At 46.4% G+C, this 72089-nt stretch overlaps 1 protein-coding gene across 1 annotated transcript; it reads left to right on the top strand.

Moving 5' to 3' along the window:
- The first annotated feature begins 19627 nt into the window (after positions 1-19627).
- On the top strand, positions 19628-45935 carry HRH3 (histamine receptor H3). Its single transcript, XM_078652950.1, has 3 exons — positions 19628-19889; positions 30382-30548; positions 45039-45935. Exons 1-3 carry the CDS (start codon positions 19628-19630, stop codon positions 45933-45935), a joined length of 1326 nt encoding a protein of 441 aa, XP_078509076.1.
- Positions 45936-72089: the final 26154 nt, after the last annotated feature.

Below are 72089 nucleotides of genomic sequence, written 5' to 3'. Positions count from 1 at the left end.
CCGTGAAGTCTGACTTCGTGGTGAATAGCGAAAACTTTTTTCTAAGTTGTATGTTACACACACACATGTCCTTTGGACATGTGTGTGCGCAACATCAGTCTACATTTTCATTTCAGGGGTGCTACAAGGTGTCCTTTGGACACCACTGGCACCCTTGAAATCGCATCCTTATTTGCAATTAGCAATTTGCTAATCGCAAATAAGGAAGCTGTAGGAATCGCAAATAGTATTGCGATTTCTACATGAATCCCGTTTTGCAAGTCCTTAATAGCGATTCCTTAATAATCGCTATTAAGGACTCGCAAAACGGGACTTTGATGAATCTGGTGGTTAGGGGGATATGTAGGTAGGCGTTTGTGATTCGCAAATGCCAAAATTCGGGGAATTTCGGCATTTGCGAATCGCAAACGGCGTTTTGGTATGTAGGTGCACATTAGCAAAATAAGGAATCACAAAAATTGCGATTCCTTATTTTGCTCAAGCATTTAAGGAATCGCAATTTTGCAATTCCTTAAATTCTATGTAGGAGTGAATTTTAAAATGAGATTTTTGCTTAAGGAATCGCAAAATACCACCTAGTCCAAGTAGATAGTATATTGCGATTTCCTTTCAAAATGCATTTTTTTTTATTCAAAGTGCCATGTGGCGCACAGACATGCCCTTAGGGCATGTATGTACGCCACATGTACTTAGAGGCACATTCCAGGGATGCAACAGGTGTCCTTTGGACACCCTCCCACCCTTGGAATTGCGATTCTCAAATTGTGATTTTCTCATAGATGAGAATGTATCCCCATTCATTCCTATGGGCCTCTTAGCCCATAGGAATGAATGGGACACTCATTCCTTAATTGCGATTCGCAATTTGCTAATCGCAATTAAGGAATGTTAGAGATTCGCAAAAGAAATGCGCATTTTTACCTACATTTCATTTTGCTATTCTCAAATAGCGATTCCTTAAAAATCGCTATTTGGGAATCGCAAAATGGAAAGTACCTACATATGCCCCTAACACATCTCTTCTGTAAAAAAAAAAAAAAAGGAGAACGGAAATGGTTCTTATTTTTTACATCCTTCCAATGAATGTTGTATGTGCCGTTGCCCTGAGAGCTCCCCTCGCATAAACATCTCTCTCTATAGAGAAATAGAGAAAGAAGCCTGTGAAATTCAGAGCAATGTAGACATCACTCCAGGTTTAGCCCCTCCCTCAGCCAGACCAGTGCAGTGCAAATCAACAGTGGCACCCCCCAGTGAGAAGCTACGAATGGAATCCATCTCTCGCGCCGCCCTCCCCCCACTGGGGACGTTTATGTCCAGCGAGTCCAATTACAGCCCTATATATCCGAGCTCGGCCTGCTTTCCATCAAAGGCCGGCATAAGTGGCGTGTGTGCTGTGCAATGAGGGCCATTAATGCATAGAGGGGGGACGCGCGGGCGCTCGTGGGCTGCACGGAGCAGGCTCTGCATAGATGCAGCCCCCCCCCCATATCTCTCAAGTGAGCGGCGATGGGTTTGTTTTGTCCCCTCTCGCTGTGTACATTGTGCCAAGAGCTCTCGGCACTAGGGGGCAGATTTACAATAAGTGGCGCATCCCTGCATATCAGCAGGGATGCGCCAGTTATTGTGCGCCATGCCTCCGCCACCCTGGATGCGCCGCATTTACAATGCCGCGCACCATGGGTCAAAAATGGCCCAGCTCCAGCAATGCTCTGGGGGGCCCTATCTCCACAATGCTGCGTCAATCCTTGCGCCTGCTTCAAGCAGGCGCAGGGTTTTGACGCAGCATGGGCCCAAAAGTGACTGAGTGAAATCTTGTAGATTTCACTCAGCCACTTTTGGGAGGCATTCCTGCACCCCCCAACCAACCCCCCCCCCGCGATGGAACGCCCCCTTCTGGCGCAGGGCTTTACAACGTAACGCATCTGGGAGATGCGTCACATTGTAAATTCCCCGCACCATGGCGCATCTTTTGCGCTGCCGCTGCATCACAAAAGTGACACAACGGCAGCGTAAAAGAGGCGCAGGGGGCTTGTACATCTGCCCCTGGGCTGATGTGTACAGCGCCGACTTGAGCGGTACATGAGGCACGGCATCCAGGCACTACTCACTGGCTGTTGGTCCATGGGAGACGACCAGCGCCCATATGGCTCGTGGGAGAATGGCACCTGGCACTAGAAGTGCACAATACTGGCATGGAAGAATATAATGCCCATCGCTAGAAAGTGACACGACATTGGGAGTACGTTCCCTGGCACTGAGAGGATGATACCCGTCGGTGGTAGGGTGTGATACATTTGCAAAATATCCCACACTAAACATGGGAATGACGTTGTTCTTGCTAAACCAAGCCACGTTGAAACATTGCTGAATAGGAATCCTCAGTTAAGTTAACGCTCGGGCTCTCCATGTTCTTTCGTCAAGGTCTTCTTCTCAGGCTCTCTCTATCCCTAATACAGTGTTGTAGCCAGAATTACCCTGTAACAAGCGCTATATAAATACAAACCTTTTTTCCTCCTCTATCCTTCTGCTGTCATTCCAAATGCAAATAACTGACTAACCTATCCACCACTTAAAATGTACTTGCACGTTTCACTATACTAATTCAACAATAATCCTCAATGGGTCCCGGAGTAGCGTGCTACTCGCTGAAAAAATGATTCAACGCCTCGTCAGGGGTAGTAAGCTCTATATAAATGCAATTACAATACAATACAATACTCTTCACTTGGAGTACAATCGCCAGCATTGGGAGTGCGATGCCCGTCACTGGGAGGACGATACCCATCGGTGGTAGGATGTGGTACTCTTCACTTGGAGTAACAAACCCACAGTTGGGAGTATGATGCCCGCCACTGAGGGGACGAGACTCTTCGGTGGTAGGGTGTGATACTCTTCACTTGGAGTACCATACCCAGTGTCGGAAGTATGATGCCTGACACTGGGAGCACTATACCTGTCAGTGGTACGGTGTAATATTCTTCACTTTGAGTAGCATACCCAGCATTAGGAGTGATATTACGGGCACTGGGAGGATGATACCCGTCAGCTGTAGGGAGTGATACTCTTCAATTCACCCCTAGACCCCCCACCCACCACCACTTGCCCAAACCGACCCGCTGCTAATTACACTGCCAATCCCCTAGACACGGACTTCCTTCTTACCATTGCTCACTCACCTCCCTTGGACCCAAGACCCACAACTCCCCCTCCTAACCTCTTGACCAGAAGCAACAACGACCTGACTCCTCACGCCCAATCTATCCCCAATCCCAACCCAATGAGGCCACTCAATGCCATAACCTAGTACCCTCTCCTTCCTCAGACCCTACTCATACACTGCCCCGTCGAATAAAACATGCCTGTTCAGCACTCTTACCCAGCTACTGACCTGAGTGGAACAGAAAATAGACTCCCTAGCGGCATATATATCACACCTTCAACAAAAACTTCCCAACCGGATTAAACCTCACTCCTCACACACTCTGGATAACTGCACACCTTCCCCCCCATCCAGCCCCTGCCATGGCCCCTCTTGGCACCCCCATGGCTGACAAATCCTATGAGGAATCAGGCACATTGACCTAGCCAAACTCTGCGACCCATTTCAGTACGAGAAGCAGATGATATCAACCACTCTCACCTCGAAAGTAGCCAGAACTCAGCCGTTTTGGTATTCCAGTTTTAGTGAGCACTAATAGAATCCCTAAACCTGTCCTCTTGCCCAGACCCCTTGCTCAATACACTCCTATACATACAGCACACACCAATATTGAGCCTCCTCGGCCTCTGTCGTGCATTCTCCTCAACTGTAGATCAGCAGTACAATATGCCACATATATTGCTGAAGTTATACTCGCGGAAGAAATTCACATCGCATTCCTCACTGAATCCTGGCTCAACGAACACTCTACCCCCATCCTAGACCTTCTCATCTCCAGGCTACAACATCATCAGACACAACAGACTGATCAAAACAGGTGGCAGCCTAGCTGTCATTCATAAAGAAAGAATTCAGCTTACCATATTAAAATCCACAGAATACCTGACTCTGGAGTACCTGGGTGTTGAACGTACAGTCAAAGGCACCACGCCCATCAGATTTCACACTATCGACCATCCTCCGGGTGAACGTACCCTCTTCGCTGAGGAACTAACCGACCTAATGACTCGTTTCTCCCTAACTGACACAGAAGATGTGTTCCTGGGTGACTTCAATGTCCACTGGAACATCCCAGAAGACACTACAACTCACAACCTCTCCAACCTGCTTGAAATTACCAACCTTAAACAACTCTGCAATGAACCAACGCACATTAAAGGAGCAACTCTGGATACGAACATCACCAAAAATGAGCTTGTCTCTCTGAGATCGATTTCGCCCATTGACTGCTCTGACCACCACCTCGTACTGTTTAATATTGACTCACTTGTCAGAAACCTACCAATACAACCAAGCAAACCTAAGCATTGGACCAGGAACATCAAAGGAGTCCCCATAACTGAACTGGAATCCAGGATTCATGCCCATCTACAACCCCTGCCTTCCAATATGACGGCCGATAACCTCACAGCTCACTTTAATTCCACAATGACAGAGGTGTTAGATCAATTAGCACCACTAAAACTCAAACATTTGAGAACTACTAAATCTAAATCTTGGTTCAATGTAGATCTTAATAACGAAAGAAACCAACTCAAACAATCAGAAAGGACTTGGAGACTAAACCCTTTGACCATTCACCTAGCAAAACTTAGATAAACCCGACTGGCATATAAAAACACATTTTAGAGGAAAGGTCAATTTCTTCCACAGCCAACTAGACCAGGCGAAGAATAGACATAGAGAACTCTTCAATATTGTCAAAAGTCAAACAAATGGCACACCCCCACAAGATGTAAAAGCCACCAATGACCGATGTGAAGAAATCGCCAGCTTCTACACAGATAAAGTCTCAAGAATTGAGCAATCCTTCATCCAAACCTCAAATCCACCCTCCCTCGCAACCTGCCCCCCTTTAACCACCCCTGACCCAACAGATCAAAATCTTACCACGGACAACCAGGCCCACTTCGAACTGAAAAACAACGCTAATTAGTCGAACTTCGAACCCATGTTGGAAATCGAAGTCTTCAATATAATTGCAAGCTTAAAGCCTACTTCCCACACTATGGACCCCTCCCATCCACAATAGTAAAAAAAACTCAACCACACCATTGCCCCTTTCTAAATAAAAATCATCAACTCCTCTCTCACATCAGGTTGTGTCCCAGACGCCCTTCAGCTAGGCAAATCACACCCATACTCAAGAACCAAGGGGCCGAACCCAAAGAGCTCAACAACCTCAGAGCTATTTCAACCATCCGTTTCTAGCTAAAACATTGGAGAAGTGCGTTCTCCAACAACTTAACAAACATATTGACGACTTTAACCTCCTCAACACCTTTCAGTCGGGTTTCAGGAAAGGGTGTTGCACCGAAACAGTGATGCTCAATATTGCAGACGATATCCACAGAGCTTTAGATGAAGGTGAAGCCTGTCTCCTCATCCTTATTGACTTATCAGTAGCATTTGACACAATAAACCATCGAGCTTTACTTGAGACTCTGTAGAGGCGATCTGGCATTAATGGCACAGTACTAGAATGGTTCACTTCCTTCCTTCAGCACCGTTCGCAACAGGTCAAAATCAACTCCTGCCTCTCTGTACCAATACGTGTCAAACTTGGGATGCCACAAGGATCGATCCTCTCGCCATCCCTCTTCAATCTCTTCATGGAACCCCTTGCAATTATTCTGAAACAAGCAGACGTTGAATACCACCTATAAGCAGATGACACTCAAATATACTACAAAATCAAATTACCCAGTAACGTCAGACACCTCAATGACACGCTAACCAAGATCCAAGCCTGCTTTAATGCAATCCACTTAAAACTGAACCCGGACAAAACCAAATTAATACTGTTCTCTCCGAAAAATAACCACCAACCAATTCAAGCCTGGCTTAAGGAGCTTGATGCCCTTAACTGCTCCCTCATCCTATCCAACTCGGTAAAGTCTCTAGGCATTACCCTAGACAAGAACTTGTCAAAGAAGGACCACATCAAGAACTCTGCAAAAAGGGCACTTTATTCTCTAAAAGAACTCAAGAAAATTGAACCTTTCACTCCTCAAGATGATCTCAAGACAATTATACAATGCCTAGTTCTTGCTAAACTGGACAAAGGAAACGCCATCATAACAGGGTCATCAAAAGCTCACCTAGCCCCACTAAGGTCAGTCCTTAACATGGCAACCTGACTCATAACTGGGGAAAGAGATTTGATCACATCTCGCCAACCCTCAACGCACTCAACTGGCTTCCCATGGAAGGTAGATGTACTTACAAACTGGCCTGCCCCACACACAAGGCCCTGCGTGCCCAATCCCCAAACTACCTAAACAGCAAACTAGTAAAAGCAGGAAAATCCAGAACTATGAGAAGCACCAACTCACTTCTTCTCATCCCTCCGAAACTGAAAAAGAAAATGACTCAATGCCGCTCCTTCTCTGGCAACGTACCCAGGATGTGGAACGCACTCCCTATTGACCTCCGATGCAACCCCTCCTTTGCTTGCTTCAAAAAGGGCCTCAAACTCCTTCTCCTCAAAAAATACTCCACCGACCAAGTCAACCATCCTAGGCATCTATAACCGAATGGACTCCCCACTCACTCTGACCTTCAAGGATGGTGGTTATCTGACTTTGTTATCCACCTACGTCTTTTTCCCCTCTCTGGATACATAAGTATTATGACTTTGCTTATATCTTGATGCATCCTCATGTCCTGTGATGTCATGCAATCTTTCTTTTCCTTTATGTATGTAAAGCGCTCTGATACCCACGGGTCTAGCTAGAACTATGGAAAACTCTATGAATAAATAACAAAAAATAATAATAATTGGGGTAGCATACCCAGCATCGGGAGTACGATGCCCGGCATGGAGTGGACAATATCTGTCGATTGGTAGGGTGTGATACTTTTCACTTGGAATAGCATACCCAGCATCGGGAGTACGTGGCCGGCATTGAGGGGACAATACCTGTTGGTGGTAGGGTTAAATACTCTTCACTTTGGAAAAATACCCAGCATTGGAATTGCAATGCCCGGCACTGGGCGGACAATACCCGTCGGTGGGAGGGTGTGATACTCTTCACTTGGAGTAGCATACCCGGCATTGGGAGTGGGATACCTGGCATTCAGGGGACGATACCCATCAGTGGTAGGGTGTGATACGGTTCTCTTGGAGTAGCATACCCAGCATCAGGAGTATGATGCCAGACACGGGGTAGGAGCACAATACCCATCAGTGGTAGACGGTTATACTCTTCACTAGGAGTAACATATTCAACATTGGGAGTGCGATACCTGTCACTGAGAGGACGGTACTAGTCGGTGGTAGGCTGTGATACTCTTCACTTGGAGTACCCTAACCAGCAGTGGGATTATGATGCCTGGCACTGAGGGGACTATATCCATCGGTGGTACGGTGTGATACTCTTCACTTAGAGTAGCATACTTAGCATCGGGAATGCGATACCCAGCACTGGGAGGACTGTACCCGTCTGTGGTAGGGTGTGATCATTTTCACTTGACATATCATACCCAGCATCAGGAGTAGGATGCCCGGCATTGAGGGCATGATACCCATCAGTGGTAGGTTGTGATACTTTTCACTTGACGTAACATGCCCAGCATTGGGAGTGAAATGCCTGGCACTGGGAGGGCGATACCCATCAGTTGTAGGGTGTGATAGTCTTCAATTGGGGTGGCATACCCAGCATCAGGAGTACGATGCTCAGCACGGAGGGGATGATAACTGTCAGTGGTAGAGGGTGATACTCTTCTCTTGGAGTAGCATATCCCGCATCCGGAGTACAATGCCCAGCTTTAAGGGGACAATACCTGTCGGTGGTAGGGTTTAATACTCTTGGGGTAACATACCCAACATTAGGATTTCAATGCCTGTCACTGGGTGAAAGATACCAATCAGTGGTAGGGTGTGATGCTCTTCACTTGTGAGTAGCATAACTAGCATTGGGAATGTGATACCTGGCACTGAGAGGACAGTACCCATCGGTGGTAGGTTGTGATACTCTTCACTTGAAGTAACATGCCCAGCATTGGGAGTGGAATACCTTAAATTCAGGGGACAATACCCGTTGGTAGTAAGGTGAAATACTCTTCACTTGGAGTACCATACCCAACATTGAGAGTGAAATACCCAGCACTAGGAGAACAATACCCATCAGTGGTAGGGTGTGATACTCTTCACTTGGAGTAGGTTACCCAGCATCGGGAGTACGATGCCTGGCACTGAGGGCATGTTACCCATTGGTGGTACCGTGTGATACTATTCACTTGGAGAAGTATACCCAGCATCGGGAGTATGATGCCCCGCAGTGAGGCGACAATACTTGTTGGTAGTAGGGTATGATACTCTGGACTTAGAGTAGCATACCCCGCATTGGGAGTGTGATGCCCAGCACTGGGAGGATAATATCCGTTGGTGGTAGGATGTAGTACTCTTCATTTGGAGTAGCATACCCATCAATGAGAGTAAGATTCTTGGAACTGAGGGGATGATACCCATTGGTGGTAGGGTGTGATACTCTTCACTTGGGGTAGTATAGCCAGCGTAGGGAATGTGATGCCAGACACTGGGAGGACGATACCCGTTGGTGGTAGGATGGGATACTCTTCACTTGGAGCAGTATACCAACATTGGGAGTATGATGCCTAGCACTAGGTGGGAGTATGATACCTGTCGGTGGTAGGGTGTGATACTCTTCACTTGGAGTAGCATACACAGCATTGCGAGTATGATACCCGGCACTAAGGGTTAATACCCATCAGTGGTAGGTTGTGATACTCTTCACTTGGAGTAGCATACCCAGCATCAGAAGTACAATACCTGGCACTGGGAGGACGATCCCTGTCATTGGTAGTGTGTGATACTCTTCACTTGGAGTAGCATACACAGCATCGGGAGTATGATGCCTGGCACTGAGGGGACGTTACCCATCGGTGATAGATTGTGATACTCTTCACTTGAAGTAGCATACCCAGCATTGGGAGTGGAATATCTGGAATTCAGGGGACGATACCCGTTGGTGGTAGGGTGCAATACTCTTTACTTGGAGTACCGTACCCAGCATTGGGAGTGCAATACCCAGCACTAGGAGGACAATACCCATCAGTGGTAGGGTGTGATACTCTTCACTGAGAGCATGTTACCCAGCATTGGGAGTACGATGCTTGACACTGAGGGGACGTTACCCATCGGTGGTAAGGTGTGATACTCTTCATTTTGAGTAACATACCAGCATTGGGAGTACAATGCCCGACATTAGGAGGATGTTACCCATTGGTGGTAGGGTCTGATACTATTCACTTGGAGAAGTATACTCAGCATCGGGAGTATGATACCCGGCAGTGAGGCAATGAGACTTGTTGGTAGTAGGTTATGATACTCTTGACTTAGAGCAGCATACCCCGCATTGGGAGTGTGATGCCGGCACTGGGAGAATAATATCCGTTGGTGGTAGGATGTGGTACTCTTTACTTCGAGTAGCATACCCATAAACGGGAGTACGATTCCTGGCACTGAGGGGCTGATACCTGTTGGTGGTAGGGTGTGATACTCTTCACTTGGGGTAGCATAGCCAGCATAGGGAATGCGATGCCAGGCACTGGGAGGACGATACCCGTTGGTGGTAGGATAGGATACTCTTCACTTGGAGTAGTGTACCAACATCGGCAGTATGATGCCCGGCACTAGGTGGGAGGATGATACCTGTCGGTGGTAGGGTGTGATACTCTTCACTTGGAGTAGCATACACAGCATTGGGAGTACGATGTCCGGCACTGAGGGTCAATACCCATCAGTGGTAGGTTGTGATACTCATCACTTAGAGTAGCATACCCAGCATTGAAAGTACAATACCTGGCACTGGGAGGACAATACCTGTAATTGGTAGGGTTTGATACTCTTCACTTGGAGTAGCATACACAGCATCGGGAGTATGATGCCTGGCACTGAGGGGACATTACCCATCGGTGACAGGTTGTGATACTCTTCACTTGAAGTAGCATACCCAGCATTGGGAGTGGAATACCTGGCATTCAGGGAACGATACCCGTTGGTGGTAGGGAGCAATACTCTTCACTTGGAGTACCATACCCAGCATTGGGAGTGCAATACCCAGCACTAGGAGGACAATACCTGTCAGTGGTTGGGTGTGATACTTTTCAGAGTATGTTACCCAGCATCGGGAGTATGATGCCTGGCACTGAGGGGACGTTACCCATCGGTGGTAAGGTGTGATACTCTTCTTTTGGAGTAACATATCCAGCATTGGGAGTACAATGCCCGGCACTAGGAGGATGTTACCCATTGGTGGTAGGGTCTGATACTATTCACTTGGAGAAGTATACCCAGCATCGGGAGTATGATACCCGGCAGTGAGGCAATGATAATTGTCAGAAGTAGGGTATGATACTCTTGACTTAGAGCCGCATTGGGAGTGTGATGCCCAGCACGGGGAGGATAATAGCCGTTGGTGGTAGGATGTGCTACTCTTCACTTGGAGTAGCATACCCATCAATGAGAGTAAGATTCTTGGCACTGAGGGGATGATACCCGGTGGTGGTAGGGTGTGATACTGTTTACTCGGGTAGCATAGCCAGCATAGGGAGTGCGATGCCAGGCACTGGGAGGATGATACCCGTTATTGGTAGGATGTGATACCCTTCATTTGGAGTAGTATACCAACATCGGGAGTATGATGCCCGGCACTAGGTGGGAGGATGATCCCTGTCAGTGGTCGGGTGTGATACTCTTCACTTGGAGTAGCATACACAGCATCGGAAGTAGAATAACTGGCAATGGGAGGACGATACATGTCATTGGTAGGGTGTGATACTCTTCACTTGAGGTAGCATACCCAGCATCAAGAGTACTATACCCTACACTGAGGAGACAATACCCGTTGGTGGTAGAGTGTGATACTCTTCATTTGGAGTAGCATACCCAGCATCAGGAGTACCCGTTGGTGGTAGGGTGTGGTACTCTTCACTGGGAGAAGCATACCCAGCATAGGTAGTATGATACCAGGCACTGGGAGGATGATACTCATCGTTGGTAGGGTGTGATATGCTTCGCTTGGAGTAACACACCAAGTATTGGGTTTATGATGTTCAGCAAAGGAAGTGATTAATACTCATTACTGGCAGTACAATACCTGACACTAGAGTACAATACGCAGCACTGGTCACATGATATCTGGCACTGAGAGAGCAATACCCATCAGTGTGAGAACATTCCCCATGCTGGCAACAGGATGCCCAGCACTGTGTATAAAATACTCTGCTCTGGCAGCACAATACCTGACACTTGGAGAAACAGCAGCCCTCATCCTCCTAGACCTCTTCGCGGCCTTCGACACTGTCTGCCACCGCACCCTAGTGCAGCGCCTCAGCAACGTCGGAATCCAGGAGAAGGCACTGGAGTGGATCATCTCCTTCCTCGCCGGAAGGACACAGAGAGTCCGCCTCCCCCCCCGTTCAGATCAGAAGCCACCGAAGTCATCTGCGGCGTCCCTCAAGGCTCCTCGCTCAGCCCAACCCTCTTCAACGTCTACATGAGCCCCCTCGCAGCCATCGCACGCCAGCACAACCTCAACATCATCTCCTACGCCGACGACACCCAGCTGATCCTCTCCCTCACCAACGACCCCGCCACCGCCAGAGCCAACCTTCACAAAGTGATGAAAGAAGTAGCCGAATGGATGAAGAACAGCCGCCTGAAACTGAACTCGGACAAGACGGAAGTCCTCATCCTGGGATCTTCACCCTCCGCCTGGGACGACTCCTGGTGGCCCTCCGCCCTAGGCAACCCACCCAAACCAACAGACCACGCACGCAACCTGGGCTTCATCCTGGACTCCTCCCTCTCCATGACCGGACAAGTCAACGCCGTCTCCTCGTCGTGCTTCAACATCCTGCGTATGCTACGTAAGATCTTCTGGTGGATCCCCACCGAGACAAGGAAGACGGTCACCCAGGCCCTTGTCACCAGCCGTCTGGACTACGGCAACGCCCTCTACGCCGGAACCACCGCCAAACTCCAGAAGAGACTCCAGCGGATCCAGAACGCCTCAGCCCGACTCATCCTGGACATCCCCCGTCGCAACCACATCTCCAGACACCTGAAAGACATGCACTGGCTCCCGGTCAACAAGAGAATCACCTTCCGCCTCCTCACCCACGCACACAAAGCCCTACACAACGAAGGCCCAGGATACCTCAACAACCGCCTCAACTTCTACGCTCCCAAACGCCAGCTTCGATCGACAGGCCACGCCCTCGCCACAGTCCCCCGCATCCGAAGAGCCACCACAGGGGGAAGGTCCTTCTCCTACCTCGCCGCCAAGACCTGGAACTCCCTCCCGACCCACCTCCGCCTGACCCAGGACCACCTCGCCTTCAGGAAGCAGCTCAAGACCTGGCTGTTCGAGCAGTAGCAGACCCCCCCCTAGCGCCTTGAGACCCCCCGGGTGAGTAGTGCGCTATATAAATGCTTTGATTGATTGATTGATTGATTGACATGCAACATTGAAAGTAACATGGCACTCTCATTACCACAATCGTCACTGGATGTTTTGGGCCTAGCAGTGGAAGTAAGATATCTGCCACCAGGAGTATGATAACTAGAACTCAGAATAGCATATCTGGCACTGGGAGTAGAGTTCCTCGCACTGTGAGTACGGTAACCAGATATAAGAAACTCTCCCTGCACTGGAAATGCAATACCCAGACCTGGGAGTACAGTGCCTAGCACTGGAAGTAAGGTACCTGCCAGTGGGAGAGCAAAGGCCTTCTCTGGAAGTATGGTACTCAGCACCTCGTGTAAGATATATTCCACTAGGGGTACCTAGCCCAGCAGTGGCTGCCACTGGGAGTACAGTACCTGGGACTGAAAGGAGGACACCCTCCCAGCTCTGGGAACACAATGCACAACACTGGGACTAAATTGCATAGGTACTGGAAGTAGGGTACCTGTCACAGGGAGTACAATAACCAGCTCTGGAAGCATGGTACTTCCACTGGAGGTCCAGGGTCTGGCAATGGATGCTGGACACCTTTAATGCACTGGGAATACAATACCCAACACTGAGTGTGCCCCTCTTGGCAATAGTATCAGGGCCCCTGTCACTGAGAGTACAATAGCCTACAATGGAAGTATGGTTGCTGCCACTGGAATCCAGGATCTAGCACTGGAAGAAGGACACTCTCCCTGCACTGGGAACACACTACCCACCACTGGGACTACAGTGCATAGGCACTGGAAGTAGGGTATCTGTTACTTGGCGTACAGTAGCACGCGCCGGAAGTATGGTACCTTCCACTGGAAGTCCAGGATCTAGGATTGGAAGAAGGACACTCCCCCTGCACTGGGAACACACTACAGTACATAGGCACTGGAAGTAGGGTATCTGTTACTTGGTGTACAGTAGCACGCGCTGGAAGTATGGTACCTTCCACTGGAAGTCCAGGATCTGGCAATGGGTGCTGGCTACCCTTCCTGCATTGGAATGCAATACCCAATACTGAATGTGCAGTACTTGGCAATGGAAGTAGGCTACTGCTCACTGGAAGTACAATAGCCTGCACTACAGTGCAGTAGCCTGGCGTACAGTAGCCTGCGCCGGAAGTATGGTACTTGCCACTGGAAGTCCGGTGCCTTGTACTGGATGCAGGACACCCTCCAGCACTGGGAACACAATACCCAACACTGGGACGACAGTGCATAGGCACTAGAAGTAGCGTACCTGTCACTGTGAGAACAGTAGCCTTCTCTGGAAGTATGGTACCTGCCACTGGAAGTCCAGGATCTGGCACTGGATGCAGGACACCCTCCCTGAACTGGAGACACAATACCCAACACTGAGTGTGCAATACTTGTCATTGGAAGTAGGGTCCCTGTCACTAGAAGTATAGTAGCCTTCTCTGGAAGTAGGGTTCCTGTCACTGGAAGTATAGTAGCCTTCTCTGGAAGTAGGGTTCCTGTCACTGGAAGTATAGTAGCCTTCTCTGGAAGTAGGGTTCCTGCCACTGGAAGTATAGTAGCCTTCTCTGGAAGTAGGGTTCCTGTCACTGGAAGTATAGTAGCCTTCTCTGGAAGTAGGGTTCCTGCCACTGGAAGTATAGTAGCCTTCTCTGGAAGTAGGGTTCCTGCCACTGGAAGTATAGTAGCCTTCTCTGGAAGTAGGGTTCCTGTCACTGGAAGTATAGTAGCCTTCTCTGGAAGTAGGGTTCCTGCCACTGGAAGTATAGTAGCCTTCTCTGGAAGTAGGGTTCCTGCCACTGGAAGTATAGTAGCCTTCTCTGGAAGTAGGGTTCCTGCCACTGGAAGTATAGTAGCCTTCTCTGGAAGTAGGGTTCCTGCCACTGGAAGTCCAGGATCTAGCACTGGAAGGAAGTCCTTCCTGCACTGGGAGCATAGGGGCATATTACCAAGGCAGGCAAAATGAAATTATCGCTGCTTTTGCGGCCGTTATAGGCCGCAAAGCGGTGATAATTTCATTGCCCTATTAGCAAGCTGTCGCTAACATCAGTTAGCGACAGCTTGTAGGCAATAGTGAGCGGTTTGGGGCCCACTTTGCATATCAGCGATATTTATTGCTAATGACATGCAAAGTGGGCGTACTCAACCTGTTAGCGACTGAAAGCAGTCGCTAACATCGATATCGCCTATTATCAATGCAGGCGTAACGATTAAAAAATGTGCGCTAAGAGTGAATATCGCTGAAAACTAACGCCTGCTCAGACCAGTTCTTAACCTGTATATCCAATGGGAGTTGGATATTCAGGTTAAGACCCTATTGGCGTTAATGCCTGAATATCGCTGGATTCCCAGTGATATTCACGCATTTCGCCGCTATCGCCGGATATTTTATCGCATTGGAGATAAACGTTGCTAATAGCACGTTATCTCTGCGATAAAATCCGGCGATTTGCGGCGATACATTTTTTTTTGCTAAGCTTATTTAGCGATAAATATCGCTAGTTGTTGATAATATGCCCCATAATCCCCACCACTGCGACTACAGTGCATAGGCACTGGAAGTAGGGTATCTGTCATTTGGCGTACAGTAGCCTGTGCTGGAAGCTTGGTGCCTGCCACTGGAATTCCAGTATATGGCACTGGATACAGGACACCCTCCCTGCACTGGGAACGCAGTACCCCTCTCTGTCACTACAGGGCTTAGGCACTCGAAGTAGGGTACCTGTCATGGAGAGTACAATAGCATTCCCTGGAAGTATGGTACCTGCCACTGGAAGTCCAGGATCTGGCACGAGATGCAGGGAACCATCCCTGCACTTGAGACAGGATACCCAACACTGACTGTGCAGTACTTGGCAATGGAAGTCCAGTACCTAGAAAAGGCAGACTCTCTGCACTGGCAACACATTAGCCAACTCTGGGGGGGTTTATTTACAACCCCCTTGTGCCACCATTGCGTCACTATTAATATCGGAGAAAGTGACGCACCGGCGGCGCAAGGGGCTTGTACATAAGCCCCTGGGTGTGCAGTATTTGGCATTAGAGGTGAGGTACCTGTCACTTGGAGTAGCCTGCGCTGGAAGTGCAGTTCCTACCACTGGAAGTCCAGGGTCTAGCACTGGACGAAGGTCATCCTTCCTGCACTGGGAACACACAATCCCCACCACTGGGACTACAGTGCATTGGCACTGGAAGTAGGGCATCTGTCACTTGGAGTACAGTAGCCCGCGCTGGAAGTATGGTACCTGTCACTGGAAGTCCACTATATGGCACTGGTTGCAAGACACCCTCCCTGCACTGGGAACCGAATACCCAACACGGGGTGTGCCGTGCTTGTCAATGGAAGCAGGGCGCGTGCCACTGGGAGCACAGTACCTGTCACTAGCAGTAGAACACCCTCTCTGCCTTGGGAATGGAATGCCAGCGCTGGCAGCGCCGCGAGGAGGGATGATGGACAGGTAGCGCTGAAAGCAGAATAGGCGGAGGCGGCGTTGCGCTTCTCTGAAGTGGGATTCACAGTCACGTCCCCCAGGGCTTGAAGCCAGACGGGCTCCGGAGCCCGAGGACGCCGCCAGACTGACGGGGCGAGCCACAGGTTGCACCGCACGGTCCGAGGCGGACTTCTCTTCGGTCCCCACAAGGGTCCACTGGACATAACATGGCTTGTGGCGCATGACGGGGGCCACATGAGCCGAGCCCACCGCGTGCACAGATACAACATACGGAGTTTGAACGGAAGCTCAACCGGTGGGCTTCGTTGCAGTTTGATGCTGAAGGGGACGCTGCCAGCATCGGTGTGAAGAGGGGCTGAAGTGGAGAGTTCCCGGCATCAGTGTGATGAGATGCTGAGCGCTCCCGGCATCAGAGTGATGAGATGCTGAGCGCTCCCGGCATCGGTGTGATGAGGGGCTGAAATTGAGCGCTCCCGGTGTTAGTGTGATGAGATGCTGAGCGCTCCCGGCATCAGCGTGATGAGATGCTGAGCGCTCCCGGCATCAGAGTGAAGAGGGGCTGAGCGCTCTCGGCATCGGTGTGATGATGAGATGCTGAGCTCTCCCGGCATCAGTGTGATGAGATGCTGAGCGCTCCCGGCATCAGAGTGATGAGATGCTGAGCGCTCCCGGCATCGCTGTGATGAGGGGCTGAAATTGAGCGCTCCCGGTGTTAGTGTGATGAGATGCTGAGCGCTCCCGGCATCAGCGTGATGAGATGCTGAGCGCTCCCGGCATCAGAGTGAAGAGGGGCTGAGCGCTCCCGGCATCGGTGTGATGATGAGATGCTGAGCTCTCCCGGCATCAGTGTGATGAGATGCTGAGCGCTCCCGGCATCGGTGTGGCGAGGGTCTGAAGTGGACGCTGCCATGATCACTGTGAAGAGGAGCGGAGCGCTGCCACCATCAGTGTGAAGAAGGACTGGAGTGGAGCGCTCCCGGCATCAGTGTGTCTGTAGGACTGGACTGCAGGCGAGTATGGACTAGACATCTGTATGACTGGACTGCAGGTTGACGCTGAGCTAGACATCTCTCAGTTGAGCTGCCGAAGTGGACAGCTCACGGCATTGCTGAGGTGCGGCGCTGAGCGTTCTCGACATCAGTGAGATGAACTGCTGAGCCTTCCCTGCATCCGTGAGATGAGCTGCGGAGCGTTTCCGGCATCACTCAGGTGCGGTGCCGGAATGGACAGTTCACGGCATCACTCAGGTGCGGCGCTACGGTGTGCAACTCATGGGATTGCTGCGATGAGGTGTTAACATGGCCATCTCCCGTCACCACTGAAGCGAGGTGCTGGAGTTTGAGGTGCTGAGGTGGACAGTTCTGGGCTGCACGGAGGTGAGGTGCTGAAGTGCACCGCTCACTGCATCACTGAGGTGCTGGAGTAGACAGTTCTCGGCATAACTGATGTGCTGAAGTGGACAGATCTGGGCATCTCTGCAGTGAGGTGCTGAAGTGGACAGCTCCGGGCATCTCTGGGTGAGGTGCTGAAGTGGACAGCTCTGGGCATCTCTGAGGCGAGGTGCTGAAGTGGACAGCTCTGGGCATCTCTGAGGTGAGGTGCCGCACAGCTCCGGGCATCTCTGAGGTGAGGTGCTGAAGTGGACAGCTCCGGGCATCTCTGAGGTGAGGTGCCGCACAGCTCCGGGCATCTCTGAGGTGAGGTGCTGAAGTGGACAGCTCTGGGCATCTCTGAGGTGCTGAAGTGGACAGCTCTGGGCATCTCTGAGGTGAGGTGCCGAAGTGGACAGCTCCGGTCATCTCTGAGGTGCTGAAGTGGACAGCTACGGGTATCTCTGAGGTGAGGTGCTGCAGTGGACAGCTCTGGGCATCTCTGAGCTGCTGAAGTAGACAGCTCCGGGCATCTCTGAGGTGCTGAAGTAGACAGCTCCGGGCTTCTCTGAGGTGCGGAAGTGGACAGCTCTGGGTATCTCTGAGGTGAGGTGCTGAAGTGGACAGCGCCGGGCATCTCTGTGGTGCTGAAGTGGACAGCTCCCGGGATATCTGGGTCGAGGTTCTAAAGTGGAGAGCTCAGGGATTGCTGGGGTGAGCCTCTGATCTGGACAGCTCTTGCATTGCAGAAGCGAGACGCTAAAATCCACAGCTCCCTGCAGGATGGGAGGGTGGTGCTGAACCGGACAGCTCTCTGCAGAACGGAAGCTCTCACGGGTGCTGAGTTGGGCAACGTCGGCAAGTTTGACCCGGTGCTTGGCGCTGCATACGGGACCGGAGTGCAGGCTGGTGCTGAGCATCCATAGGAAGAGGCCACAGGCTGGTGCTGAGCATCCATAGGAAGCGACTGCAGGCTGGTGCTGAGCATCCATAGGAAGAGACCGCAGGCTGGTGCTGAGCATCCATAGGAAGAGACTGCAGGCTGGTGCTGAGCATCCATAGGAAGAGACTGCAGGCTGGCGCTGAGCATCCATAGGAAGAGACTGCAGGCTGGTGCTGAGCATCCATAGGAAGAGACTGCATGCTGGTCCTGAGCATCAGCAGGAAAAGACTGCATGCGACTGCTTAGCATCCACAGGAAGAGACTGCAGGCTGGTGCTGGACTAGACATCAATAGGAAGAGACGGCAGGCAGGTGTTGAACTGGACATCAATAGGAAGAGATTGCAGGTCAGTGCTGAACAAGACCTTCATATGAAGAGACTGCAGGCACGAGCTGAACTAGACATCAGTAGGAAAGGATGGCTGGCAGGTGCTGAATAGACATCTATAAAAAGAGACAGCAGGCAGGCGCTGGACCAGACATTATTTGATTGGACCGCTACCATAGGATGAGGTAGAGACTGATGGGGCTGGACTGCAGACCGGTAATGAACTCCACGACTGTAGGACTGGACTGAAGGCTGTTCCTGAACTAGACACCTCTATGTATGGAGCACATATAGGTAGACATCTGTGGGACTGGATTACAGGCTACTATGGACTAAACATCTGTGGGACTGGACTGCAGGCTAGTATGGACTAAACATCTGTGGGACTGGACTGCAGGCTAGTATGGACTAAACATCTGTGGGACTGGACTGCAGGCTAGTATGGACTAGAAATCTGTGGGACTGGACTGAAGGCTGTTGCTGAACTAGACACCTCTACGTATGGAGCACATATAGGTCTGAACTAGACTTCTGTGGACTGGATTGCACGCTACTGTTGACTAGACATCTGTGGGACTGGATTGCAGGCTAATATGGACTAGACATACGTGGGGAGAAACTGCATACAGGAGCTACAATATACCTCTTCAGGACTCAGCTGCAGGGCTGGTGATGGATTTGGCATTTTGTTATTGCCCTGCACATCTGGCCAGTGCTGAAGGGGACAGCTCCCCAGGGAAGTGAAGAGATGATCCGAAGTAGACAGCTGGAAGAGAGGACTCACAACTAGTGTTGGACCGACAATGGCCAGCTCCCTGTGGTAGTGCTTAGCCTGCTGCTGGTCTGATGGCCAGAACCCTCCAGAGCTGAAGATAGGTGCTGTGATGGGCACTTTTCTTTAGCCGCGGACCACCTGTGACTGCTGAAATGGCCCACCCCATGCAGGTCTGGCTCCCCAACGCCTCGGCTTGGACTGTGATGGACGATGAGGAGGATGGCGAAGAAGACCTCTACACCAGCACTTTCCCAGTGGCCTGGACCATCGTGCTGGCCACCCTAATGTCTGTGTTGATCATCGCCACTGTGGTGGGGAACGCGTTAGTGATGCTGGCCTTCATCGTGGACTCCAGTCTACGCACACAGAACAACTACTTCCTACTCAACCTTGCCATCTCTGATTTCCTAGTAGGTAAAGTGATATACCCTTACTTTCCTAGAAGTTACACTTTCAAGCCAGACACCTTGCATACATGAGGCAGTGCCAGGGCCTTAGCGGCTATGTTTGAGAAGATACAGTCTAGTGACTGGGCTGTGGGACATGTGGTCCAATGCCCAGACTTGAGACAATGTGGCTGGTGGCTAAGTTGCTGTAGATGTTGGTCAAAGTCTAGGCTCGAAGAAGATATGTTCTTATGGCTAGACGGTGGGCATTGCCGTCCAGTGCCTAGGCTTGAGAAAATGTGGTTGGGCGCAAAGTTGTTTAAATGTGGCTCGATGCCTAGGCGTGAAAATACACACCCTTGTAGCTAGGCAATGGAGATGTGGTCTAATGTCTAGGGATAAGAACATTTCATCTGGTGGTTAAGCTGTAGGAGAAGTTAGCCAATCATTGGGCTTGAGAATCTGTGGCCTTGTGGCTAGGTTGTGGGTGATGTGGTCCAATACCTATTGGTGAGCTGTGGTCTAGAGGCCACATTGTGGGAGAAGTATCCACAGCTTGGATTTCAGAAGATGTTGCCCAGTGGCTAAGTTGTGGGAGATGTTATTTAATGCCTAGGCTTACGACGTTTTTGCTTAATAATTAAAATGTAGGAGATGTGATCTAGTAGGTAAGTGTGGAGGGGTGGGAAGGAACAAACCTTGGGGGAAAGTAATCTTTTTATTGATTTTGGGGAGATGTTGCCAGACCTAATTTGGGAAAGTTGCAAGCTAGTGCCCAGTAGCTCTATAGTGACTACTTTGGAGACAATGTGGTGTAGTGCTTGATTTAAGGATATATAGGTTAGTAAATATGTTACTAAGAAAAAAGGTAACCAACAGGCAAACGGGCGTTCTGCAAATCCCGGGGAAACAAATATATATATATAAACAATGTACAGTAATCAGGGTGCTCCCAGGGAAGAGGGTGCGGTTACCCAACACCCACCAAGTTTTACCTAGGTCAAGTTTTATTCCAGTTCCAATGTTATATCCAAATTCCACTATATTCTCAAGACCGTATCTGTCCAAGTCAGTATTATTCAAAATTCTCTATCTTCGAAATCGTAATCAATATCCATTACGTTCCTCTCTCATACTAATAACATGAGCGAGAACCACATACGGGGGTCGCGTGTATCAACACTCCCCCGCGATCGGCGTTCTGAGAGAATGAGAATATAGTGGAATTTGGATATAACACTGGAACTGGAATATACGAAGTCTTGAGAAGAAGATATTTCTAATGAGGAATGGTGAATCGGATTAACATGGTCAATGAGGAGCACTGAGGAAGTCATTGTGTATATATATCACGACGAAACACGTGTTGGCTGCTATCTCTGATGAAGAAATATATTGTACCTGTGTGAAGAAAAGGATATGAAGAATTAAACATTTGGACAACTTACTCCAGGATATTGGATTTAAATTTGAACATTGTATTCAGGAGACTGTGCCAAATTGATTAGGACTTATTGAAACGTTTTGTTGAATATAACCTGTTGTGATATTTAAGAGTGCTCGGGAGGTAATATTTAGTAAATATGTTGTTGTTGACAATGTGCGTTCTAGAAGATTGTTCTTTTAAGGCACTATGGAATCTTGCTCTATGTGATTTCAATCCAAGTAATGTATGAATGAGACCTCTACTCAGTGTAGTTGGAGTGTTAGCCGGCTAGCTGTAGCCATGCTTGGCTGCTGCACGAGGAAGCATAGTGACTGATCTCAATAACATAGTGGCTGATCTCAGAAGGACTCCTGGTGGCAACTTCAAAAGAGTACTTTTAGGGAGGTCTGGTGTGGTATTTTATTTGGGGAAGATGTGATCTGATACATAGGTTTGAGCACTGGTGGTATACTGACTCGGTTTGTGGTAATGTGGTCACACTGTCATGTTGTAAATGTTGTTGTTCTCAAGAGGTAAGGGTGTGTGATCTACTGAATGAGGTTAAGGGAGAAGATCTACGTGCTATGATGTATGAGAGGTAGTTTAGACTCTACGCTTCAGAAGATGTGGTCCAACAGCAACGTTTGTTCTGTGGTTACGTTATAGGTGATATTGGTATATGGTCTTCAGCGCCTGGATACCATCACGGGTGACAAGCAGCGCTCTACAAGTCCACCTTACATTGCATGGCCTTGCGGCTAAGCTAGAGACAGTGTAATGATCGAGTATCTCAGAGGAGTTGTGTAATACTGATAAAGTTTGAGGGGATGTGAATAAGTGGATATGTTTGAGGAATGGTGGTCTGGTGGACATTTTTGAGGAGATGCGATCTAGGTTTTAGTCTCTATGGGGCATATTATCAAGGCGGGCGATAAGAGTTTATCGCCGCTTTAGCGGCCGTTTTCGGACCCTAAGTGGCGATAATTCTATCGCCTTATCAGCAAGCTGTCACTAACAGCAGTTAGCGACAGCTTGTAGGCGATAGAGAGCGGTTTGGGGCCTGCTTTGCATGTCAGCGATAATTATCGCTAATGACATGCAAAGTGGGTGTACCCAACCTGTTAGTGACTGAAAGCAGTGGCTAGCATCACTATCGCCTATTAGCAATGCAGGTGTAGCGATGGAAATATTTGCGCTAAGCGCGCATATCTCCAAAACCTAACGCCTGCTCAGACCAGTTCTTAGCCTGTATATCCAATGGGAGGTGGATATTCAGGCTAAGTCCCTGTTAGAGATAATGCGTGAATATCGCTGGATTTACAGCGATATTCACGCATTTCGCTGCTATCGCTGGAAATGTTATCGCTCCAGAGATAAACGTTGCTAATAGCATGTTATCACTGCAATAAAATCCGGTGATAAAAAAATGTCGCTAAGCCTATTTAGCGATAAATATCGCTAGTTGTAGATAATATGCCCCTATGTTCCAGTGGCTAAGGTGTTAGATATCTCGTGAGGTAAGGTTAAGGGAGATTGAATCAAGTGACTACTTTGGAGGGCACGTGGTTTTATGAACATGTTAGACGAAATATGGTGCAACTTTTAAGCTGGGGGAGAGGAACATAGCTCAAAGGCTAGATCTGAGGCCAGGTGGTAAGGTACTTAGATTCAGGGCAGTGACACTGCAATTATGTCATTCTGCGGCTTTTGCATTTTCTGCATAAACATGGATTTGACACATTTGATACATAATCCAGCATCTGCTGCTTAACGTGCAGATTTTCCCCAAAAAGTTGTTTCTAGCTCAAATGGATAACACTTTACTAAACAGAGAGCGCTACACGTAGTTCCTTTTCAGAGGTTAACAGTTCCTTTCAGTGCTGATTGCGGTATTCAGGGATTCAATTTGTACTTTGAGGTGTCACTTGGCCCAGACACTATTAATAATTGTTAAATTATAAAATAATGAAATAATCCTGCCACAGATTGTGCTGCATTATACCACCCAGTTTACCATTTCTAGCTGAATCATTTTGTCAACCTTGGTGCATGATTTGGCCCCCACTTCCGTGTAATTCCATTGCCTTAATTTAATGAGAGTTTGTCTAGCCACGAAGTTGGCGATAATGTAGTCTAGGGGAAACAGCCATTACAACGCAACTAAAACGACGCACTATCATTTGAACAAAACTTTTACAACGCAGGATCCATTACATTGCATGCCATCACAACGCATGCCATTACAACGCAGCTGCTATTACAACGCATGCCATTACAACGTATGTATGGGTAAGTATTTAATTACATTTTAACCCCTACACCATCCAACACTTACCCTACTAATACGCCCCCCTGGAGTTAGAATAGTAATTTTAACCCCTACACTATCCAACACTTACCCTACTATGATACCCCCCTGGAGTTAGAATAGTAATTTTAACCCCTACACTATCCAACACTTACCCTACTATTATACCCCCCTGGAGTTAGAATAGTAATTTTAACCCCTAGACTATCCAACACTTGCACTACTATTACATTCCCATTAATTAAAAAAAAAATACTTACCCATACTTACGTTGTAATGGAATGCGTTGTAATAGCAGCTGCGTTGTAATGGCATGCGTTGTAATGGATCCTGCGTTGTAATGGATCCTACATTGTAAAAATTTTGTTGTAATGGTATACGTTGTGAATGTATGCGTTGTAACGTCATACATCTGTAGTCTAGTATTCAAATCTCAGGAGATATCCTCCAATGACTGACCTGGAACAGAGACTGTATTTCAGGCATGTTCAAAATAGTGTCAGATCCATGTCGCATTTTAAGATTTCCATGTAGGCAAAATGGAATCAAATAATACAGACGGAACTTATTCATTCAGGTGTAATCCTTATAATCTGTCATAGAGCCAGCCCTTCTGGACCTACTCTGGGCACCGCTGGTTTAAGTCATTGGTGTGGATCGTAAATAAGATTTCTGATCCCAGCTTCCCTAGTTGACAACTTGTGCCATCCTGGGTAAATCGCTTTATCTCCATCAACCCCCTTGCATTTCTACTCTGGGAATGAGTAATAACTATCAGAAACCTCAATACAGAGCTATAGATAAATGGAACATTCATACATCATATTTTATTAACATCTGCAACAGACCAGTAAATATGTTCTGTGATGCTAAGACTAAAGCAAAAATGGTATTGCAGGCATTACTTTTTCTGCAGTACAAATTTAACTAAAAGCCACAATGGAGCCAAGACATTGCTTTTCCTGTGACGAGTTTCCATTTGTGTGGTAGCAATTTAATTCCCAAGTCCTCCACAGTGCAGTGTGATCTCCAATTGGCATGAGTGTTCTTTAATTAACTCTAAACAATCACAACTTGAAGACTGTTCCCTGCTGCCGCTCTGCTCCCTTCAGCCATAATATGATTTCTAGCATGGGACTTATTCTTTCTGGAATTAATTCTTTTCATGCTATAAATATAGCGATGAAACAACGAGTGGGAGCTGCGGCTGCTTTGTTAAAAAACAACTCAATGTGTTCTCTGGCTGGAGGGTTGTGCACTGGAACCTGGATTTCCCTGAACATTGAAGAGGATGTGGCCTAACAGCTGAGGCTAGGAAGATGCAGATTAATGGCTTATGGGCGCGGAGTATGGTCTAATGAGCAACCTGGTAGTGATGTGGTCTAGTGGCTAAACCGCAGGAGGTGTGGTCTGGTGCACAAGCTAGTGGGGATGTGGTCTAATGCATAAAGTGAAGGCGATGTGGTGCGGTGGAGAAACTGAAAGAGATGTGGTCTAGTAAACAAATTGAAGGGGATGTGGTCTATTGTGTAAATGGGAGATGTGGTCCTACACATCTGTGTGTGGTACACACTAGAGGTGTTATAGTCTGTTGGGTAAAGTGGTGGAGATGTGACTGGGTGGACAAGTTAGAGGTGATGTGGTCAAGTGAGCAAACTGGAGTTGGTGTGTTATATAGGGTAAACTAGATGTGAAGTGGTCTAGTGGACAGACTGGAGGTGATGTGGTCTCATAGGGAAACTGAAGGAGACGGAGTTTGGTGGGAAAACTAGAACATGAGGTGGTTTAGTTTATGAACTAGGGGAGATGTGGTCTATTGGACACGTTTGCGGTGACATGGTCTCGTGGACAAAATAGTAGAGATGTAGTCTGGTGGAGAAATGGGAGCTGAGGTAGTCTAGAGGGCAAGTTAAAGGAGATATGGTCTAGTGTATGAACTTGTGGAGATTGGTCTAGTGGAGAAACTAGAAGAGAAGTGGCCTAGTAGACAAAGTAGAGGCTAAGCAGTTGAGTGAACAAACTAGAGGTGATGTGGTCTAATGCACAAAGTGAAGGTGATGTGGTGCAGTGGAGAAACGGAAAGAGATATGGTCTAGTGGACACATTGAAGGTGATGTGGTCTATTGAGTAAATGGGAGGAGATGTGTTCAAGAGTTCGCACTAGAGGTGTTATATTCTATTGGGTAAACTGGAGGAGATGATACCTAGTGCACAAGCTGTGTTCAGTGGACAAACTGGAGGTGATGTGTTTTATTGGGTAAATTAAAGGTGATGTGGTATAATGAACAAGCTGGAGGTACTGTGGTCTCTTAGGGAAACCGAACAAGATGCATTTCAGTGGGCAAACTACAACATTAGGTGGTCTAGTGGGTGAACTGGAGGAGATGTGGTCTAGTAAACAAACTAGAGGTGATGGGGTCTAGTGAATACATTGGGCGTGATGTCGTCTCTTGGACAAACTTGAGGAGATCTGGTCTAGTGGATAAATGGGGGGGGGGTGCAGTCTACTAAGCAAGCTAGAGGAGACATGGTCTAGTGGATACATTGGTGGAGATCTGGCCTAGTGGAGAAACAGGAGGTGATGTGGTTTAGTGGATAAAGCAGAGGAAATGTGGTTTAGTTGCAGTGGGTGTAGACTATCGGCTTAGGCCCCGGATGTGTGGTTTAAAGAATAGGTTCGGGGAGATGCAGTATAATGCGTAAGTCAAAGTGGTGTGGCTTTTGCGGATAAGTACGGGAAAATGTGGTATAATGGTCAAGTCTAAGGAAGAGATGCTTTGTGGCTAAGCAGGAAAATATGTGGTTCTATTGCTACGTATGTGGAGTGTTGTCCTGTTGCTAAGTTATGCTTTTTTAAACAGTACCGCAGTACTTAGTTGGATAGGTGTCATGCACTTCTGATCTGTGGATTATGATATCTTGTTATGCAGCAAGCAGAAATGTTTTAAGTTTTTCTTGAAAGTGTTCATAGTGCTTGTAATGCCTACAATGGAGAGGAGAAGCATTGCAGCACATTGCAGTTTGTTTGCAGAAAGCCTACCTACCAAACCCTGCAAGGTGACAAGATTGAACTCTCAAGAGACTTGTAGATCAGATCATTGAGCTGAATATGAATGGAATGTTAGAAATTTGTGTTTGTTTTGTATTAATTTTGATTCTGGAAATAGGTCCAGAATCACCAAAGTCTTGCTGAACCACATACAAAGATTTGAACACACTCAGCAGGTGAAGTCCTGGGGAAATGTGAAGCCAAGAAGAGGTCTGGCAGCAGAATTTTGTATTGTGTGTTAGGCCAAGATATGAAGCATTTCCAAAGCCAAGACAAGAACAAACTAAAGCATTCCTTTCTATTACATATTGTAGCAAGATGAGATATTGGAAAATATACATCATAACAGCTTATGATGAAAATGGCAGGTCTTAGAACTGTTAGGATCTGTGGTTCAGAACAGTGTTCACAGCCCAGCAGATGACAAACCTGCCCAAGGCTGAGGAAGTGGCATCCAAAGGACATGATGGAGGAAGGGTAACCTGGTAGTTAAGATTTGGTAATGTTTTAGAAGTTTTATTGAAACATGATGTTTTCTATTGGATGCTATTTATATCTTTTAACTTCATGCTTTATGGTTATGATAAACCAAATAAAGTTGTTTTTTGACCGACTGGTAGTTAATCAAAGGAGATGTTGTCTAATGTCTAATCCAAGATATGTTCTCTTAGACACATCTGAGCCAAAAAGGTTAATATGTTTAAGGTGGATATTTGACCTACTGGCCAGGTCAGAGAAGATGTGGTCCAGTGGCAAAGACAGATGAAATAGGGATTAGTTGTTAATATTAGGAGACATTGTCTAGAGGCTAGGCCAGAGGACGTATGGGCAAGTAGTTATGGCTGAGGAGGCGTGGCACAGTGTCTAGGTCAGATGATGTGCGCTAGCATCACAGGAATAGGAGGAGGTGTGGTCAAGTTGTAGGGGTTGAGGAGATGTGGTCCAGAGACTAAACAGGAAGAGGTATGATCTAGTAGTTAGGTGTGAGGAGATTCTGTTTGGTATCTAATTTGGAAGAGATGTGGTTGAATGATTAGGTGTGAAGAGATGCTCTCCGGTATCTAAGTTCAAAGAGGAGTATTCTAGGGTTTAGGAATGAGGAGAAGGTGTCTGCTATCTAAATGAAAGAAGTGTGGTCTAGTAGTTAAGTTTGAGAAGTTGCTACCAAATATTTAAGTTGGAAGAATTATGGCATACTAGTAAGGACTGTCATGATGTGGTCTGCTGCAATGTTGAAGGTGATATTACCTAGTGGTTAAGGTTGAGGAGATCTGTACCAGTGTCTAAGCTGGATGAAGTAGGGCCTTGTAGCTACATTGAGGTAGGTATTGTCAAGTGGTAAAGTTGAGATTCCATCTAGTATAAATGTTGGAAGAGGTAGGTCTAGTGGTTGACGTTGAGGAGATGTATTCTAGTGGCTAAGTGGGAGAAGATTCAGTCTAATTGTTTAGGCTGAGAGGATATGGTGTTGTGGCTCAGTGAGAAGAGGTGTGGTCTTGTTTTTAAGGCAGTTGAGATATCATATAGGCTATGAGTTGAAGGAGAGTGAAGTGGTTGTGAACTTGGAAATAGTTTTGGATCACTGACATAATATCGAGGGACAGAATATCGACTGCCAAAAATATCGGCGAAAAAATATCGACAGACATAATATCGACTTTGTATCCAATTAATATTAAAAATTAATTACTAAAATATACTTAAAAATACTTAAAATACCTTATATTAATTAAATAATTAATTAAAGTTATAAAAAAAGTTACAATCATATTTGTTAAAACATATATATATAGTAACATAATATAATTAAAAAATATCCAATATTATTACCGTAGGATAGCGTAAGTGTAAAAATTACTATTCCCACTCCAGAGAGTGCAACAGTAGGGAAAGCGTTGGATAGCGTAGGGGTAAAAATTACTATTCCCACTCCAGTGAGTGCAACAGTAGGGAAAGCGTTGGATAGCGTAGGGGTAAAAACTTACTATTCCCACTCCAAAGAGTGCAACAGTAGGGAAAACGTTGGATAGCATAGAGGTAAAAATTACTATTCCCACTCCAGTGGGTGCAACAGTAGGGAAACCGTTCGATAGCGTAGAGGTAAACATTACTATTCCCACTCCAGTGAGTGCAACAGTAGAGAAAGCGTTGGATAGCGTAGAGGTAAACATTACTATTCCCACTCCAGTGGGTGCAACAGTAGGGAAAGCGTTGGACAGCGTAGGGGTAAAAATTACTATTCCCACTCCAAAGAGTGCAACAGTAGGGAAAGCGTTGGATAGCGTAGGGGTTAAAGTTTCTATTCCCACTCCAGTGGGTGCAACAGTAGGGAAAGCGTTGGATAGCGTAGGGGTAAAAATTACTATTCCCACTCCAGAGAGTGCAACAGTAGGGAAAGTAAATACTTCATATATTATTTAATAAAATATAAATTAATATCTATACAAAATTAATTAAAAGTAATTACCAATTTAATATAATATCATAATTAATCAATTAAAATGACAAATTACAATTAATTATTACTATTAGTTACCTATTCAAATTAATTACAAATTAACAAATAATGAATTAACAATTAAAAATTAATTAACAATTAATTCAAATTAAATACAAATAAATAAATTGAATTATTTAATTAATAATGAATAAATTACTTCCCACCCTATTCCCCTATAAACTCACAAACCGCTACAGAAAATAAATTAGTAAAATTAACATAATTAGCAATTAATCAATTAAATACAATTAATTGGCAATTACAATTTATTTAATTACCCATAAAAATTAATTAACAAGTACTTCTAAAAAATACCAATAAATATTTTAACATATTTAATTAATTAAAAATAAATTACTTCCCACCCAATTCCCCTATAAACCCACAACCCGCTACAGAAAAGAAATTAGTAAAATTAACATAATTAGCAATTAATCAATTAATTAAATTTAATTGCCAATTAAAATTTAATTAATTAACATAATTAGCAATTAATCGATTAATTAAAATTAATTGGCAATTAAAATGTAATTAATTACCAAATATAAATTAATTAACAATCAATTAAAAATGAATACCAATATATAAATTTACATATTTAATTAATTATAATTAAATTACTTCCCACCCTATTCCCCTATAAACCCACAACCCCCTACGGAATTAAATTACGCAAAAATTAAAAAAACAAAATTCATTAATTATAACATAAATACACACTTTTCACACATATAATAACATAACAAACACTATAAAAAATTCGATATTATTAAAAATTCGATAATTTTAATAACCTATATTATATACTTCGATATTTTAACTTTCTATATTTTTAACATTCAATATTACATTACTTACCTTAAAAACGATATTTTTGATGTCTATATTCTGTCCATTCGATATTTTGTCCATTCTATATTTTAAACTCGATATTATGTCCATTCGATATTTTTTACTCGATATTTTGACTGTGTACCAGTATGGCCCAGTATCTAAGTTGTCTATCATGCAACTCAGAGACATTGAGTTCCAACACTGGAATCCACACTTGACAAAATTGTATAATCCTAGACACAAAATGGTAGCCCCTTGAGCCTTAGTGTGGTTGAAATGAGCTGTCCTTATAGAGAAGCTAACTTCCAGTATGAAGCTCAATATGAAACATAGCAAATTTCAAGCCAAACATGGATGACCGCCCCATACAGAGAGTAACCCCTGGATATCTTGTCTCCCTAAGGTGCCTTCTGCATCCCGCTTTACGTGCCCTACGTGCTGACGGGGCGCTGGACCTTCGGAAGGCACCTGTGCAAGCTCTGGCTAGTCTTTGATTACCTCCTCTGCACTTCTTCCGTCTTCAACATCGTCTTGATCAGCTACGACAGGTTCCTCTCCGTGACCAGAGCGGTGAGTCCACGCAATAAGTTGGTAATTTATTTATTCCCTTAGGAGTGTCAGAGAGCTCTTCCCGCTGCAAATGTAATTAACTTGGAGAATGAGGAGCAACAGAAAATTCACTCTCCTTTCATAGGCGATGACCAATTACCAGGCTACCATCAATTATAATGTATTGGTGTCAACGTGGTGCTTGTGCCCATCGGAATCAGGGACATTAAATGCAGACATCCACCTTTGCAGTTTATAATTCTTCTTGGCACAGAATATTAGGGTGCCACGAAGACTAATTGTGAGCAATATTGCACTAGACACTTTAATACACTGGCAAGGCAGGTCCTTCTTAATTGTGGCGCGTGCCCTCTCCACAGGGGGGTTGTGAGGTTTTGAAATCCCCATAGCAACACTTCACCGCCTGTCACTTAAAGGTTTTGAAAGCCGGGCTCAAAGTCCCTCACAATAATATGAGCCACTCCCTTGTGCAAACAGGGGCAGTCGTGCAGCATGGCCGCCAATCAGCGCGGGAACAAAGAGCGGTCGCTTTAATCAAAAATACACACATGTTCGCATGTTTGCACATCTGCTTTTCAGCCATATCTTTTTGAAATGTGCATTTTAATGAATGCGGACGCAGCGTGTCTGTGTGTTTGGGTGTTTGTATTGGGCTCCAAGCGTGCCCTTGTAGAAGTTGGCGTATTTCCATTTCTTTGTTTTCCACCTGCCATTGTGTACTCTTGTCTGCGTGTATAGCTTTGTTGATTGTTTTCTACTTTTCCTCATCACTCCCATCTGTTTTGTGTTTGTGTGTATGTGTGTGTCTACCTTTCAGTTTGTAAAAGCGTCTGTCAGAACCAGTGAAAGGATGTGTTTGACTCTATGAGGCTGGAATTGTCTGTGTATGGCCCTTGTTAAGACTTTGGTGGTACGGGAGCGGGCCGCCACGGCTCCTACACCACCAAAGCCATAAATAGATCACCCACTGGATTCCAACTGGAATCCGGGTCGGGCGGTCCTGCGGCAGCAGGCCTACAGCTGTGCCTGTTTATAGGCTCTTGGGAGAGCCGTAACAGGCACCACAATGGGAACGCCATTGCAGGTTCCTGCAGGGCATGGACTGTTAAATCCTTGCCCTCCAGGAACTGGGGATGCATGCAGACAGGGGGGAACAACACGTGTCCCCCTGTATGCATCCCCTGGTGTAGAAGCAACAGGGGGCCCTGTAGGGCCACCTTTGTTTACTCACTGCCACACTTTTCATGGCGGACTCACTTGTATGAAAACCCTGGTGGAGAGGAAACTCGTAATATGCTTGGTGGGGCTGCAGCGGCCCCGTCAAACATATTGGGTCTAAAGACTACTGCAACACCGCCAGGGATCTCTGACACCTGACGATTGCGCTGGTGCCAATGCGGTCCGACTGCCCAAGTCGTAAGGGAGTGGTCGGACTGCCAGTGCGGCGTGCCTGCACTGTCACCATGGCCACAGACCTCCAAAGTTATAATAAGGCCCTATGTCTTCAGAGTACTTTGCTAGTAAATCAATGTGTGTGATTTGTTTAAGCTGTGCATATTTGTGACTGTGTGTATGCCTGCTTGTGTCTTTTTCTCTTTTAGTTCATCTGATTTTGTGTATCTGTGTCTTCATACCTGTATGTGTATTTGTCTGTGTCTGTGTGTGGGGGTGGGTGTGTAGGTGTGTGTGTGTGTGTGTACATGTTTCTCTCTGAGGTTTTTTACATCTATGGGGTCATTTACAGTTTGATGGAACAGGAAGGCTGCAGTAAATCTGTGTTCCCACCCCACCAAACCAGCAGTTCCACCTGTCTATTTAGAGTCAGGGGGAGAGCTAGATTTCCAATGACAGGGCCTCTGCTGAATCTGCCGTCTGAAAACTCTGACCTGTCTGCCTGCGCCAGAGGGCATCACCCAATGCCCCTTGTAGGGAGAAATCTCCCTGCACATCAAGGACATTGCTTTTGACTTTTCAAGAAAAAACTCATGCTTTGGAACTATATTCTTGAAATAAAAAAAAAACCTGCCAAGCAGTACATCAAACTTGGTGCATGCTCACCAAAGCGTCTGTGGCGTGTTGTATGTGAATTAATGGAAAAACAAAAATTGAGAACTCACACTGGAGGAAACCAAATCATGGAAAACCAGTTTTAAGGAAAGACCATCTTAAGGAAATATAAATGGCAAAAAAATTAAAGGAAAGATAATTTTAAGAAAAATCCAAAAGTACATTAACCCCTTTGCTGCGCCCGTTGGCCAACGGGTGCAGCACTATCTCGGTAGTGCTGCGCACGTACGACGCGGCCCCGCCCGTGCAATAGAACACCCGCAGCATGGCGAATTTTGCACCACGCTAAACTGGTTAAACTTGGATGGAGTTTTGGGACAGTGCACAGTATTTGAGTTCAGAGATGGTTGATATTAAGGAGCAATGAGGGGTTTTAGGCTTAAAATATAAGTGGAGTTTAGGAGCAGTGAGCAATTTTTGTGGTTCAGGAAAGAGAGACGTGTAGGGGTGGTGAGGGGTTTGTAGGGCTCACAGATGAGTGGAGTTTAGGGGTCGTGAGAATTTTTAAGGTTCCACGATTGGTAGCCTTTAGGGCTGGTGAATGTTTTTTAGGGTTCGGGAATGGTAGTAAAATAGGGATAGTGAGGGCAATTAGGAGTCAGACATGGGCAGAGTTTATGGGCAGAAAGAGTTGAATGGTTGAGGAATGGGCAGAGTTTAGGCTCGTGAGGGGTTATAAGGGTTGAGGGATGAGTGGAGTTTAGATATAGAAAGTGTTTTTTAAGGTTCAGGGTTAGGTGGAATTTAGAGATGTAGCAGGTTTTTAGGGGTCATGGAGGGGTGGTGTTAGGGGTGGTGAGGGTTGTTTTAGGGATCAGGGGTGATTGGGGTTTAGGGGTGGGGAGGGCTTTCATGGTTCAGGGATGGGTGGGGTTTAGGCGGAGACAGAGGTTTTTAGGATTCAGGAATAAAGAGTTGTGGATAGTTAGGCGTTTTAGGCTTCTGGGCTGGGTGGAGTTTCGGTGTAGTGAAGGATTTATAGTGAGATGGGTGGATAGCAAATTTAGGGTTTTGAGGGAGGTGGTCAGGGATGGATGGTGTTTCAATCAATCAGAACATTTGTAAAGCGCACTTCTCACCCATGGGGGTCTCAAGGCGCTGGGTGGTGGGGGGGGAATGTTGCTACTGCTCGAATAGCCAGGTCTTGAGAAGTCTTCTGAAGGTTAGCAGGTCCTGGGTCTGCCGTAGGAGGATGGGGAGGGTGTTCCAGGCTTAGGGGGGAGGGGCCAGCAAATTAAAAGCATCCAAAGTAATTGGTTGATAGTGTAAAATATATAACTCTGAAATAATGTTCCTTGACGTAAAAAACTGCGATAAATACCCCTGACGAAAATGTTTCTGACATAAAGCCCTGCAACCATTGTATTTACACCATAAACAAGCATGCAAAAGTCAATTTGGTGAAAAAAAGCATTCTATGTATTGTTTTCTATGAAATGGTCAATGCCATTCATCCTGCAAATTTCCATTAAATAGTTTAAGTGAAATGGTTTCTCAGTATTGGTATTCCATGAAAACGTTTTTCTATGAAATCACACACAACATCAATGGAGATGTGCGAGCAGCAGCTCCACTGAAGGCGGAGAGATACCTGCCTGCCTGGTGGAGAATGAGATCTCTAAGTAAGGTCTTCCACTGGCAAGGCAGAGGTAATGCCATCCACGGACCTGGTGGCCTTGTGGACCACTTTCGTACTGTAAATAATCCCCTCTGTCTGGATCTACATGTTTGTGCCTCTATATCATTTTGTTTCTGTATCCTGGTTTGCAGCCATTTTTATGTTCTTGTGTGTTTTTGTCTTTCTAGTTTTCTCATTTGTTTATGAAGGCATTTGTTTTACTATCATTATTTATATTCTGAGTTAGCACACATATGACAGAATATATTGGTTTCTTTATATCTGTTTGAATTTATTTCTATTTCTGTGTGCATATGTATGCACACATACTGTCTGAATATCAACTATAATATAATTCCTGCATATAGTCCTGCACGTGCAAAGCACTGCTTATAACCCAAATGTTTTAAAAAAAAGAATTACAAAAAGTATTGGTATGAGTTAATTATTTTCAGTATTTACCACAGGAAATCCTGGAGAACATTTGTTTTCTCTTCAGGTCTTTCATGCAATTATGCATCAAATCACACAAATGCAATGTCGAGTTGTGGTGGGTAGATTGAATGGCAGGAGGTGACCACTGGTTTTAGTACTCGGAGATGGTGATTGTTGTTACCTATTGCGACGTGGTGGTTTAATTTGTATGATTCATTTATTATGTCTGATGTGGGTGAGTTCAGCAATTGAAGAATGTGGTTCAGCTTTTCTGTAGCTGTTTGGTGAATATTTGTAGTTTTTGGACTGACTGACAAACCTTTACATGTGAAGCTAATGAAAGAAACATGAATATAAAAAGCCTGGTGTAAATTTAAACATCTTGATACTTGTATACTTGTATAGCGCACTACTCACCCGCAAGGGTCTCAAGGCGCTTGTACGAATACCGCTGTGGAACCCATCCTGGCTTTCCCTGTGAGGTGTCCACTCCTGGGCACCCCCAAGGTGGAGGCCAGGCATCCTTAGCGTTGTGGGGGCCGTTGTGGAGATTAAGCAAGCTATTGCCCAGAGTTGCAGTGTGGGACTCCATGATTGGAATAGGCACCGAGGCGAGAATTATCAGGTCCGTGGAATTTTGAGCCCAAGGCCCGCAGAGGCGGGGAATTGAACCCTGGTCCCGGGCTAGACCTCTGCATCAGGGTCTGCTGCTCTAACCATTGAGCCACACTTCTCCACACCACACATCTCATTTTGCGTGTGGTGTTCTTTACTTTTACAACATTAAGCGTTGCTTTTTCTGTTTACCTGTTGGGGTGTGGTTGTTAGTTTTTTGTCTGGTAGTTGCTTTTATTTGTTAGTGGTATGGGAGTTGTGGGGTTGTTTTAAGTTGTCAGTTTTGTGGTAAATTGATTTGGCCGTGTTGGTATGGCTAACTGCTATTAGCTGCTGGAAATACCATATCTGTGTATATCCATTGCAGTGTAGTTTATTGTATCTTTGAGGGGTAGTAGTTTGTTTCAGGATTTTGGAATTCGATAGTTTGGTTTGGACTTTGACTTTGTGGCAATTAAGTTTAGCTATTGAAGTAATGCACATATTTTGCTGAAATGATTTGATGACTACATATGCTTTGTAGTGTGCTTTACATTGGTTACTTTCAGCTGTTTGTGGTGCAAATGATGAAATTAGCTTTTGGAAGATATGGTGGTTGAGATTAAACATTGGATATGTGGTTCTTTGATTTAACTTGATTGTATAGTGGTCAAGTTTATCTATTTGTGTATAACAGTTATTTTTAACTTTAGGGGCTTAGGTGTCTATTGTTTTTTTGTTGTTAATATGTGGCTTTGATTGTAAGGTTAACGTGGTGGCTCGTGATACTCCTTTACTGTTAAGTGGTGGTAGTTGCTTTTGTTTTAGCATGTGTTGTTTGCGCTTAGCTGAATGTGTGGTTGATGGTTTAATGTTTGGGTGTATATTGGCCTGTTCAATTGATAAAATTGCTTTTAGTCTGTTGTGAGTGATGTGGCAGTGTTTGGTGGCTTGGGATAATGTGGTTGGGCATGACTGTATGACTTCTCAAAGTATGTAGTTTAGTATAATTGTTGTTGGAGTGGTTTTTTGATTTACTGTTTGGGTGCTGTAAATGAGATGACCTTGGAATGTACAGGTTGTGTTTGTAGTTGAAGGATTGAATGCAGGAACATCAGGTTTATAATATCCCGCTACCACAATTTTGTGGCAAATGTAGTTACAACCGAAATATCAAGTAAGCATACATGTACTAATCTTAAACCCCCTCTATGTACCTTAAAGCTATATCATTATCAAGGTACATTGATGTGGAGTTAAGTATGTAATACTTATCCTTACATATACATTCTTGCCTTGTTGATATTGTTGTCATTGTTTTTTTTGCTATGATAATATGTTAGCACAATATCAAATACTCAATTTTCTGATACCATATCCAGTTGTGGTAATGTGGTGAGGTTTAGGTGTTGAATGTGAAGCTGTTGTGTTTAGCAGTCTGGCTTCTGAATAGTGTTACTTTGATTTAGCTGTCGTGATATCAATAGTCTGTCGATGAAGTATGTTGTTTGGTTTTAGATGTACGACATTGTAGAAATTAAGTAGTACTTCTTACGCTCTGATGAGGCTGATAAGCGCTGCGATTTACAATGGGTTTCTTGTGTCCTTTTGTAGTGCATTCTTGGCAGGAAGTGATTTGTGGTTTGGCTTATATTACCTGTACTGATTGTGGTGAATGATGGTTGGAGACATAATAACGGTGCAGTAAAGTGGTAGATGCATTTGAGCAGGAGGTATTGCTGAAAAGTGGGAGAATAGAAGCAGTTGCACATGCGGATGCCTTCCCGCTTTTTCTTCCTTGTTCTTTGGACTGGTCTTCAAATACAGTTACATGAGGGGAAGAACCACAGTTTCCATACTCTTCAAAATACAGTGGTTGTGAATTATTCCTACTTTAAAGGGAATCCACTCCAGATCTTGGCTGTAATGAATGGGAACGGGCTTCCAGCTGTTTGAGACTTTCTAAAGAGATGAATAGTCAAGAGTGGGACAAGTTGTTCCTGATGTTCAAACCCGCCGAAAGCCGCTGATGTCTGTGAAAACCTTAGCATGTGCAAAATATAGTTTGCTAACCAGTGGTAAGAATTTGGGGAAAACAGGGAAGAGAAGTGAGAGAGAAACCCTGAGCTGTATCTCATTTTTCACAATGGATTGAACTCATATGGTATAAAAACAATATGAGGCTTACCGGTTTCCGCAGCAGATATTACTGTGTCGGGCTCTTAAGCAGACCGATACCAGATGAGGACTCCAGGATGCCACCTCAGACCAGACTGGTTCGGAGCTGAGGAGCAGTGGTGGTTCCTCAGCTATGGAGGAGGAGTGTTGCCCCATTGCTTTTCAGCAGTGTAAAAAAGGAAAAATAAAATGACAATAACTGGCTGGTATTATCATTTTATTTTTCCTTGCTGTAGCCAGTTTTGGGACGGTGTTTTGCTGTCGTCACACCCAGCAGGGGGAGGAGTGGTATGTGCACTTAAGTGAGCATGACGGTTTGGCCGGCCTTCTTGGGCCAGCCAAACAGTCATGCGCACTTTGCATGTTCTCCACTGGGCTGTAATGCACAGCCTGGGTGGAGATGATGCACAGGCTTGCAGTCCCTGTCTGAGCGCCAAACAACAGTGCTCAGACCAATCACAATGCTGCTGTCCTGGTGACAGCAGCGTCGTGACTGGCTTAGGGGAGCCTGTGTACTTCCGGGAAGAGAAGCGAGTAGAGGTGACGTCCGAAGATGGCGGCCGTGCAAAGGTAAGTGATTTTTTTTATTCCCCTCCGACACCTCCATTATGTATCAGCCGCCACTGCAGAGGAGGTAAGCAAGAGATAGATACTAAAATGCATTGAGCTAAAAAAAAGCACAGTGTAGGGAAGGAGGTCAAAAGGGGACTCAAAAATGAGAAAACCGAAAGGTAAGAAATAATACAAATAAAGGAAGGATTGCAAGTGCACATTTATAATCGAAGAGCAACAGCAACTCTTGACACACTGCCATTCAAAAGCTACACATCAGAAGTGGTCATAAATACTGTCTCTCCCAATAAATCCCAAGAAGTGTACTCATAAGCATGAAGTGGGTGTAAGGGTGAGCCACTGAGTTAGTGGGTTAGAGTTTATCACCTCTTCAGGATCCACTGGCCCACTCTCCTCAGTCTCGAGCATGAATAAGCTCGATTCTTGATCATTCATCTGTTCTGATTCTGGACAACAGCCTTGAGAATGGTGAGACACTTCAGCTGATGGTTGAGAGTTCAAGCATACTGGATGGCTCAATGTGTGATGCAGATTGACTTACAGTGATCTATCTAGCCACTGGCAGCCTGGGCAATGACTGAATATTGGTATGATGTGTGCCATGTTAGGAAGATTAAAGAATTATCTTGCATCTGCATTCTGAATTGTATGTAGCTTCTGAAGCATGTAGAAAGGGGATTGAGATAAAAAATGTTGGCATGGTCTACTTGACAAAGTACTAAGACAAGACTAGCTTGTACCCTTAGAGGGAAATCTACTGAAGGGAAAGTGCTTCATGTGTAGGGAATTATGTAAAAAATCTCCTTGAGTAACTTAATCAATGTTAACTACAGGTGATACATTCGAGACCATAATTACCCCCAGATTCCTGTCTTGGTTTTAAGTGTTTGGCGGTGGCCCAAGTTCTTTTGGCCGGAGGGTGGACAGGTGGTAGTTGCTTTGGCATCTTATTCTATGAACGCTTTGATCTAATAGTTTCTATGTTGATGATGTAGTAGCTGCGCTTAGCTGCTATTAGTACAGTAATTAGCTTGAGCCGTTATTTGTTTGATTGCCAATTACCTACTTTAGTGCAGTGGATGACCCTTTGGCGTCTACTACTCTACTTTCACAGTGCGGTTGATGTCAATGGGTAGTCCACCATAATGGAAAAGAGAATGTTCTGGTGAAAACACCAGAAACATTTTCTTTTTCAAAATCAAAATTAATGTCAGGATACAAGAAAAAATGTTCCCTAGGTTCTTGAGTTTGATTATTTTTGTTTTGCTGTGATGCGCAGTGCATGCTGACATCACAGAAAAGCCAAAGTGAAAGCAGACAGCACTAATGGTACAGACTGCTTTCACTTTTGATCAGTGCCAAAGGTCATAACTCTTCCCTAAGCACTGATCAATGTGTAAGAGGCTGCACTAGAAACTGTGTCTGCTTTTCAGATCTGTCTCTCCCTAGAGCAGAGGTCTTCAATCTGGGTGGTGTGACCCCCAGAGGGGCCCTGGAGTCCGGGGAAGGGGGTCGCTGGACAAACACAACGCAAACCTTAAAATGCTTAAGCTGACGTTAATTGAGTGTCATGTGCTGTAAAAGGAAGAGGCCCAGCAGGCAGGTAAAACAATCCTTCAACTAAGGGGCCGATTCCGATCTCGGTCGGAAGGGCACATGATCGGGTTTGGCATTAGCGGATCTGATTCAGAGGCTGTATTTCCGTCTGAGTCTTACACGGGTCTGGACGTCGAAGTATGATGCGAACAAGCACGAAATCTCTGTCTGAATCGTTTTCGGTTCCGGACCGCTCCGTACCACTCGGTCACAAGCAAACCGTGGCGCGCAATGGAGACGTTTCACGACCAAGCTAGTACGATGCTCGATTCAGACAGCCGGATCGAGTCGGAGTGTCCGGCTCGCAATAGCTCCCAGAGTCAGACTTCGGGGGTCTGCGTCGGACCCCCTGTTACCCGCAGCCTTACGACTTGGACACAGGGGGAGACCCATGGGTCTCCCCAACACAGGCAAGTATGGTGCAGACGGCACAGACGCATACCCACTGTAGGGGGTTCACTTGTCCGTGACATACCCATTCAGTCAATGGGACCCCATGTACGCATCGTGCGAATGGCTCCCATTGACTTCTATGGGAGTCCGACCGAACCGAGTCCGACGGCATACGGCTCCATCGTACTTGCTCGGTCGGAATGCAGGAGTCCGGATCGGTCGGCAAACACCCCGGATCTGGCTTGGTCGGAGTGCTTTCCGACCCAGATCGGAATCGGACCCTAAGTCTTCATGTCAGGGTGCCTGCTTGTGTGAAGTGTGTGCTTTTAATCATACCTGTATTTAGACAGCGCTTAGTACCCTGAAAAGGTGTTGAAAAGACAGTTTTGCAAACATAAAATGCATTACTTATGGTCTGATATTACACAAATCTACATTTTGGATGCTCCATTTTATACTAAAACTCTTTGCATATTTTGTAGCAGTCCATCTTGTAATGTGTGTAATGCAGGTATAAAATAATGAATGACACATTCACAGTGCTTTCTGTCACAGGCTGTGACCTCATAGCACTAAAAATACATGTCACTATTCTCTGCTGCACCAACCAATTTTAATTCTGTTGCTCATGGTTACACACAGACTGCACTGCATTAAATAATAGAGGTTTTATAATGTACTATGTAGTGCATTTCCCACAGAGTAACACATTTTAAACTGTATTTTTCATTTAAGCTACCCATTATGAAGCTACCCATTATGTAGCTACCTAATGGCGAAAGACCTAAAAACAAACAAAATATTGTAGGGCTCATTCATGAAAGGCTTGCACCACGGAAGCATCTGGGTTTTTGAAGCTTCGTAGCACAAGCATCTCAATCATATCTATGAAGTGAGGCAAAGTCACCCTGGGTGCCTTTGCACGGCCTCATAGATATGGAGGAAGACAAAACAGCGCAAGTCGCTGCGTTGCCTTACTCTATGGCCCAGATGCATGACGCTAAAAACCGCTCGCAAAGCGGCAGATTCTCAGAATCTGCCCCTTTGCGACACGTATTTTTGCATTTGGGATGCATCATCCCAAATGCAAAAATCGCAAATTGAGAATTCGCTAAATTGCGATTACTTGCATTTAAGGAATCTCAAATTGAGATTCCTTAAATGCAATGCATCAAAGTTTAAAAAATAACGATTTCACTAATAGGCCATGCAAATTACCATGAAGTTGAACTTCGTGGTAATTTGCAAAAATTTTGAAAAATGCACTAAAGTGCATTTTTCAAAGTTTCATGTTGCGCACACACATGCCCTAAGAGCATGTGTGTACGCAACATATGTGCACAGATCAATTTCAGGGGTGCAACAGGGTGTCCTTTGGACACCCCTGCACCCTTGAAATCGCATTCTCATTTTGCGATTCGCTAATTGCGATTCGCAAATTGAAAATTCTTCCCATTCATTGCTATGGGCCTCTAGGCCCATAGGAATGAATGGGGAGGTATTCCTTAATTGCGACTCGCAATTTGCAAATCGCAATTAAGGAATTTTAAGAAATCGCTATTTTTAAAGTGATTTCTTCTTGCATAGCATTTTGCTAATCCTTATTAGCGATTCCTTATTTTTCGCTAATAAGGAATCGCAAAATGGATACTTGATGCATCTGGGGGTATGTCAAGTAGGCGTTCCATAGGCGTTGCGGTGGGTGTTCCCTGACGCTGCCCCAGATGTACAAAACCATGTTAACCTGGGGCAGTGCCAAACCTCACGCCTCCCCACAGCAGGCGTAATGAGGGGAAATGTTTTCATTTCTCCTCGTTTTCTCCTCTTTCCACGTGTGATGCATTCTGCAGCACACATGGAAGGAGGAAAAGCCCTCTCAGGATTGTTTTTGTGCCAAAAATCATCCTGCCTTTGTTGGGGCTAGGCAGCAATTTGTGTGCCAACATAAGGGTAGAAGGACACGAATGCACCATATTTCACAAATAAGGTGAATTCCTGCCCTTTCACATTGGCGTGGGGCAGCGCAGCAAGAAGACTAGCGGTGCTGCCCTACGCCAATGCCTCATAAATTAGGCCCTTCGTTTTTAGCCACACCTTAGACCACGACCCCAACCACTGACCTTTGGTTTGCTAAACACTGTTTAATTTATTTCCCCAATGTATAAATGATTTGCTGTGGGAATTGGGGCGTTTATGGTTGTCAACAGTTGGCAATGATGAAGAGGCCCAAGTTCTAGAAATTTTTGTCAGGAGGGGGTCCTTACGCCTAAAAGTTTTTGACAGGGGGGTCTCGGCATCACAAAGTTTGAAGACCTCTGCCCTAGAGGATCCCTGCTTGGAGGTTACTTTAGGAGGACAATACACAACCAGGTTACATCACACTAGACACCATGGACATGTTTGTTGGAAGGAAGCAGCCCCCTAGTCATGGGGAAGTGCTTCCCGTCCCAGGCCCAATAGTCTTTCTGCCCCCCAAGTGGGTGATTGCAGGGTGTTTACCCCGAACCTGGACCCGGAGGGTGGAGCAGAAAGCCACTATCACCAGGTGGAAAAAAGTAAACAAATACAAGAGTTGTGGGGTGGCCCAATAAAGCCATAGAGCCATGACCCCACCCTTGCATAGGCAGGACAATATTTCTGCCGCCCCAGGAGGCACATAGGGACTGTTTACCCCCAATCAGTCAATGGGGAGCAGAAAGCACACTAGATATCGGTGACTGACCAAAAGTTTGCAAAAAAATATTCGGTGACATAATTATCATGGCAAAAATATTTAGACTATCAGAATATCATATAACACACTATCTAAGGTAAGAGTATAATTTATTTTGTATATCATATAGTTTTTTAAGAACATCATTGAATTTAATATAGCCTTATAGCCCGCCGTAGCGGGCTATACCGGCTATTAAAGGCCCGCTGAATCGTTAAAGGCCCGAGCCGAAGGCGAGGGACTTTAACGAAACAGCGGGACTTTAATAGCCATATAGCTCTGCTACGAAGGGCTATAAGGGTATTAGAACATTCTGCCACTAGAGGGCAGAATGTTCTAACAAATTAAACAAAGGGTTCTTGAAGCTCGAGGGGATATAAATCCCCTCGAACTTCGAGAAGCCTTTGTAGAACATTGGAATGTTGCTCTGCGGGCCTTTACCGGCCCGTAGAAGAAGGGAGCACTCCATTGTCTGCAATGGAGCTCCCAACATTCCAATGTTCTAATATTATTTATGTTAAATAAATATAGTTTTTTAAGTAATTTAATAGATATTTGTTAATATATTAATTGCAACCTCTAGTATTGTTAGTATAATTGTTATTACTGTTTTAAAATATATTCTAGTTTTCAGAAATGTATAACTTTCTGGCTTCATCCATGATTTTCAAACTTGTTTCTACCACAAACTGCAATTAGGGTGAAACCACCAAAAAATTGAAAAAATCGACCCCCAGTTAGAAAAATGCAGCAACTGTGCTCGATATTGTTTTCTTTTACAACTCTGCTTGTTCCTGAAAGCTGGAAAGATGATGATCTTCGCACATAAAACCTTTTGCTGATGCCATTTTTAGAAACAATTGGACAAATCACAAAGACAATACTGAAAACAAATAACATATTACAAATAAATATTCAAACACATTCTCAAGCTCTGGTCCTGTTACAAAATAACCTTATTTACTAAAGATTATGCTTGGGACTAACATTGTAATAGAATGATATAATGATCTACAAGGGCAAAACCTAAAAGTGGCCCTACTGGCAGCCTAGCGGGGGCAATCCGCACGCCATCCTAATGGGCCCCTCAATCTCTTGTAAAATTCCCTTGTCCTTATGCTATGAATAGCATTCTATTACTGTTAGGGGTTCAGGCTTTCAGAGTACCTTACGTTGACAGCGCTACTTGTAGGAGTGATGTTATGAGCTTCATTTTTGAAAGTTTGGTGGTCAAGTTTAGCTGGTATTGGGTTAATTTGTTTGTTGTATCTTGTTCTGGGGTTTATTACAAAAGCACAACTTGAAAATACACAAAGGTACCAAGTTAAGTATGAAGACTGCCTACTAAAATGTGTATCATTGGTTGTAGTTTTTATTTCAGATATGTTTATGTTATAGCCAAAAGATGTTATCTGCAATAGCTGTAGACATTTCCCTATATATATCACATCTAGTTAATTAAATATAATAAATGTACAGGATGAAGAACCTGAACTTGGAGGATATCATGTTGTGTCAATTACTGATGAGGTCCTTGACATTACAGAGGATGAGTCTTGAGACCAAGTGTGACCTTAAAGTAGGTGGGACCTGAAAACTATTTCCCCTCCCACCACCCAGGGTGAGTCTCATTTGGTTGCACAGCCCCACAATTCCTTTTACTAGAATCATGGAAACAAGCATAATATTGTAATGTGAGAGAGGACTATGTACAAAACAGGAAGAGTCCTGCCAGGCCTGAAGCAGAATACGTCTCTTACTATGTCTCAGAACTGTACTGTTATTATGTTTTCTAACTATAAAAAAGATAACAATATAATAGTTACTCTGTTTTTAATTTTTAATAAAATAGGCTGGGAGGAAGAGAGTAAATTCATTATTTTTGTTGCAAAAACAGCTTTCATATCTGTCTTGGTTGAGGATAGTACACCGCAATCGGAGCAGCAACTTGGTCCAATGGCAGGTGGCAACCAACTCAAGTGTTAGCAGTACAAAATACATCTTTGACTTCCTTGGCACAACAGTTGCTAGAACAAGTTGTATAAATATTAATATCATTTCTTAATGTAAATTTATTTTCCCCAAATACCCATGAAATTTATGATCAATGGAAATTTATGATCAATGTTTTGGGCATGCTTACCTACATCTACATTCTAGGTCCATCCTGCCACAGGCCATCACAATTGTGAATTATTATTGACATAAAGTTTAGTCATTGTAATTTTCCTTAGCAAGGAACCAGCTAACATGAGAAGCACAGGATTTGTGGATCAGCTCCATGATCATAAGATAATGTTTTACTATGTGCTTGTTTTTCTAGGTGTCCTACAGAGCCCAGCAGGGCAACAGCAGGAGCGCAGTGCTGAAGATGACAATGGTGTGGGTTCTGGCCTTTCTCCTCTATGGTCCAGCCATCATCAGTTGGGAGTACATTGTGGGACACAGTATCATACCGGATGGAAAATGCTTTGCAGAATTCTACTACAATTGGTACTTCCTCATCACCGCTTCCACCCTTGAGTTCTTCACACCTTTCCTCAGTGTTACTTTCTTCAACTTGAGCATCTACCTAAACATTCAAAGGCGCGCCCGTGGCCGGTCGGATCATCCCCATGAGATCCGGAGCCCGTCCTTTACCGATGATGCTAGGGGCATTCCAGACTCAAAGCCTAGCTCTGTAAGGGTCTTGACATCCCTGCATCAAAAGCAGAGGAAGTCAGTGGACCTCCATGATTCTGAAGAGGCCTCGCCACCGCTGGCATCATCCCCCAAGAGGGCATCACTGATATCCATAGGGGGCAGCACTGTGCCATGTAAGGGCAAGACTAGGTCCCTCAACAGGATCTGCAAAATCCCTACAGCCTCAACACCATCCCTAGAGAAGAAGATGAAGCTGATGTCGCAGAACATTGCCCACCGATTCCGTCTCTCGAGAGACAGGAAAGTGGCTAAGTCTCTGGCCGTGATCGTCTGCATCTTTGGCCTTTGCTGGGCACCATACACGCTGCTCATGATCATCAGGGCCGCCTGCCAAGACCACTGTGTGCCCGACTACTGGTACGAGGTCTCCTTCTGGCTTCTTTGGGTGAACTCAGCTGTTAACCCAATTCTGTACCCGCTTTGCCACTACAGCTTCAAGCGGGCATTCAGGAAACTGTTGTGCCCCCAGAAGCTCAAGATCCAGCCACACACATCCTTCAAAAAGTGCTGGAAATGAGGCATTATAAAGGGACAAAGTACAGTCTTTCATGCCCACTGCTACCAGTGATTCCACAAAGGAAGGTGCGAACAGCAGCTCTTTTATTTTTGGAGCTTAGTGTATGCCCATTCGAGTGTTGGTGGGTGTACTGTGTACAATGTTCAGTCCTCATCACATCTAACTGTTGTTGCTAAGAAACTTGAGTTGTAAAATGAGCATGGTGTTCCAGCAGTTCTTACTTAACTAAACACAAATTGTGTTAATTATGCCACCTTGTGTGTCCAGTCAATTCCCAGTCAACTGCTCAGTTACTCTCCATTCCTAAAATGGAATGGGCTGCTAGATACATGTCATAGTTCTACTGTGTCACACATTGTTATGTATAACTGTACTGTAAAAACATATTTGCAGATATGTTCAATACTTGACCCTTACACTCATCCCAGTAATTCAAGTTGACTCCAGATGAACCCCCTGGAAGGGCACACTTTAAATGTTGGATTAAAAAAGGACAATGTGTGTTTAGCTTATCCATAAATCTGTGCCTTTGCTGAGACACAAAAAACGTGTTGTGCTATGTCATGAGATCTATGCTGTATGTTATACTATGCTATGTTATGTTTTGTGGATCTTTAAAGTGCAGCTGTCATCGTCAATGAAGTGTCCTGGCACTATGGACCTCATTCAAAGTTTGGCTGAGAAGAAGCACTGACATTTCGAGGTGCAACAACTGCTGATTTTGAGCTGGACGAGCCGTCATCAGCTGCCAGATGCAACCATTGGCTGCAGCCCAAAGTCTTTGTTGACGTGCAGGAAGAAACCCTCTTGCTCCTTATTGCTATTTTTTTCTTTCCTAGACAAAAATCCTGCTATCTCGTTGTCATAGTGTAATACAGTGAATTAATAATTGGGGTGGATGGTAGTCCACAACCAGTAATTTAGGACCACATGTATCAAGCAAAATTGTGATCGAAAAGGCCGAAATTCGATCGCAATTTTGCTAAATGGTATGTATGAAGGAAAATCTGCATGCAAAATAAGGAATCGCACAATTTGCGATTCCTTATTTTGCGATTGCATTTAAAGAATGTGATTCCTTAAATGCAATGTAAGAAGCACCAAAAAAGTACAATTTGGTCTTAAGGAATTGCAAATTACCACCAACTTCAAGTTGGTGGTATATTTGCGATTTCTTTTGAAAAATGCACTTTTTTGCATTTTTCAAAGTGCAATGTGAAGCACATACATGCCCTTAGGGCATATATGTGCATCACATGTGCATCCATGCTTATTTCAGGGGTTCAACAGGGTGTCCTTCTGACACCCTTGGACCCTTGAAATTGTATTCTCAATTTGCGATTCTCTAATTGCTAATCGCAAATTGAGAATGTCTTACCATTCATTCCTATGGCCCCATAGGAATGAATGGGGAGATATTCCTTAATTGCGAATCGCAATTTGAGATTCGCAATTAAGGAATATGTAGGATTCGCAAAATTTATTGCAAATCCCACATACATAGGATTTTGTGATTCTCAAATAGCAATTCGCAAAAAATCGCGATTTGAGAATCGCAAAAGAGGCTTTTGATGCATATGGCCCTTAGTCACTAACTTGTTAGTGCCAGGCAAAGGTTTCAACTATTTAAAAAATTGTTCAACCCCTGGAAGCTGTGCCACTGAATAGTCAGGCTTAACTTAGAGAACATGTGAAATGCGAATCACTGACAGAATATCGAAAGCACAAATATAGTGTGGACAGAATATCATGTCAAAAATATTGAGGGCCAAAATATTGAGAAATTAAATGCAGATAGGTAAGTATAGATTTACTATTCTTAACTCCACATCTGCATACCATGAAAACATACATTTCATCAAGGTACATATATGTGGAGTTATGTATAGTAAAATGTACATACCTGTAGAAACTTACCTGCACTATATTATTGTTCTCTATATTTTTGGCACAATAGTTTGTCCCACAATATTTGTGTTTTATGATATTCGGTCTAAATACCTTGTGAAGCATTTAGAAGTGCCAGAACAATTAAAAAGTCAGAAAACATAAAAGTAAAAATCCCACTCCAATTTCTAAAGAAATGGAGAAAAATGTAATAAACAAAATGACACAAATGACACAAAACAGATCGAATCCAGTAAGCTGGACCAAAAAGTACTCTTCTCATGTGACCTTGACCTAGGCATGATTTCAGTCCATCTGTGTTGGAGTGCTGGTTGAACACGCCAAGCAGGTTAATACCAAAGCTTTGATCTTCTGACTTAGTCTATGAATTGGAAGTGAGAATCTACTAGCGGGGCAAGGAAGCAGGCTGCATCTGGTGAAGTCCCTTCAAAGTTAGATAAAAGTTGAGCCAGGACCTGCTGAAGCCATTGGTTTTGGCACGAAAAGCTCAGAGACGAGACAGACACATTTTGGGGAAACGTTTGGCGCTTCACCCAATCAAGAATTCTACCTTCAGATTTATTCTGTTTTTTGGAGCTAGTATTCCATCAGTGGGACAAGGCAGCAGGATGTATCAAAAATGTCACACCGAAGTTGAATAGGTTTGCCCAAAGGGTTAGCTGAACTGGATTTTCAGGTGCCAAATAGCTTTGAGTGGGGCCAACCTGGCTTTCTTGGCCAACACATTTGTACCTTGAGTGGATTGACTTGGGTGGTTGGTCCCATTCCTCCAGAATCCTGGAAATCCAACATATTTCTAAGTCCTAATTTTTCTGAGATTTCAGAATGAGAGCCTGATTTCTTATTTGGCAGGTAGGTTACCTCCGTCAGAGCTACGGAGTATATTACTCTGTTGCCCTAACGGAGTCCCCGCCAGCCAAATTTCTAAATGGCTGCCAAGCCGGCTGTCATTTCTAAACCATTGGCATGATCCTCCATCATGGCAGTTCCTTGTCAATGTTTTTTTAAGTTTGACACATGGTTCCGTCAACTTGATGGAGTCATCCATCAAACATTTTTTTTTTCAAAAACAAAATTACAAAGCAGGATTTTCCGTTTGAAAATAAAAAAAAATGCTTCCTTCAAGGACGTTTTTTCCCATGATAGATTTGGAGCATTTTAAGTTTTGTTTTACCCCTTTTCAATAGGGTTTGAAGGACAGTAAAACAGCTATATGTCCAGTCATCTAAATTAGGTGGGTGAACATATAGCCAATTCTCTGATGGCCTTTACTCTGTCAGGCCGTTGGAGAGGTTTGGCCACAGCGGAGAGTATCCACCATAGCAAACTACAGTTCAACCACATAGTGAGGTGCCAGGTTTATAAATTTCACTAGCCAGTGGGTGGGGGTCAATCCCAGTCACTCAATAATCAATAGTGAAAAGGTTCCCTGGGGCAACCTTTCCTACTTTTATAGCGCATTCTTTACCATACTTCAAATCTTAGAGTTCACTATTCTAAAGGAAATTCAAGATGCACAAGCCTACTGCCCCCTGAAAGGCCCTGGGGGCCATAAACTAGTCTGTTTAGGGAAATGAGAAGTCTCCTCCTCCTCAACTACTTCAAACTGGTACTGAGACCAGCTTCTCTTCCCTCTAGGTTGATGCGCAATCAGATCCCCCCAGGATATAGAGGTATGGATTAGCAAATTTAGCGGCACAAAAATGGAAATTTTGCGGCACAAATATGGAAATTTAGCGGCAATTTGGCGGCATTTTATGTGGCCATTTTTCCTACAACAAACACAGATATCTTAGTTTTTTTAGTTATTTAACAACATGAAGCTATGTATATTTGGTTTCTTTATAATGTAGACACTTTGTTTCCCTCGAGCGTGTGCTTCACAATTATGGGCTGCTGCAGTTTCACAGCAAATCTACAACTAGGAAGGAATATTTCTTTCCTGTCCATATTTTATTGTATCTTGCTCCCCGTCCCATCCTTCCCCTGTTGTTGCAACAAAACCTCCTCACTGTACAGGAGTTTTTTCCAGCTAGTACTGCAGCCACTACGTCTGGTGCACTACGTGATTTTAACATGGCAGCTCCCAGTCTACCAACACATGAGTTGGTGAGCGCCCAATGCCTCTATACAATCTATTCCAATATGACGACAGCGGTTTTCCGAGTCATATTGTTGTAGCACTCACCATGCATCTTCTCTTCGCTCCCCTCCCCCAAACACAGGCTCTTGTCACTACCTTTGGTAGATTTACCAAAGTGCCGTTATTCAAATTTGAGGCAAGTGTCCTAATTTTCATGCTTCAAATGTATTTCTTAGCAGTTCTAGATCAATCTATCTCTGTGGCTGCAGCTACCAACCTACTGCAGGAAAACCTAGGGCTAGAATTGGCAAGGTGAGAGTTTATTACCCGGTTTATGCAGGTAAACTCATGTCAGGTCAGTTTGTGTCTTGCAATAGAGTTCGTGTCGGCACCCAATACTTCTTTTAAAGTTAAAGCACTGATAAAGTAAACTCTGACTCCCTTCAACGTGCAGTACTAGCGTAAGACACTCTGGAAAGTCTGTGCGAATATGCCTCAGTAAAGTTGTGGGTGGGTGTTGTGTGCCCTTCGCAGTCGCACAAGTTTAGAGTGTGAGCAGAGTTGTGGCAGAGGCCCACCACTTGGATCTCATTGCTGAAGAAAACTGCATGACCGGGCTGGTTAAGTGTTCATCCAACTTTGGCAATAGCAGCCAGCCTCCTGGGTGTGGGGGGGGGGGAGGTGTTGGTCCACCAGCGACGGTAATGATGACTTCTTTATCTACAGCTGAGTGCCAGGTTCTCAGGTTACAGGAGAGATGCTGGATGGCAAGCGGGTACTTAGAAAGCAGTTGTCACTTCATGCAAATTGACAATTGACACATGACCCATGCTGGGAGACACGTCGCAGCTCGGTGCATGTAACACTCCCAATAACAAATTGACTTCTTCAGGCTAGATGCCCAGCCCTTGTCATCTTTGCCGTTATTTTACCTGAAGCACTTCAGCCCCAAGACGCCTTCTGAGCGGGCATCCGTCGCATACCTGAAAATGAATGGAGTCAGACATATTCCTGTGGAATTTGGAAACCCGCTTGATGAAGAAAAGATTAGCGTGTGTTGCTTTGGTGTAAGAGAGAGCAGCGCATTTCTTTCGACCACATCCAATCTAAAAGAATGATTGCAGCCTCTTAGGTCATTTAATGCATTGTATTGTAGATTACCCCTTCTGATGCATCTATGTACTCTATACGTGTGTGTGTCTGTCTGTCTTTTGTGAAGAGTATGTTCTTGGCTCTAACTTCGAAAGATCGCCAAACAGTTTATAACAATGTCATGGTACATTAGCCTCTCTTTCCTCCCCCTCGCTCCTCCACCCCACTCTCTCTGCTGTTACCCCCCCCCCCCCTCCTTTTTAATCAGTCATGGGGTTTTCTGAGGTAGCGGCCCGCAATTAAATGTAAACAAAGTGGTTTTCCTCCATTTTTTATTAATCACAGACACTGTTGATGGAGTTATTTAATAAAGCTCCGGACTGTTTCTGAGCGTATACGTCACTGCTGTTCTCTCATGCGTACGGAGCTCGGCTCTGTAAGGAATCATGTTTCAAGAGGGTAACTGGCTCCGGGAAAAATAAAATCATGCTTAAGAAACAGACCCTTGGGGGGCGTGGCTAGCAGCCGAGCATGGCGGCGGCTTAACCGAGGAGCTCCGTGAGTAAGGCGATATCCCCCATAGATCCGCTGCATACATCCGGCCAATTTTACACTCCGGTGGGGCTGACCGGGTCTGGGACCGGGCGGAACCCCGCAGAGGCGTCTGGTGAGCAGGCGAGCACCCGGGACGGACGAAGGGGATTCCGGCGAGGTGCGGCCTGTGTCAAAAGATAAGCAGCGGCCTGCCCTACGACAGTGGCCCGGGCGGAAGTGAGGTGGCGGCGGGACTCAGGCGCAGGAAGTGGTCGGTGGCCGGTAGCCTGGAGCGCCATCGAGGACGGAGGTAGCGGCGGCGCACTAGCTGTCGGCACCGGACCCGGAGGACGAATCGGCGCCCCACCAGGAGCCTAAGGGAGCCCAGGACTGCAGCCGCGACGCCCGTGAGGCCAGGGCACCCGGGGACGGAGGAAAGCGGACCGGGCGCCCGGCTGGCAAAGCGCCGATAAAGTAAGTGGCGGCGCTGGGACCCCCCCCCCCGCAGCACACCCGGAGGCAGAGAGGCGACGCATCCGGGGGGGCCGCCCGGCGAGAGTCGAGAACCGGGGCCGGCCTGAGGCTGTGATCGCCTGCCCGTGATACGCACTGCCAGCCCCAACCACGGGGGTTTGCCCAGTCGGAACACCCGCCGCACCACAAGACCATCGCCGGCGGCTGGGAGTGTGAGGGAGAGCGTGAGAGCTCTCACGAGAGAAGGGGGCAGTGGGGACTGAGCAGCAATAGCCCAAAAAGCACTGAAACAGCACAGGGAATTCCCGAAGTACCACCACACACCCCACAGTCCCGACAGTGCATCGGAACAGCCTAAGGTGGCGGAAGGGGCACAGAGGTATCCAGGAGCGGGAGGGACGCCAGAAACCTGCGGACTCCTCCGTGAAGCGATACTGGACTAAGGTGGCCACGAGACAACAGAGGCCGACTGGACTCCCGGAGGCTGAGGGGGGACAGATCGCCCGCTCCTGGCGGACAGACCCAGAAGGCACGGCGGCCCCACGAACCAGGAGTGGGGCGGACGCAAGAAAGATCATGGCAGGTAGGGGCCCCAAACACAACACCGTACAGGCGAGATTAGACAAATTCGCCTACGACAAAAGCACATCACCGCAAGTGGATTCTCGTGCGTCGACGGGCGGCTCCCGGGAGGGGGAGGGCACGAAGAAACCAACGCTGGAGGATGTGATGCGTGCCCTGGCTCAGGTACAAACGACAGTGGGCTCCACTGCAACAGAAGTCACCCTGATCAGGGCCGATCTACACAAGATGACCGAGAGAGTAAAACAAGTGGAGGTGGTAACGAAATCCCTGGTGGAAGACGTCTCAGAACTACAAATAGCAATGGAGAAAATGGCGGCCGAAAACAAATTCCTCAGGGACAAGATGGACGATCAGGAAGGGCGCTCGAGAAGGAACAACGTCCGCATTCTAGGAGTTCCGGAATCTGAAGGGAAAGGGGCAACGGACCTTTATGTAGAGGATTTGATCAAGACGCGCTTACAGCCAAAGGGCCTCTCCCACTTCTTTTCAGTGGAGCGGGCCCACAGAGTGCCTGGTGGAACGCCCAAGCCGGGGGCAGCCCCTAGGCCTATCCTAGCGAGACTCTTCAACTTCAGAGACCGGGACGCCATCTTGCAGGCGGCGAGGGTTTCCCCACCCATCCGCATCCAGAACACGACTATCGCCTTCTTCCCAGATTACACTGCTGAGGTGGCACGCAGAAGGAAGACTTTCTTGGAGGTGAAGAAGGCGTTGAGGGCAAGGGAAATGCCCTACTCTATGATTTTCCCGGCACGTCTCCGAGTGGTAGCAGAGGGCAAGGCCTGGTTCTTTGAGACGCCGGAGGCGGCACAAGACTGGTTGGAGGGCTGGAGAACCACGAGCCAGCCCCATCGCCCGAGGAGACAGGACCGGACCCACAGGAACGATCGCCCCCCTGAGTCGCAGACAGTTGGAGGGGACGGAGGACATAGCTCCCCGACGCCGGAAAGTCAGGGCGCTGAAGGAGGGGTGGAATGCTGAATCTACGAAAGACGCTGCTTAAGAGACCGTTAAGACGATATCTGGCGGGAGGGTACACCTGGGCACTGGACCTGGAGGACTCACAGGAGGGCAGGGATGTCGCCTGCTCCGGAAGATTCTCCACCCCAGCGCGCAAGTACACTGTTAAAGGGATGGGTCAAGCACTCTGCTAAGTTGGGGAGGCGGGCGGTTGCAAGTCCGTTATGCAGGGAGGCAGGGAGGGGGGTGGAGGGAAGGGGTTGTTTCAATGTTTTAGTAGTTCCACGAGCGAGGTCTAGCGCTACACCTGTGCGAACGCACGACCTGGGTTTGCCGCTCAGCGGACACACCCTGAGACGGGGTCCCGAATACCACTGTTTACTTCGCAAATCACATAATGCAGGACACACAAGCACGAGCAGCTGAGGAGGGGGCGCAGCGGTCCCGGGTAACGCCGCTCAAGCTCATGTCATGGAATGTGCGAGGGTTGGGGGACAAGATCAAAAGGGGGTTGGTACTGAATGCGATCAAGAGGATGGGGCCAGCCTTGGTGCTCCTCCAGGAGACGCACCTAACAGGGTCAGCAACGAAAGCGCTTGACAGAAAAGGATATAGGATGGCGGCGCATTCAGAGTTCTCCACAGGTTCAAGGGGTACGGGCATTCTAGTGAAGAAGTCAGCACAGTTTATTACACTTGGCACCAGGGTGGATGCGCTGGGGTGTTTCGCAGCACTCCAGGGCCAATGGGAGGGGAGACCCCTGAATGTAGTATCCGTCTATGTCCCTCCTGCACTACACTCGACCATACTTCCGGAGTTGGGCAAATTTCTGTTAGACCTACCTGAGGGAGACACAATAATAGGGGGTGACTTCAACGCAGTACTTGATCCCACTACAGATAGGGTGCCTGCGTTGACACAAGCGGGCGGTCCCTCTCAGTTGCAAAACTTCATGACAGCACTGGGACTGATCGACGTATGGCGCTACACACACCCTGCCGCGAGGCAATACACTTATCACTCCGCGGTGCACAATAGTCTGACACGAATTGACTACTTCATGGCGCTGGGAGGGGGAATACAAAACATCGACACAGCTGAGATACACCCTAGAGGGATATCTGACCACTCACCACTCACTCTCGAGCTATCCACGCAGGAACGGAAACGTAGGAGAATATACCCGATACACGCATCATACCTCAAAATTCCACAGATTAATAGAACACTTAAAACGACGACATCCCACTACTTTGGGGAGAACACTGGGTCAGTGGGGTCAGCGGCTACCCTCTGGGAAGCATATAAGACGGTGTTGCGCGGCCAGGCCATAGCCACTATAACAGGGCACACCAGGGAGAAATATCACGAACGGTAGGAATTGGAACTGGCATTACATGCAGCGACGGCAGCACACGAAGCAGGTCCCACGCCAGAGGCCGCCCAGACAGTCACCCTACAACAACGAAAGCTTAGGGAACATATCAGGCAACAAACGTTGTCCCAGATAGCGGACACGACCCATAGAATTTACGACATAGGGGACAAGGCGGGGAGAATGTTGGCATGGCTAGACAAGAGGGGAGGTAGTGCCAGAGGTATACAGAGTATTCGTGATAAACAGGGGCGGCTACGCACGTGCCCTGCAGAAATAGTGGAGATATTGGCTGACTACTTCGAAGGGGTGTATATGCCAGAATATGCAGTGACAACGGCAATGGCGAGAGCAGCTCTAGAGAATATCCCCATGCCCACACTCTCCCCAGAGGAGGGGGCTGAACTAGAGGCAGATATCACGATGGAAGAGATCCAAAGGGCGATTCACGCAGTCAAGCCGGGCAAAGCGGCCGGGCCCAATGGTGTCCCGATAGAGTGGTTTCAGTCTGCAGCGGACAGGCTAAGTGGACCTCTGTTGGCAATGTATAATGATAGCCTGGAAAGGGCCATCCTTCCGAAGGATCAGAGGGTGGCAACTATAGTCGCAATCCCCAAACCCGGTAAAGAGCCGGAGGAGTGCGGGTCATATCGCCCTATCTCCCTGCTCAACGCCGAGCTTAAAATCTTGGCTAAACTCCTCGCCACTCGGATGATGGCCTTCCTACCCCACCTGATACACCCAGACCAGTCAGGTTTCATGCCTCACAGGAATACCGCCCTCAACCTGCGTAGGGTACATAACGTACTGGCAAAGGCTGATACGCTGACCGAGAAGGCGGTGATCCTGGCGTTGGACGCTAAAATGGCATTCGATATGGTGGAGTGGGGATACCTGTTTGAAGTCCTAGAACGTATGGGTTTCGGCCCGAAATTCGTGGCCTGGATTCGTTTGCTGTATACCAAGCCATTGGCCCACGTGGTTGCAAACGGCCATATCTCCCGGACGTTCCGCTTAGGGCGAGGCACCCGTCAAGGCTGCCCGCTCTCACCATTACTTTTTGCAATTGCATTGGAACCCCTAGCGTCCCAGATACGATCCACCCCATTGCTGAAGGGGATTGTCTGGACTGAGGGATGGGAAGACCGACTGTCGCTGTACGCAGATGACATGCTGGTGTACCTATCGGAACCGGAACGGGGGATACCGGCACTGCTGAAGCTTTGTGACGAGCAGGGGAGGGTGTCGGGGTATACTTTGAACTGGAGCAAGTCGGAACTCTATGTACTGCAAGGCCCGTCCCCCGAGTTGGGTGACACGTGCCCTCTCACGATGGCGGGATCTTCATTCCGATACCTGGGGATCCATGTCACGAGGGACCCAGCGAAATTCTACCACAAAAACCTGTCGCCACCACTGGAACGCCTTAAGCAGGATGTTAAATTCTGGGCGGCGCTACCACTGACACTGTTGGGTAGAGCGGCACTCTACAAGATGATGTCGCTGCCCCGGTTCCTGTACGTCCTAGAGAATACCCCTTACCCGGTCCACAATAGATACTTTGGGAGGGTATCCGCTGTAGTCGCTGGTTTACTGTGGAATAACCGCCCGGCAAGGATAGCCCAGGCTAAACTGCATAGGGGGTGGTACGAGGGAGGAATAGCGCTACCAAACCTGCAACTCTATTATTGGGCCGCCCAATTGAAATCCATAAACCAGTGGCTGCATGTGCCTCAGGCCGACCCGGCATACCGGGCGGACAGACTGCAGTTGGGTACCAGCACCATCCTAGCCCCACTATATGACATGAGGAAGGTGCGTACACTCGTCGGGCCCACGAAGCTCGCTGTGACGTTGTGGCATAAGGCACAGGCGAAACTGGGATGGAAAGGGACGATCACGAAACTAACCCCTCTATGGGACGCAAGGGCCCTGGGTAATTTGAGGAGCAGTAAGGGATTCGCATCATGGGACAACATAGGTCTGTCCACGGTAGGAGACTTGTGGGACAGAGACACTGTAATCCCTTTCGACCAACTGCGACAGCAATATGGGATGGGGCCCACGGAACAGTATCGATATATGCAAGTGAGACATGCTTTGCTGGCTGCCATCCCCGACGGTACGACAATCCCAGAAGCATCACCCATGGAAGACAGGTTACTTACAGACTTCATGCAGGAGCGAGCAACCTCCCTCACATACCGCAAACTAGTAAATAACCTGGTGGACCCGACCATAGCGCTGAAAGCTAAATGGGTGGAGGAGGTGGGGGATATGGACGAGTCGGAATGGAACGAGGCGTTGGCGGCACCCAAAGAAGTAGGCATATCGGCGAGATTCCGCCTTGTGCAACTCAAGATCTTGCATAGAGTGTATTATACACGAACGTTGCTCTACACTATCCACAGAACACAAAACCCATTTTGCCTGCGAGGGTGCGGGGAGGAGGGGACACTGTTCCACACTTTATGGGACTGCTCCCACATTCAAGAGTATTGGAGACAGGTCATGAGAACTATATCACAAACTTTGGAGACGTCACTGACTCCCGAACCTCGGAAATGCCTACTCAACATATGGGACCCCACAGACCTCACCAGACACGGGCGGCAATGGGCCACCTTAGGTATGGTGATTGCCAAAAGAGACATAGCACAAAAATGGGGGGCGGAGAACGCCCCGACGCTAACGCAGTGGTGCGCGAACATGGACGGGGTTATGCTTGTAGAAAGAACAGTGTACACAGTTAGGGCATGCCCGCGTAAGTGGAACAAGATATGGCTCCCATGGAACACTTTCAGGGGGGACCTATGTGAACCACTGGAAGAGGAAGAACCGTTGACATCGGACGAGGAAGGCGAGGAAGAATTGCTAGAGTAGAAGGAAGGGGGTCCGTGGCTCCTAACTCAGGAGGGAAGTTAACCGTAGAGCGGGGGAGGAGTGGGGAGGCACACATGGCAGCGGTGGCACAGGGGGGAACACCGACCACAAAGGCTGGGCTCAGGGTGGACTACAAACACTGGGTCTGCGATAACTGATACGAGGAAGATCAACCAGGAATACACAGGGGCGCAGCGCAAAATGTTGGAATTATTGGGGACCGAAAGTGGTAACTACTAGTTGGTTTGAATGTTCAAGGTTATACAATAATAAAAGAAAAACTAGACCTCTATGATTCGTATTGCGATGCAGACACGCCCATAGGGGTGACAGTGACCTGCCGCCGCGCCCCAGGGATGGCGGCTAAACGGCTGTGTATCGAGTCGAACAACATGCATACTAATACGATGGTGGCCGGCCCCGGGGTTGTAGGCCAGAAGCTGTGTAAAGTGATTGAATGAGCAATAAAGGTCTTGGAAAAAAAAAAAAAAAAAAAAAAAGAAAGAAACAGACCCTTGTTGAAGGGACCCCATGCACAGACCCCACGAAGGAGCTTGGAATTGTGTGGGCTGCAGCCGGGCCAGCTGTTGGACTTGTGACTGGGAGGAGAATGAGGGTGCGCCTGCCTTTGAGGGGCCTGCTGCTGGCCTGTGGCCTGCTGCTATGCCTGAGGAGGTGAGTGCAAAACCGGGGGTGGGGGGCAAGGGGGGCCTTCCAGATTATCCCTGCCTTTTATAATGGCACCAGAACCCCCAGGATACAGCGGCTTTTGTAAAAATGCCGCGATTAATACAAAAGTGCAGATTTCGCGGGCACTTTTGTAAAAATCGCTGCATTTTTACAAAAGTGCCGATTTCGCGGCAAATCGCGAAATCGCGAAACCCTGGAGGGTCTGCCCAATTCGCCTCAGAGTGCCTATCCATCAAAGGCTTGTTTCTTCAGGCTTTCCCCTATACTTGACTGTAAATAGATAGATCTCACCCTTGTTCCTTAGAAGTAAATTAAAATTCTGAACTCTCCCAGCTGCTCTTCGTGGGCTGACAGGTTTCCCAAACCTCACTCCCAGCCTGTCCTCTCATGAAGCTCAAGCCATTGTCTCTGCTGTGGGAGCAGTTTTCACACATCATCAAAGCCAAGCACTGAAAGGGGCAGCTGCTGGTAGGCTAATGCAAATTACCCCCCATGAGTTTCAGGCAGGGAAAGGTAACATTCTGAAAGCTACTTTTCCGAAATATTTATTAAAATTCTAACTTCACCATTGAATTGAATTTCTAATAAATATTAGAAATAGTGGTTGATTCATGTCTCTAGCTTGTTCAAAGCCTGAGATGGCAAAATTATTATTTTAATCTGTACTCAGTTTTCTTCATAGGACAGCCAGAGCTTTCCACACTGAAAATTGCTTTTGGGGGATTTTCACACTTGGGCCAAGGCAATATCGAAGTTCTCAATGTCCAACTTTTAAATACTAGCATTCTACTTTGAGGACTACAATGCTCACTCAGGGATGATTTAATAATATTCAAAAGGAAGGGTTTTCTCATGTCAAAAGGGTTATTTGACAGTTAGACTGCAGGTTTAAGCTGCAGCAGCCATGTTGCATTAATAGGCCAAAAGCTTTGTTTTCCTCATAACATTAGTGGATGGAAATAAGTGCTGCAGGCCACAGCTAACATTTAACTTACTAAATTAAGTATGCCCATTAGGTATTAGCCACATTTTACATGTTTTAGGAATCAGAGCACATACAATGGGCAATGGAAGCAGGAATCAAAGTGCCCAGTCTACAAACCAGAAATAAAATTCAGCAATAAATGGGGGTGTACAAACAAAAGAGGCATTTTCTCACTAAGGGCTTATATCTAAAAATGAAAACAATGTCTAGCATGGGTGAATAATATGGTGACATATCCAGTACCAGTTTTGCTGGCAGTGTGCCAATCACAGCACCATATGAATGTTTGGCAAAATGACAACCTCCCTCCCCAAACAGGTGGGATCTCCAATTGGGTGGAAAACTATCATTAACACAATGTAATATGCCTATGGTCATTTCTCTTCTTATTTGATGGGAAAGGCCTGAATTCTACTTCCCAGCATTCACGTGAAGCTCATATCGCATCATTTTTCTCCTATTCCCCACAAAAATGTGCATATGCTTTTGTTCATAATTTCTTTGTGATAATAGCTTTCTTGGTTATGAGTCAAGGTTTTTCGGATGCTGCTATTTTATTGCAATCAGAGCTGCAGTTGTGACAGAATGACTATGTAGCCGGTTCTTAAAACAATGGTGGGTACTCAAGCAAGGGTTGTACACTGTCCATTGTGCCACGAGCAAATACCCAGCTCTACTGTGACTCACAAAGGCATTCTGCTTGTGCAGGTCTACAGATGTGCTTGTGCAGATCAACGGGAACCTCAATAAGTGGGTCAGCCTGGAAGATGAGGGGATATGGGTGCCTCTTTCCTCACATACACCCAGACTCTATGCCCTTGTTGATTGTTGGTTGCTCACCAAGTGGCTCTCCTTGGAGACAAGGCTAGAGGTGGCTCTGTCTGCTATATAGTGCAAGACTTAACTTGTTGACCCAGTTGCTTATAGAATATATAAACCTGAGAGACAAAGATAGGGGTGGTTCTGTCCTCCAAGCCATATTTGACACCTTTGTTGACCACAGGTTGCTCATAGAGTTTGTCCACTAAGAATACAAGGGTAGGGTGGCTTATCCGCCAAGTCTTGGCAAACTTGACACTCTTGTTGGCTGTGGGCACTTGTAGAGTGGATCAGCCTGGGAAGTGATAATAGGGGTGGTTCTGTCATTCTTGTCCTGCCAAATTGTATGGTCTTGTTGACCACTGATCACACAGAATGGAACTGCCTGGGAGACAAAGATAGATGGTTCTGTCATCTGTGCTCTGCCAAAGTTTACGCCCTCGTTAACAAAGATCTGCGCAGAGTGGGTCAACCTGGAAGACAAGAATACAGCTGGTTCTATCATCATTGTTCTGTTAGACTTCAGAAGCTTATTGAACACTGACCACTCAGGGAGTCTAAACCATTTCAAGAAAGGGGCATTGCATAGAAGTGGTTTAGACCTCCGCTATCATCTGCTCCTGATAGCAATAATGAAAGCTGAGTCCTTTCACATACAATCACTGAATGAGCTAAGATGTTTTTAAAAGCTTTAGGATATCACTTTATTGTTTGTATTTAAGCTATAGGCATGTAGCTAATTAAAGTACTTTATTTAGAGTTTAATTTGAAAGAGAGCAAGGCCTCCATTACCAGTGCCTCATTATTGGATGCGGTACAAAAGGGGGTGGTGATGGACGGAGCATCTGAACCAATCAAACACTCACACCCAGTCAACAGATCTGGGCTTAATCCATCACCGTTCTTTAGCCCACTCTGCCACCCCAGTTCAGACATGGCCATATGCAAATCAATCTGACACTGTGCCTCATGAGAACAGTCCAGCCCGAACTGCCAAGCCATGCCTTCCCTGGCCCGGAAACAAGCTTCCTGGGACCGGTTTCTGGCATTTCAGCCGTCTTCAGCCAGGCTTGCTTGAATCCAGTGGCAAAGTGAGCAAGGGACTCACGTCTGAGCATACCCTGCCAACTTATGGTGAACAAAGCGGTACAACAGGGGGTGGTGATGGACGGAGCATCTGAACCACTCAAACATTCACACACAGTCAACAGATCTGGGTTTAATCCATCACCGTTCTTTAGCCCACTCTGCCACCCCAGTTCAGACATGGCCATATGCAAATCAGTCTGACCCTGTGCCTCATGGGAACAGTCCAGCCCGAACTGCCAAGCCATGCCTTCTCTGGACCGGAAACAAGCTTCCTGCGACCGGTTTCTGGCATTTCAGCCGTCTTCAGCCAGGCTTGCTTGAATCCAGTGGCAAAGTGAGCATTATTGGATGCAGCAATTTTCCCAGCTGATAAACTGGTGTTTAGACAGAATATTGGAAACAACGCTATTGTGGGACAAAATATTGTGTCATGAATATCGAGGACAAAAATATAGTGAAGATGCGTTTCTATAGGTAAGTAAAGTTTTACTATATATAACTCCACATATATGTACCTTGATGATATATCTATCTTCAAGGTATGTAGATGTGGAGTTAAGAATTGTAAGTCTATACTTAACTATTTGCACTTTCTTTCTCGATATTTTGGTCCTCAATATTTTTGTTTCCAATATGTTATCAGTGATCCAGAGAAAATTCACTATCCATGTGCCATAATTATTGCCTACTCTGGGTTCTGTCCTCAAAAATGAGGTTTAACTGAGGATTTGCGTTCATCTAATTTCTATGTTGGACTAAGACCCTGTGGCAAAGCCAGTATGCCTGCCTTACATAACATCATAAAATGGCAGCTTTTTTTATTGTTACTCTGCATTAAAAATAAACCTCACAAATACACAAAAAAACAAAGGTTAAAGCGATGTTATAGCTGGGTATGGTAATAACATCTTACTTCACCTTTAAATAAAAAAGCTTAGAAATTCACTAAAAAGAAAAAGTTAAAGGAATGTTATAGTTAGGTTGAAAAATTCAGTTAAAACAAATGTACTAAACTAACAAAACTACTGAAATTCTCCAGTTATCTCAAGTAACTAGAACTTGTGCACTAAAGTAACTATAACTCGCGCACTTGACATGCACTGCTTGTACCCTCATATATTTAATCTCTCGTGATATGCTCAATGACTGCATTGATAACATCTCTCATGACATCTGAAATTACATAATTGACAGCAAAACTGTGTAAAGCCAGAGTGTGAGTTATAGTTACTTTAGGTCACAAATATTTTAACTGTAAAATAAGATGTTATTATCATACCTAACTATAATATCAGTTTAGCCTTTGTTTTTTTACAGTGATATATGAAGGTCTCCAAGCCCCTTCTACCGAAAGCTGTTGTTCTGTGCACAACAGTTCACGGACAGCCTCCTAATTATAGACTCTCATAACCTTTTGGGTGGTGAAGGCTCTACTATGCACAGCCTTTGGCCTGTGGAGTGCGCGCTACGAAATTCGTTTTATTAATTAAATTGTTTACAAACCTGCAACTATCCATATGCCGGTTTTTAGCACCCTCCACCCTACCCCTCCCCCTCCTCGCCTTCCTGCCCCACCGTAACTCCCTCCACGGGCCGCGGCTGACTATCTATGAACGCAAGTCCTCTTTGGAGGCCAAGCGTTGTGCAATAGCTTGCACTTAGCGGGACAGAAGCTATTGAAAATTTGCTCTAGATGTAGCTCACTAAATACCTTTTAGGTACAGAAGTGTGTAGCAAACTGAGTGGATGATGTCATTAGTGGTGTCATCAATTATGTAATTTGAGATGTCATTAGTGATGTCATCAAGTATGTAGGTGAACATGTCATGAGTGATGTCATATGTTTTTGCAGGGAATTTCTAAGTTTTTTTTAAAGCTAAAGTAAGATATTATTACCAGCCCTAACTGTAACATCACCTTAACCTTTGTTTTTGTCATTGAATTTCTTGAGGGTTTTTGTAACATGACGTAAGATCTTATTACCCTACCAAAGTATAATGTCACTTTAATCTTGGATTTTTTCTGTGAATTTCGAGGGTCTTTTCAAGCAAATTATAATCTTACTACTATACCTAACTATACTGTCACTGGCCTGTGATGGACAACCCTGCACCTAAACCCCACTAGAGGCAGCCAACAACACTCCATCCCCCCACCCCCATATGGTTAGGCAATGAGAGTGCTCATCACAATACAAAGTGGTGTCATGATCTACTGACTTTGTTAAGGGGTGAACACATCAATATATGAAAGGCAGACCTATTGGCTTTGTCAAGATGTCACCACATCAATATGCAAGAAGAGCCTATTGGCTTTGTAAAGGGTGATCACATCAATATATAAAAGGCAGGCCTATTGGTTTTGTCAAGAGGTGGCCACATCAATATACAAGGCAAGCCTGTTGGCTTGGTGGAAGGAGTCACCACATCATTATATATAAAAGCAAACCTATTGGTTTTGTCAAAGGGTGACTACATCAATATAAAAGGCACACTTTTCTGGCTTAGTCAAGGGGTCTCCACATCAGTATATAAAGGCAAGCCTATTGGCTTTGACAAAGGGTGACAACATCAATGTATAAGACAAGTCTGTTGGCTTTGTCAACAATATTAAACACATATTAGAGTCTTTCTTTTACTACCACAAGAGACCGCTGCAATCCTTAGCTGAAGAGCAAAAATACAAGCTCTAGATCTGGTACAAACACCGTACGCTTTCCCTGGGGGTGACGCTGTATTCACCCCTTTCATTTTTAATAAATAATTTCAGGGTGCTGCCTGCACACCTGCAGACCCCAGAACATTTTTGTAACAATCTAGTGGTGCTCTTGCGCAGATTGGGGCCCCTTAAAGCAGGAAAGCGTGCAAATTAGCCCAGGCAAAGGGCGCTCCTTGCCAAGGAGGAGTGATTAATAAATGAGAAGCTCTGGCCACTCATATATTATTTTTGGGACTTTTTTAGGGGTATCCTAGTCCCACTTGGGACACACCGATCTTGACCTTCCATTGGGAGCCATAGAGGGGCCCGAGTCCCCTGTAGCCCTGCCGCCTTCCAATCTGCACCCATCCTGGGATGTGGACGGGAGTCAGACACACTTTTAAAAAAATATTTTGTGGGTGCACCCACAACTCTACTCTGTCTTTGGTACCACATGGGAGGCCCAATGCCCCCACGGGACCCACCTGCTTCCTTGCCTGCAGCTATCCTATGGTGCTGGTGGGAGCCAGCTATCCTTTAATGTGCTCCTGCCAAGGTTATTTTTAAGTGGGAGGTGTGGCCTCTATGCCAAAATGACTGTCACGCCGCTGAAGAGTACAATGAGCACAAAACCCTTCCGGCGTGAATCGACAGGCATGCTGTAAACTGGATCCGCCCGCCAATCCGGAATTTACCTCATGAAGGTTGCTGCAGTGGATGTCAGAGTGCGTCTCCAACAGGTGGGAACCTTGGAGCTTTGATTTATACGCGGCCTCCCAGCCGAGGGAGATACACCACCCGGAAATTTGGGGCCACGGAGCTCCGAATCACGGAGTCTCAATGTGGAGGCATCCATGGAGGATTGACAAGCCAGATGTGCGAGTGGAGGCCCATTGGTGGGCTTGAAACATCTCAGACAGCGGCACATAACTGAAGCACACACCACAAGACCCACAAACCAACGTGGACTCATTCGAGTCACCCATTGGAGGGCTCATATATTTTAAGTGGGAGGTGTGGCCTCTATGCCAAAATGACTGTCGCGCCGCTGAAGAGTGCAATGAGCACGAAACGTGTCCGGCGTGAATCGACAGGCATGCTGTAAACTGGATCCGCCCGCCAATCCGGCTTTTACCTCATGAAGGTTGCTGCAGTGGATGTCAGAGTGCGTCTCCAACAGGTGGGAACCTTGGAGCTTTGATATGTATATATAGTATGCAATGGGCAGTAATGAGGTTGCACGCTCAGCACTTCCTCATTCTCTGGAAACTATGAGAGTTTCGTGCCCATATAAACATTCCATGAGTCTTTCACAATGGCTTACTCGAATGATACATAAAACATTTGTTGTAGGCTTCAACACAAGCTATCTTCTTTATATATAAAAAATGTAAATCTCACAGCCAAACGTGTTTCCTGTCTTCTGACACTTCCTCAGAGCTGTAACACAAAAAACACCAATATAACTAACCTCAAAGTTATAGAGTTCATACACTTTACAAAATTCCACATTCGCTTGAAAACATAACCTAAATACATATATTAATCCATTCACCAGTTTGTCGTACACATTGTACTTAGTTCACATCCTTACTGTACCATTAAACATTGGTGTTATTTGCACCCCCCTCTTCTTTCCCGCATCCGATACCCAAATAAAAGGATAGTCCTATCACTCTATAAGTACGGTGTCCCTAATCAATGAGTGTGGCACTTGCAGTAAGCTCCTCACCCCAATTCAATGGGTGTTAGACCTGGCACCTTGGTGTGAGTCTCCCTTCCACTTTTTGCTGATGTGCCTCATATGTTTTGCTGGTGTTAGCTGCTCAGGGCACTGTGTCACTGCCAATCAGTGCCACAGTGCAAGTGCTCCCTATGAAAAGTGTATACATTGATTGGTTTCCATGATTGGCTTATTTGGTTTACTGTAAGTCCCCAGTAAAGTGCACCAGGAGTGCCAGGGCTTGTAAATACAAATGCCCCTGGTGGGCTTGCAGCACTGGTTGTGCCACCCTCAGAAGCGGCCTCGTAAAATGTGTCTAAGGTCTTCCATTGAAGAACCTGCGTGCAGTCTGGTATACTGTCATGCTGGCTGGGCAAGTGCACACTCTTGCCAGCCCCTAAACCTTCCCTTTACTTCATGTGAGTCGCCCCTAAGGTAGGCCCCAGGGCAGGGTGCATTGTAAGCATAAGGTAGGACAAGTCCTGATGTGTGTGGCATGTCCTAATAGCGAATTGCAGCCATTTTCGTTTTTCACTATTTATAAGGCTACCTGTTCTCATAGGCCAGAATGGGCTGCAGGAATTATTACACCCTATAAACCCAGCAGGCTCAGGGAACATTGTAGAAAGTCAAGTTTAGTATGCCTGAACTCAGAATAATAAAATACATCTTTTAGTAAAGTTTATTGTAATACCCTGTGTTTGCAAATACTACTTTTAGAAAGCTAGTATTTGCTTGCCTAACCACTTTAGCCCGCCTCTGCTAGGATGTGTATCTGCTGTCTGGTTTCTGTGAGTAATAGGCCTGGGGGATTCCAGGAGACAGGCTCGGGCTGACAGGTGGTGAATAGAGAGATTACACCAGGATGGGTGGGAGGAGTGCCCCTTGACTCTGAATAGGGCTGTGCTCTGCCACCTCAATGCTGGCTCCGCCCCCTGGGGAGCGTCTGATGTCTCTGCCCTGCACCTTGTGAAGAGAGAGGGGAAGACTGTCAACAGAGTACTCCTGGACTGTACTTGTCACCACAATGCTGGCTCCGCCTCCTGCGGAGCGTCTGATGTCCCTGCCCTGCTCACTGAAAGGAGAAGCCAGAGTCTGCAAAACAAAGTGCTCAGGGACTGGACTGGATTAGGCAAAGGCCCCCCTGGCCTGCAAGAACAAAGGATTTTGTGTATAAAAGTAGGAGCCCAGCTCCTAAGAAATCAGATCCTGCTTTTGAACCAAGAAGAACTCTCTGCCTGAGGAAAAGGAACCGGGAAAGCTGAAGGAGGAAGACTCTCCCTATCCTGGGGGATTGGCCTGCAGTGGTTGCCTTGCTGACAAAGGAGAGGAAGAAACCTACAAAGACTTGCTACTTTTCAAAGACTTGCTATTTGCTAAAAAAGACTTGTGCTTCAAAACGATCTCCAAGGGCTTGGAAGCGAGCTTGCCCCCTGAACTGAGCCCCAGGACCATTGGGCTCTTCTCCCCCCTTCAAGGACGAGCTGCTGGGCTGCCTATGCTCGTGCCCCGCTGAACGCCGCCGCTGAGTGTGCCTCGCAATCTTTATATGCCCCTGAAGTGCTTCGAGTCCGTGCTGGTGCCGCACGACACCGGGTGCCTCTGCTGATTGCAGCCGTAGCCCACACCGTGTCACCCCGGGGCCGCCCCGCACCTGACTCGTTCTCCCCTTCACAGCCGGAGCCGCACCGTCACCGCCGACAGCCACCACGACCTTTTGTTCGCATTTGCTTAGCATTGGAAGCGTACTGCACCGTGTGTCACCCCGAGGCCACACCGCACTAAGAGAGCCACCAGTACGTTCCGTACATGCCGCTAGGTGCCGTCTCGCTGCCTCTGTGACATCCAGCTTCGCTCCGGACCAGCCTTTTGATTTACCCAGCCAGGTACAGTGCGTACATTCAAAACTGGGAGAGCCACCCTGTACGTCACGTACAGACCGCTCCGTGCCGCATTGCCACCTCTGGCGAAATTGGCTCACCACGAAGGAACACCCCCGCTATGGATTCTGCCGCAACGCGACACCTCCGCAGCACCTCAGCTCCTCACCCTAATTCAATGGGTTATCTACATCATGTAGCATCACATTTTGAAACACATCAATGACCGTCTCTGCCTGTAAAGGTGGTACAGATTTTGACCTATCCCTCAGGCCACCACTCTCTGCCCTGCTTACATCTATGTCCAACGGATGTATGATGTTACAACACATGCTTTTACAACGCATGCCATTACGACACAGGTTTTACAACGCAAGTCGTTACAACGACCTGCGTTGGGGGGCGCTGGATAGTGAATAGTTTAATTTACTATTCCAACTCCAGTCCCCGTGGATAGTAGGGAAGGTGTTGGATAGTAATTAAATTATTCCCTATCCTAGAGCACCCTCCAGCGCAATTCGTTGTAATGACTTGCGTTGTAAAAGTTGCGCCGTAATGGTAGTGCATTGTAAAAGTTGCGTTGTAAAGGATGTTTCCCATATCCAACTGCCTTTCTATATCTTCTATGTCTAACTCTTGATCATCTTCTAAGCTCATAAGTAGAGTAATATCCCTCAGCTCTTGAATAGTAGTACTTATTGCCTACTTCCTGACAGCTATATGTTTTGTCTGTGGTGGTTTATTCAATAAAAACTTTTTAAGTCTCAATTTGCATGTGAATCTAAGTAGATCCGATTTGGCTACAAGGTCATTAGACAGGTGAGTAGGTGCAAAACTTAAACCCCTGTTCAAAACTTTAGTCCCAAGCTCAGTTAAAGCTCTAGATTAAATATTGGTAGCAAGATAGACTGTTTCATTGCATCCTTTCTGATGTTTTACGTTGTTCTCAACCTCTCCTTCACTCTTTTCTTCTCCTGTTCTGTCTTGACTTCCCCCTCGTGTTCCTCTCCTTCTCGTAGAAAATGTTGGAATGTGGGGGATCTAGTACGATTATTAAATCTTCTACTTTTTTTCTTAGAACTAAAAAGAATGAAAATGCTACAAATGCATGGTCCAACATGGGACACATTCAGGTCTCCCATGGGGAGAAGAGTAACCCTGGGCGTAGTTTGCGAAGTAGCTCTACGCGTAGCTACGCAAAGTGCACTTCGCACTATGCGAGCTACGCCTAGCTACATGAACTGCGTAGTGCACTGTGCAAAATGCTGTTCGCACTGATTGCACAGTGCCGAATGCTTGTCCGCCCTGTGCAATCAGTGCAAACTGCATCTTGCACAGTGCAAGCGGTCGTTTTCTGACGCTCGAGTAGATTTCTACTCAAGCGGCAGCTTTCTCAATGCAGACTGGTAGTTTCTCATCGCGAGCGGTCGCAAGCATACATGACCACTCGCAATGAGAAACCTGACCTCCCCGCGTTGAGAAGCTCGCCGGGAGGTTTATTTTCCACGCTCGTGATCAGCAACTTGATGTTGCTGATCGCGAACGAGGAAAAAGTCTTGCTGGGATGTCATTTTGCTTGCTCGCAGTCACCAACTTGACGTTGAGGACCGCAAGAAAGCAAAAAATGACTGCTGCACTACGCTACGCTACGTGTGTTTGCACTGTGCTATGTGCAATTCGCGTAGTGCGAAGTAGCGCAAACTTCGCAAACTAAGCGAGCATAGTGTAGTGCTTTGCCCAGGCTTAGAGAAGAGAAGGGACTTTATTCCTGCGGTACCTACCACACAATCTTCCACCCCGTGGTATCATGGTACCAAGCCACCTCCCTCACAGAAGCGTGTACAGTACTGCAGTACTATAGGGTGGATGCTTGCACAGCCATACCCACAAAGGTACAGCTAAACTCCGTGGCAGGGCTGGAAGAACCGTGGTACCCGCTGCCCTAATTCTTCTTTTTATTTAATCTCTGGGGCGTCCCTCTGAGTTGCCTGCACAAGTGTCTTGGTACTAGGGTGTTCCTACCCTGCCCCTTATGCCTTTTTTAGGTCTCGCTGAGCCAGCACATGTGTTGCTCTGCAAGACATTTAGTAAACAGGCTTTAAAAAGTCCGACCACAGCTTTTTGGCTGACATAGAGTGTGCTGTTATGCGCAAAATGACGAGCAGAGGCGCCATATGGCTTTCCTCTCTCGTCATGGTGCGCGCACATTGCACACCACTCGCCAGCCTGCTTTCACTTTTGCTGTCACGCGCTTCTCTGTTTTGCTCGCCCCTCCCACTCCCCCACCGCAGAGCGTGTCTCGCGGCCACACATCTTGTTTCATGTACGTTTATTTGTGACCGTTCATATGACAGAGCAATATAGAACTGCGCACGGCCAATGCTTGTTGCGCTTGGTGACAGAGCAATGTAGAACTGCGTGCGGCCAATGCTTGTTGTGCTTAATGACAGGGTAATGTAGAACGGCAAACCATTTTGTGACCGTTCATATGGAAATGCGCAAAATAAAGTGCAGCAACATCATACTTTTCACATGGCCGTGAAAAAGATAAAAACGCCAGCCTTTGCCAAGAAGAAAACATCCAAAATTTTTGCAACTTTGTGCACTCCTGTGCAGATATCGCTCAAGTCCCCTCTCAGTACCCCAATCTTAGTCACGCCTTTCATGGCCACTACCAACAACCCCTGTTCCTTGTCTCTACTCAGGCTTTTCCTCCTTCCTGTTCCCACTGCTCTGAAAGGCCCCATTCCATCCGCTCATGCTCTTCGTTACCACCAATCTCCCTTCCACTCTTTCCATAACCATCATACCAGCCACGCACCCCCAGCTACCGTCCCTCTCCTCTCTGTCACATTCTTTGCAGGCTTCCACATCAACCATAACTTCTGGCTGTTTTCCATCTCCTGTGGCCTTTCGTGCACTCTTTGCTGCGCCTCCCCGGCCCCCCCACAGCCAGACCCGTTGGCTCACACGCCGTGTTACCTCCCACTGCCTCCCTCGTGCACTCTTTTCTGACCCAGACCCACCTCAAATGTTGTGTTTCCTCCCAGGTCCAGTGCCCCCTTGAACTCTGATGCCTCCGTCCTCTGGGAAGTCTGTACACCTAGAAAGGTAGCCCTTCCTCTCCGGCTGTGGCCTCCACAAACAGGGATGGGCACGCTTTTTAATATCTATGTGGCCCCTCTGGCCAATATCATCCAGCTCACCTCCTACGCTGATGACACACAGTTTGTGCTATCGCTGACGGAGGGAGCGGAAAGGGAAGCAAGGGATAGGTTCCAGAACTGTATGAGCTCCATTTCCACCTGGATGTCATCTAATTGTTTAAAGCTCAACTCAGCTACAACGGAGGTGTTAAAATTTGGTAATAATCCCCGGTTCTGGACACCGGACAGGTAGCCAGAAGATATGGGATTCTGCAAAATACCCTCTAGGAAAGCCAAGAATTTGGGAGTCATGGTTGACAACACACTCACCATGGGGGACCAAGTGAACCAGGTGACGTCAGCCTGCTTCATGGTCCTCAGAATAATCAAAAAAATCAAGTTCTTCCTCTCAGCCAGCAACCTAAGGACGGTCGTTACAGCCCTTATTTTGTCCCGCCCGTACTATTGCAACAGCCTCTATCTTAATGTACAGAAACAACATATGTACAAGTTGCAACTGGTCCAGAATGCGGCAGCGAGATTGCTGTCGGAAACTTCTAGGTTTGCCTCGGTCATAGGAGAGCTGAAGAAATTACATTGGCTCTCAGTTCCACTCAGATCACGGTTCAAGGCCCTCTGTGTGGTCTTTAAGGCGGTAAATGGGATTAGCCCAGAGTTTCTCAAGAATAGACTCACATGGTACGTCCCAAGCAGAACCCTGCGATCCTCTGGTTCTAAATTAGTCCAAACCTCTACTTTTAAGAAAACCAACTGGGGAGGCAGGAGCTTTTTTCATTGTGCCTCTAAGGCATGGAATGAACTCCTGTTCCAGCTAAAAAACGCGTCGGATCTTATTTCTTTTCGCAAGGGTTTAAACACTTGTTTTTTCTCTCATTAAACAGCCTAATGCTTCCCAGGTCACCAGTACTCTGCGCCAGGACACCTCAGGGTAGCAGTGCGCTTTATAAGTACAAATAACATAACATAGCATAACAGTGTTAAAAATAAGCCATTATGGTAGGGCGCGGAGAGAGACGCTGAGGGGCAGCCGCCTACATAGGAGCTCGCCCTGGTTTGCACTAGTACCTCTTTAACAAGCAGCCATGAATTTCTAAATTCCCAGGATCTGGTTTCTGTCACCGTCGCCTCTTATCTCCTTCCATGCTCCAGGAGTTCAATTCCGCTTCACCTTGCTCCTTCGACCTCTTTCCCTTCACCTTCCCTCCACCCT

This window comes from Lissotriton helveticus, chromosome 7 (assembly GCF_964261635.1).
Source record: "Lissotriton helveticus chromosome 7, aLisHel1.1, whole genome shotgun sequence".
NCBI classification, from domain to species: domain Eukaryota; kingdom Metazoa; phylum Chordata; class Amphibia; order Caudata; family Salamandridae; genus Lissotriton; species Lissotriton helveticus.
This window is presented reverse-complemented; position numbering and strand designations above follow the sequence as displayed.

Coding starts and splice junctions, on each gene's coding strand:
- HRH3 (XM_078652950.1), top strand. CDS start 19,628: ATGGCCCACCCCATGCAGGTCTGGCTCCCCAACGCCTCGGCTTGGACT. Junction 19,890..30,381: donor CATCTCTGATTTCCTAGTAG/GTAAAGTGATAT, acceptor TGTCTCCCTAAG/GTGCCTTCTGCATCCCGCTT. Junction 30,549..45,038: donor TCCTCTCCGTGACCAGAGCG/GTGAGTCCACGC, acceptor TTGTTTTTCTAG/GTGTCCTACAGAGCCCAGCA.